The sequence below is a fragment of the Anguilla anguilla genome, chromosome 11 (genome assembly GCF_013347855.1).
Source record: "Anguilla anguilla isolate fAngAng1 chromosome 11, fAngAng1.pri, whole genome shotgun sequence".
NCBI classification, from domain to species: domain Eukaryota; kingdom Metazoa; phylum Chordata; class Actinopteri; order Anguilliformes; family Anguillidae; genus Anguilla; species Anguilla anguilla.
The window spans coordinates 44,284,531-44,342,313 of NC_049211.1; the positions used below are offsets into that span (position 1 = coordinate 44,284,531).

At 44.3% G+C, this 57,783-nt stretch overlaps 4 protein-coding genes across 16 annotated transcripts in view; all 4 read right to left on the reverse strand.

The window, feature by feature from the left end:
* The window catches only part of kdm5bb (lysine (K)-specific demethylase 5Bb), a 41,939-nt gene extending 40,675 nt beyond the window's left edge, over positions 1 to 1,264 (reverse strand). For 2 of the 3 annotated variants that reach the window (XR_004761437.1, XM_035381500.1), the window contains exon 1: positions 913 to 1,263. Coding sequence is in view for 2 of the 3 variants with exons in the window: in XM_035381500.1 (XP_035237391.1) it covers positions 913 to 1,065 (153 nt within the window). In the remaining variant the exon portion in view is untranslated. Of the gene's footprint in view, positions 1 to 912 lie in introns of all 3 variants that reach the window. The other variant, XM_035381501.1, reaches the window with a different exon arrangement.
* Positions 1,265 to 5,806: 4,542 nt separating this feature from the next.
* On the reverse strand, positions 5,807 to 11,143 carry tuba5 (tubulin alpha 5). 3 transcript variants are annotated; one of them, XM_035382664.1, is made up of 5 exons: positions 10,991 to 11,143; positions 8,577 to 8,799; positions 7,474 to 7,622; positions 6,493 to 7,173; positions 5,807 to 6,398 (listed from the first exon to the last, which is right to left on the reverse strand). In XM_035382664.1, the coding sequence occupies exons 1-5, from the start codon at positions 10,991 to 10,993 to the stop codon at positions 6,105 to 6,107; spliced, it is 1,350 nt and encodes a 449-aa protein (XP_035238555.1). In that variant the 5' UTR covers positions 10,994 to 11,143; the 3' UTR covers positions 5,807 to 6,104. The 3 variants fall into 3 exon arrangements, with proteins under 3 accessions (XP_035238555.1, XP_035238554.1, XP_035238553.1); XM_035382663.1 differs by lacking the exon at positions 8,577 to 8,799 and adding an exon at positions 8,872 to 9,097 and having other exon boundaries at positions 10,991 to 11,141; XM_035382662.1 differs by lacking the exon at positions 10,991 to 11,143 and adding an exon at positions 8,965 to 9,080.
* A 5,086-nt stretch (positions 11,144 to 16,229) lies between these two features.
* On the reverse strand, positions 16,230 to 39,978 carry LOC118208224 (kelch-like protein 12). Of its 6 annotated transcripts, none has more exons than XM_035382690.1 (12): positions 39,831 to 39,976; positions 38,233 to 38,464; positions 36,564 to 36,717; positions 34,783 to 35,000; positions 28,763 to 28,912; positions 23,392 to 23,506; positions 22,565 to 22,671; positions 20,500 to 20,695; positions 19,946 to 20,104; positions 19,105 to 19,203; positions 18,351 to 18,537; positions 16,230 to 17,093 (listed from the first exon to the last, which is right to left on the reverse strand). In XM_035382690.1, the coding sequence occupies exons 2-12, from the start codon at positions 38,413 to 38,415 to the stop codon at positions 16,967 to 16,969; spliced, it is 1,695 nt and encodes a 564-aa protein (XP_035238581.1). In that variant the 5' UTR covers positions 38,416 to 38,464; positions 39,831 to 39,976; the 3' UTR covers positions 16,230 to 16,966. The 6 variants fall into 6 exon arrangements, with proteins under 6 accessions (XP_035238581.1, XP_035238577.1, XP_035238578.1 ...); XM_035382686.1 differs by having other exon boundaries at positions 39,667 to 39,976; XM_035382687.1 differs by having other exon boundaries at positions 39,663 to 39,976.
* Positions 39,979 to 41,887: 1,909 nt separating this feature from the next.
* On the reverse strand, positions 41,888 to 52,555 carry LOC118208142 (adiponectin receptor protein 1-like). 4 transcript variants are annotated; one of them, XM_035382522.1, is made up of 9 exons: positions 52,438 to 52,555; positions 50,397 to 50,488; positions 49,578 to 49,782; positions 48,867 to 49,016; positions 48,592 to 48,763; positions 47,808 to 47,994; positions 45,822 to 46,009; positions 45,002 to 45,195; positions 41,888 to 44,862 (listed from the first exon to the last, which is right to left on the reverse strand). In XM_035382522.1, exons 3-9 carry the CDS (start codon positions 49,707 to 49,709, stop codon positions 44,734 to 44,736), a joined length of 1,152 nt encoding a protein of 383 aa, XP_035238413.1. In that variant the 5' UTR covers positions 49,710 to 49,782; positions 50,397 to 50,488; positions 52,438 to 52,555; the 3' UTR covers positions 41,888 to 44,733. The 4 variants fall into 4 exon arrangements, with proteins under 4 accessions (XP_035238413.1, XP_035238410.1, XP_035238411.1 ...); XM_035382519.1 differs by having other exon boundaries at positions 48,867 to 49,067; XM_035382520.1 differs by lacking the exon at positions 52,438 to 52,555 and adding an exon at positions 52,132 to 52,280 and having other exon boundaries at positions 48,867 to 49,067.
* Between the last annotated feature and the right edge of the window lie 5,228 nt (positions 52,556 to 57,783).

The following is a 57,783-nucleotide window of genomic DNA, read 5'->3' on the forward strand; positions in this document are numbered from 1 at the left end:
CCGACATACGAGTCAAATATCGGTTGATTCTCTAATTAAATAGCATATTGTCACCTGTCAGATAGTCATGATAATGTAGCTTACAAAATTTTAGTTCCCGCATTGCGTTTAGCCAAGTTAGATGGCCAACTCACTGGCTCTTCCTACCTGTAACTTGGTGCTAAACTAACTTTGACTAGTGTTTTAGCTACCAGAAGTAACGACATCATTATGTATTACCCTATTTTTACACAGTATATGGTATTGCCTTGCTCGCTACCCAGTTTCCAAGTAAGCTAGGTAGCCAAGGTAGCCTATTTTAGTCTGATTACATGTGGTCATCGAGACCATGGATTTTAAGCAAACGTTAGTTTGCTAAAAAAAAAACCTGTCGCTAACGTTAGAAAACTTCACCGCAGTTGCATAGCTAACTTACCATCATTCACCGGCATAACATGTCATTTTGTTAGCCAGACACCCAGGCAGTTGGCTGGTTAGCTTGCTCACTAGATACCAGTTTACCATTTATTTTTTTTAAATGAATGCAGCTTCTCAATACTGCTAATAACTCGCTTGTTCTCATGATGACACTTCCAACAATAACACAGACCAGGTCTTTCACTTTGTGTAGGATCTCATAACATTACATGTAAGTTTCTCGTTTTGTCAGTTGAGCTGTTCCTAGCGAAGAGAAAAGCAAGGAAGCTACATTTCTATTTCGTATAAGAGGCTTGCTTGTGCGACCAAAGCTCTTTTGCAAGCACACAAAAGAGGAGGCTTCTCTTAAGCCCCAAGCCGCCATATTGAAAACTTTTTGTTTTAAATAGCTATAAAAATATATCTAAAATTTTCCAAAATGTCTAAATAAATATAGACCAAGGGATTTAAGCTGAAGCCTCTTCTGACCCCGATGCACCTCTTGTCCGCACTCACCGGTGGCGGTCGGACCTTGCATATGCCCGTTTTCTCCGCTATAGGCCGTATTTTGTTGATAAAAGCAAAAGGGTCGGCAAATTCTTCCCAGCTAGGCTCGAAGACTGGGCATTCCGGGGGTGGAATGAACTCGTCGGGCCGAGGCTGGGTCATCGTGGTTGTCCGATCCCAAAGCGAAGAAATGATGGGTCGCTCGGTTGTAACCGGGTCAAACCTTAACGGTATCAGCTCAGCAGTCTGTGTCTTGCTGCCTAGCTATCCTTCCGACTCTTTAACGACGCTTCCCTTTAACTCAAACAATCAGTATCAACATTCTCGATCCCAGTCAAACGCACACAGCATCGTGAGAGGATTGTGCTAAGGCAGCAGCTACATCCGCCTCAGAAACTAGAGACCCACACTATAACAATTCTAAAATATTTTATTATAATCGAGCTTTATTTTAAAAAGGAAAACTCCAATTGCTCCCCATGCTTTACTTACCACAGGCCAGATATTAAAATTGTATTTTATTCGGGAAGGGGGTCAGTGGAAAAAACGATTGTCATTGAAACTTTCAGAATCTTTGTCAAGTTCATGTGGTTCAGTGCTGGGTTTTCCTCCTTTTGTAGCCTTTATCGCGAATTACACTTAGAAGTTGACATCTGTACTTATAATGGTGCGATTTTGCACTTTGAAAATATTTATAGTAACAATTTGCATAGTTTGCTACAATTTATTTATATTTTCCAAGAATCATTCGGTATTTGTCATTTATTTCTCCCCATGTATCACCCCCTGGTGTGTATTCTTAAAACGATAATGACGTTGAAGTACTGCGGTAGGCTACGTGTGATACGAGTGCTCACTATTTACAACAAAAATGGAGGACAGGACGGTCTGGGTTTCTACTGGCAAAGGAGACGCATAAAGCTATAATTGTGTGCATCAACTGAATTTGCCTCCAGTCTTCCGCAATGTTGGTGCAATTCAAATACGTTAAGGTTTATACACGGTATTGGTTTTCATGAAAATTTAATCTTTCTAAAGGAGAAAACTTAATTCTTTAATTGCTTAATTCCTTTCTTTATAAAACAAAAGCACAGATTAACTCCAGATTCTTGCTGTAATTCCACAGAATAGAACACATCAAAAAATGAAAACCTGCTAACTCGAATAAACGTGTTTCTTGTGTGCCGGTGTCCGTCGATCTTGTGGTAATCTTGACACAAAACTATTTTATTAGAACAGCCGTAGCTACTGAGCTATTCATGCGCTTCGATTATCTAAAATTACTGCTAATAACAGAAGTCGGGAAAAATAGCATTCATACGCCATTTTTGTCTGAATCATTAAAAATTGCCATTGTAGTTTCTACGAAAGATTTACTTGGGACATCAAGAAACGTTTCGTTATGCCATTTTGTACTGTTTACTTGCGCGGATGGATATGCTTCAGGTGACAGCTCACGGTGACCGGTACTTGTTCTTTAAATAGACTCTGTAGAGTTGCTGATTGGACATAGGTCCTATGAGTTAAAGGTGGGGGTGAAAGGAGGGGTTTGTAATAAACTCATTGTTAAAACCACGGATGGACGCGTAACCGAAGTGTCAACAGAACAAAACATATTGCGATTCAGAAAAGTCTGACAAAACGAGCTATTTATGGTTTATATTTCTACTGAATACGACAAACAGCTTGGTCTCTATAAAAAAACACTGCTTTGTGAAAGTGGGTCACACCTCATAAAAGCATGGCTATCTAACTTAAATTCCAATCTAGCAATCTTGCTAACGATAGCTTTCTCATATAAATAGAAGCCCTTCTACGCGACGCGTCAAGGCATACCCCGTTTATGTAAAACTATGATGCGTATTCTTATTTACTATCTTATGCGAAGAAGATATCAAGCAACTGTAGGCTACAGTATTTCTGATTGCTTGTGATTCACACAAGGCCGTCTACGTCAGTCCTCCATTAGGGCAGAGAGTGGAGGCGTAGAAGCTAGTAGCCTAGCCTGTGGCTATAGCAAGCCCTTTTAACACCTAAGAGCCTGTCCGTAAATATTACAGATATCTCTAATTCATTTATGACTAGTCAAAACGCTAATTTAAGACATCTATAATTACATTTCGACTAGTCAAAACGCCAATTTGAGATATATCTAATTACATTTTGACTAGTAAGTTGTCGCCATTAAGTTATATGGAACTCCAATTAAAGATATCTACAATTCAGTTTTGACTATCTTAAACTCGAATTCCAGATATCTCCATTTAAATTATGACTAGTCGTAACTGAGATTCGAGATATCTCCACTTTAGTTCTGACTAGTTATACTTTAAATTGAGATATCTGGATTTCCTTATTATTGAAGATATCTAAATGATCTTTTTTGATATCTGAAACTAGGATATTACTAGTAAAAATACAATTGAACATATCTTGAACTGGAGTTATGAGTAGTCAAAACTAAATTGGAGATATCTAGAATTTGAGTTATTAGGCTACTAGTCAAAAGTGCTTTTAAGATATCTACAAAGAAGTTAAGGATATCTTGAAACGAGACCGATCTTATTTTGGAGATATCTTCAATTATCATTCTGACTAGTCGGAATAGGCTACATGTATAAATATCTTCAATTGTCATTTGACTAGTCAAAATAGTTGTAGATATCAAAAACTGGCTCCTTGAACGAATTTCCTCGTTCTACTAACGCAGCGACCGCCATGTCAGACCAACCTGAACCAGAGTCAAGCGTCTTATTCAGAGTTTTCAATGCTGCGGCGCGTGCGAGAAATGAGCCATTAACTTTAGTCAGCAACAAGACGACTGTTTCACCCGATCGATCTCTTTCCACTTTTCTTACAGTCACCGCCATTTCTTACACCATAATTGATCGCACTAGGTTTGCAAAACATTACATTTACATAATATTTAATTTGGCAAACGCTTTTATCCAAAGCGACGTGCAATAAGTGTAGGCTATACCAAAGGTCGTTGGAACAACTATAAAACATAGGTCAGACAAGGTACAATTCCCATAAACTCTCAGCTACCCCGAGCGATGAACATAGCTAGTTCAAACGGTAAGCATAAAGACTAATATCCATTAAAAAGCTTTGCATCAGAGTTACGTCAGGCACAGCAGATTTGACAATATATAATTATAATTCAGATATCTGAAAATACAATTTCGACTAATCAAAACGGAATTATAGATATCTTTAATTATCATTCGGTACGTGCGACGAGTCGAATGACAATTCTGGTGACGTCATTATAGATATTTTTAAAGGTATTTTGACTAATCAAAATATATTTCAGATATCTTGAATTATCATTCTTACTAATCCGTTTATACTTGCAGATATCTTGAATTATCATTCTGGCTAGTCACATTGTAATTATGACTAGTCAAAATGCATTTGTAGATATCTAAAATGCAATTATGGATAGTTAAGCGAGGCTATTAAATGTTAAGAGGGCAAGCCTATTCCTTGGCCCAATGACTTCAGTTGACCACTTAGTCAGTCCAGAACAGAGTTTTCCAACTCTCACAGCAAAAGATGAATATTATTGTGCCACTTTATGACAATTAGGCTATGTCACATTATTAATTTTACAGTTAAGAAAAAATAGCCAAATGGTTTTTGGCATATGACTTGTTTACAGCATGTCATCCATGTGATATTAGCTATGGAAGCTTGTGTCAGATTGTATTCCTTTCAATCTTTCATTTAAATAGTTCTTTTAAATCAAGGAGCAACAGACCTGATGAAAACACTGTATAAATCTATTTAGCACAATAAACGTGGATTTCATTCAGAATATTTTTATGAAAAATATATAATTAACAAAACAACAGGCTGAAAACGTAATGAAAATGATGTTACTTGTGACTGGAAGCCTGCTTAAACGGATGATGTTCATGTAAGCTATAGTTCAAACAATATGAACTTTGTCTGCATGAACAAATGCATTCACTATTTCCTACTGCTCACATGATTAGGGTCAAACATTTACACACCAGCATCCTGCAATGAAACTGCTTCTCTTGTATGCAAATAATCAGAGGTTAGTTACAAAGGCCCTGAATCCTTGCCATGAACTCGCAGCAATTCCTAAAAACAATTAGGCGGTTTTACAGTGTGTTGTGTTAAAAAACAAAAGTACAATAAGCTATTTGCGTAGACTCATCTTAATTCTCCTTATTTTAACAGTATAAACAAGGCACACTATTAAAATGAGAATCCAATCGCCTGCAAACCTATGCTGACCATCACTTGAATAAATTGGAAGTTTGTGCTGTATGTAGCCCTATTCAAGCTGTATTGGTTTCACTGAGGGTAGCAACCGACGAGTTGCGTGGATTTTAATCCCGTACGAATCTGTACGTGTCATTAAAGATATATACTCCACGGAAACTAGTCGTCTATGGAAACGATTCGCGTTACGAAGATCGATGTATGCTCAAAAACGCGACTTTAATGTTAACTTGACTGGCAGTATTAATCTAATATAGAAGTAAGGATCAAATAGTTTTTAAAAGGTGGCGTAGCCTTGCGAGTATCTTATAATACGTGCCGAACATCAAGGCAAGGGAGAAATTAGCACACCACGTAATTTAGGAAGCAGGCATATTTGATAAAACTTGTCCCGTCGTGTGAACTACAAACAGGGTTCTAATTACGGGCGGAATTGGTGGGGGGAGTCTGACCCCCATAATTAAGACTTGGACACCCCCAAAAGAGCTAAAAACAACAGGTCGGGGGTGTCGAAACATTTATATATCCTTCTTACCTGTAATCGTAAATATTACAATACATTTCCCATCAGTGGCTTAAGACTTTTTGAAGGGGGGGGGGGGGGGTATATATATAAGAAAGTATAATAAATAATAAAAAGACCAACCAATGTTCATGAACTGGGTTTATTCAAAAGTACAGAGGGTCAATTGCAGGTTCAAGTGCAGAGGGAATTGACATGACTGAGAGGGATTCATTTGGTATACACTATGCTCAAATGCACACATGTACTACAGCTACAGTCCAAATGGATACCACAGCTGTACCATGGTCAGCTGACAGACCAGCAGTTTTCTGCAATTGACCCTTGAAGCAGGATAGTATAAGACATTTTAGTGGACAGGTTTGAAAGACAGACAAGAGTGATCCCTTTTTCTGGCCATGACACGTTGGCAGGGTGACTCCTAGTACTCTTCTCCCTCCTCGTCTCCTTCCACAGAGTCTGTGCCCACCTCCTCATAATCCTTCTCTAGGGCCGCCAGGTCCTCTCGCGCCTCAGAGAACTCCCCCTCCTCCATGCCCTCACCCACGTACCAGTGGACAAAGGCACGCTTGGCGTACATCAGGTCAAACTTGTGGTCGAGGCGGGCCCAGGCCTCGGCGATGGCGGTGGTGTTGCTCAGCATGCACACGGCTCTCTGTACCTTGGCCAGGTCTCCGCCTGGCACCACCGTGGGGGGCTGGTAGTTGATGCCCACCTAGTGGAGAGGAGATCATGTGTGAGAGATGGGGACTAAACTGGAGCAGAGGAAAGAGCCATAAACACAGGCCAGGTGTCGCGAGATCACTTACCTTGAAGCCAGTAGGACACCAGTCAACAAACTGGATGGAGCGTTTGGTCTTGATGTTGGCAATGGCGGCGTTGACGTCCTTGGGCACCACGTCGCCACGGTACAGCATGCAGCAGGCCATGTACTTGCCGTGACGGGGGTCGCACTTGACCATCTGATTGGCCGGCTCGAAGCAGGCGCTGGTGATCTCGGCGACTGACAGTTGCTCGTGGTAGGCCTTCTCTGCGGAGATGATGGGCGAGTAGGTGACCAGGGGGAAGTGGATGCGGGGGTAGGGCACCAGGTTGGTCTGGAACTCTGTGAGGTCGACATTCAGAGCACCATCGAAGCGCAGAGAGGCAGTGATGGAGGACACAATCTGGCCAATGAGCCGGTTCAGGTTGCTGTAGGTGGGGCGCTCGATGTCCAGGTTCCTACGGCAGATGTCATAGATGGCCTCATTGTCCACCATGAAGGCGCAGTCGGAGTGCTCCAGGGTGGTGTGGGTGGTAAGAATGGAGTTGTAGGGCTCCACCACAGCCGTGGACACCTGGGGAGCTGGGTAGATGGCGAACTCCAGCTTGGACTTTTTGCCATAGTCCACCGAGAGACGCTCCATCAGCAGGGAGGTGAACCCAGAGCCAGTGCCTCCACCAAAGCTGTGAAAGATGAGAAACCCCTGCAGCCCGGTACACTGGTCTGTCTGCGGGAAGAGCAGGGATTTATCCTTAAACCACCATCAAACACGAATATGCTACATGTACAGTGACCGGTCAATGTAGCAACTTTCATTCATGGCTAGAGAGAGAGGTGTGAATGTCATAGTTCATTTTCAGTATTTTTTAATGAGCCTAAAATACAGGGTGGTAATCTACTGTACAAAGAAGGCAGAGTTAATGCATTTCATTCAACCCCCTCACCATGCAAATTAATTTGTAATTTTCACCCACTCAGTGGTTGTTCAAAGACCAAAACTAGTCTCAACAAAAATCTGAGAACATACCAGTTTGCGGACGCGTTCCAGGACTGTATCGATGATCTCCTTGCCCACAGTATAGTGCCCGCGAGCGTAGTTGTTGGCCGCGTCTTCTTTTCCAGAGATGAGCTGTTCAGGGTGGAAGAGCTGACGATACGTTCCACTCCTAACCTCATCTAGAAACCAGGAGACAGAAGCTCACAAAAAAGCCACAGACCCCAGTGCATGGGACACAGGCAGCACTCCGGTGCCTTTAAACCACATCCCACTAGCCATGGGAACGAGACCAAGAAACTAAACATCACCCGATACTCAACTTTGATAGATAACTACAGATTCAAGCCAATCATTGAGCAAAATCTTATGATTGGTTCAATAGAGTCCAATTCATTCTAGCTCCATCAATCAGATAATCACACACACACACACACACACACACGAAAGTACAAGCTGTAAAACACCATGATTAATATTGTGCCATTGAAAGGTTAATCCCAAGCAATTACCTACTATGCAAGCTATAAAGCATGGAAACTGGAGCATGGCAGAAGTGGCTGCCATCATGCAATACGCAATATGGATCATTAAGATTCATGTAACCAGGGGTCAGTTTTCATACGACTAAACAGCTATGCCCAGCCAACTTGTGGGGAAGAAAATAGAACAAATAGAAATGCACAGACGGGTTGGGAGGGTACGAGCGGGCACTTCATGGGTTGCGTCACCTCTTCTGCTTTTGAGTAAGGCACACTGAACCTGCTTCCCATCAGGCTGCTTTGCATAGCAGCCTACACAAATCCAAACCACAGCAGCATCTCCCATAACCATCCATTGTGCAGGGAACCAAATTAATGGGAATTTCTAGTCTGCATGGGGATGGTACAACCCGCCCGCCCCAGTAAACAGAATTCAGCATCTGAATCGATCGTATATAAATAAATGTATACCTTTTGGAATGAGGAAAGCCTTTGGGTTTGGCACAGCCCTAGCCTCCATGAGCAGATAAGCACATTTATTTGAATGATTGAAATGTTAGTAGCATGGCATTGGGTCTGGCTGGCAACGGTGTTCATGACAGTGGAGATTAAACTTGCGCCCCCGTCCCTCTCATCCTGGGTCACCGCACTTACCAATGACAGCCGGCTCCAGGTCCACAAACACCGCCCGGGGCACATGCTTCCCCGAACCCGTCTCACTGAAGAAAGTGTTAAAGGAGTCGTCCCCGCCACCAACGGTCTTGTCGCTCGGCATATTGCCGTCAGGCTGGATGCCATGCTCCAGGCAGTAGAGCTCCCAGCATGCATTGCCAATTTGCACTCCTGCCTGGCCCACGTGGATGGAGATGCACTCACGCTACACAAGCACACACACGATGCAAGGAGGAAAGAAAAAAAAATAAAATACGTTAATGGGAGGCTTGCTTACCCACCACTGTCGGCTCTAGGTCCACAAATATGGCCCTGGGGACATGGCGGCCAGAGCTCCCGGTGTTGAAGAAGGTATTGAAGGGGTCCTCACGGGAGTTAGGCCCCGTCTGCACCTCCTGCACCACCCCGTCCGGCCCCACCCCATGCTCCAGACAGAAGAGCTCCCAGCATGCATTGCCAGTCTGCACACCAGCCTGGCCCACATGGATGGAGATACACTCTCGCTGCAGGCCAACAACATCACAACTTAGAAAACTAACAATTTTGAGTTGAGTCAAATGGAAAAAAACCTCTACGGCAAGCTTAAATATTCAGCCAATGTTGCAGACACAAAAAGCAACAATTGCAAAAGGTAAAAAGCAGTTGTAATTTACAATGTGAAGTACATGTGTTCACCTGAATTGTGGATATAATGGTCACCATGTGCCTGGACGTTCTCCACTGCAGTCATAATTACATTGAGAAATATACCTGAGGGATTTATTAGGAAGGGCCCTGAAACTGACTAAGCTTAGGGTTGATCACTCAAGGAAACCAGTGCAAACCAGTCACCAGCACAAAGAGCATGGACATCATTTGGCCTATTCCCAATTACATTTTTCAAATCTTACATGACATTATACCCCCTTTAAAACTTCACACTGATCGAAATTATAAGAAATGGAAACAGAATGTCAGTCCAGTTACCAGTAATGAATATTTTAAATCAAACACTTTACTGACATGTCCGCAAATGCCTGACATAGACAGTGTGCCCACAACAGCAAAACGGGGAGTGTGTCCAGTGTCTCGGTTGTATTGAGTGACCTTCAACATACAGTCCCACCATGCAGTTAATTTGTCTAAAAGGCTCCCAACAACAGGTGACCAAGGGCAATAGCGGAGTCAGTCGTTCAGGTGCACTTCTCCTAACGAAAATATGTTTTAAAAGAAACTCTTCTCAGTTCCAAATGGGTTGAGGGACCCCATTTTTATGAGCATTACATGCCCCGAGGAAACCAGTAAGGGGAGGGGGGGGAGAACACTAAAAAATTCAGTGTACTTGACATCAAGAGTTGTGGAAATGTGTAGTCTGTAAAAATTGCAGTATGGCTGCAGTGCGACATAGAAACCAGTAAGCCGAAACCAAAATGCCGGAGGACATATCAATCCGGTTTTATACATTTTCGCTCAAGTTTGACAAAGCAAGCACTAAAAGGGCGGAGCCAGTCTTTGAGAAAACAAATTCCGGGTCGTCCTCGTCAGCACATGCCCGGATTTATCATACAACCTACAGGAGCACTTGAGGATTCTAAAGTACAAAGGCACAATTTAGAGCTCTTTGGACCCAGCGCAATCGACCGAGAAGACAGGAAGTTTACATGATTATGAAAAGATTGTCGCCGTTAACTATAGCCTACTTAACAAATGCACCCACTACGGGCACTATAGCTCCTCTTAAAATGGTCAAGATCAGTGATAAAGTTCACCAGTCGTAACTTTCTGGAGAATCTAACTGGTCAGTTTCTCGGAGAAGTTAAGTTCCACGTCTCAATCAGTCTCTCGTTTTGTTGCGCGCATAACTTTGTTAAGGACCCATCGATTAACAAAAACAAACGGTAAGACAAGTTGGCTAGTGATCGCAGTCCTAAAGCAGGACTCTCCGATTGAATGTAGCTCCGATTGAAGACCAGCCAGCTGCTGTTACCCCCCATCCCCCATTCAATCTCCCACCTACCCACTTCCTTTACACCAAAGGCAAACGTGGGCCTCTTCGGAAGATTCCTAAAATTCCTGCTCTGCGCAAAACGAATGTATACCTCACACAATTCAAATGCGGGTTCAGCTCTTCGGAAATATGTCAGTAGTTTTTACAGCACTTTGTAGAAGGAAACCTTTCTCTTAAAAACTTTTGAAAGTCAGCGTGTTTGACAAGTAAGCTACATTAATGCAGGGTTCCCTAACTTACATCTAGTCCGGCTACAATGTAATCTTTTTAACAATTGCAAATTAAATGTGTAGCCAACGTACAGTTACAAATTCCATCCAAGCAGAAAATGTAACATTTCATATTGTATCTTTGGCGCCTCTTAAAATTAGTTTTGAACATTGTAAGAAAGTCTAAGAAAAAAGCTTACCATAGTTTCCTTTAGAACAGAAAGGGAGTGGACTAAATAGTGAAATTACTCTTGTAATTTAGAGTAGAGAAAATCTTTTTTTATTCTTCAGCTCCGTTGACTTGAGGCGCGCAACGGGTCCCCGCCAACACAGCAATGTCAAACTGGTGTTACAAAAAGTATATTTATACTACAGCTGGAACTTTGCAATTGGTAGAAGTCAGAAGAGACACCGAGCTCCTGGTTCCTATTGGTGCAAAACACGAACTCTCACTACGTCAGTACAGGGGCTCTGTCAGTTATGATACATTTCCCCTAGGATTTTATTTTTTAAATGATCAATCATCCTAGATCGACTGCGCACTTTGTACCTTACAAAGTATGTTGGGTGTTTTTTATTTCTTTCTTTTTCTGTCTTTCTGCAAAACAAAAGCAAAATGCTGGCGCGGAGACAGAGGGGCATTCCAAATTCAAAATCTCTTTGAAGTGCGTGTCAGTAGTTTGCCAATCACATTGGAGTATTTTTTTTTAAAAGCTGCTATTTAAAAACCTACCTGATCAGTATCCTATGAAGAAGGCGCAAATTTCACAGTGGTTTTAAACGCATACATGTACAATACAAATATAAAGACATGGAACAGCCTGAACTCTGAACAGTCCAGTTTGAACTGACAGGAAGGAAAAGTTGTACACGTTTGTAATGTCGACCAATTTTCTTCAGGTAGCAAAACCGGAAAGTAGGCCTTTTTTAGAACAGTTATCACAAGTTTACACGTCTGTGCTGTAAATACAGTCATAGACTATACCACTGAACTACAGGATCTGCATTGCAGTAAATCATACAAGGCCTTCTGCAGCCCCAATTCAGCTTCTTGCACGGGTTATTTTAGAAATAAGACTTTGTAAGTTTCCCAATAGAAATACTTCTTTGATTTTTAATTGGAATTAACCCAGTGTCCCATGTAGGTTTTTTTTTTTTTTTTTTTTTTATCTTGCTGGATAATGCTATTGTAAAAAATGGCTAAAATAAGACATTCAAAAAAAAAAAAGCATTACTATAAAGGTTGATTATGGTTATTGTTTGTAGTGAAACAAATCGACACAATTAAAGCCCAGAAATGAGAAAACAAAGGCCTTAAAGATGCAATTTTGCAGTCCTATTTCAGCATATGCAACACATTTTTATTATTCCAGTCACATTTAACCTGTGATCATGTAAATGGGTGTTTGCAACCAACTAATAGATACCCATTGGCTGTGTGCTTTCATAACCACCAAGTTGATGTTTGACTTCATTTCCCTCTGCAGTCCCTGGAAGACTGCATATCTCATTCCCGTGTGGAACAAGGAGAGCACAGCAGATCTCAGTGGGAAAACACTGGTTTGAGCTGCCAAACATGAAACAGACCATGTACAGGACACTATGGCTTACAGCCTGCCAGGTCATGCAGTACGGGCAGTCCTTCTGGAAGTCCAGACTTAACGCAGTGCTGGGTCATTTGCAGCACTGTATACATGATCTTCAAGTTGTGGGTGAGATCCCTGTTGTCCCAAATACTCTATATTACTGGGTTCAGAAAATATGCAGAGGCCAAACTTTGTCTGTGTAAGATTTATAAACAATGCATAAATAAAATGAACTGTGTATGTGTATCTAAAAAAGTCTTAATATATCCATAGCTTTTATTTATTATTTACTTGTCACTAGAGGGAGGCTATCAATCAATCAATAAAACTTTATTTATAAAGCACATTTCTGACAGCGGGTGCAACTCGCTAGGCTAGCGGGTGCTAGGCTAACTGTGCAGATGCAGAACTGGACAGTCACAATTATTTATATATCTGAATTTTATTTTTCTTCAATTATCAAAGGCTACGATATGTCTATTGTGGGCTATTGGCCCCTGGTCAGACAGTTGCAAATAGCACTGTTTTATTATAACTGATAAAATTCTGAAAGTTGAGCTAAAACAAATACGTATTGTAGCTTGGTCATGAAAAGCCTGAAATGTACGAAGAAATGTCAAATTTAAAAGATTTTTTACGCCTTTTAGGCATGAGTGATAAAATGCATTGCAACTCAAGTGTTCTTCACCTTCTGTAATGTAATAAGAGGTCAGTAAATACACCATTTATAAGAGCAAGAGCCAAATGAAGCAAGTCTGCAGCCACAGCTGTGGTTAAAGCTTTGTCTGTTCTCATTTTCCTTCTTGAGAAATAATCTCACCATCTGGGTGTGGAGGCCTTGTCTGAACATGGCATTGTGGAGATAGGGGCCCAGAACCTGTTACCATCCTGTATCACTCTTCTTCCCTGCAACATTACCACAACATCACTGTGATTCTTTGGAATGGCAGCTTTGACATCAAGGGTCTCCAAACAGGGGTACTTTGTTACAAAAATAACTATAACCAATCAAATCAATCAAATTTTATTTGTATAGCGTATTTTACAGCAGTTGTCACAATACGCTTTACAGACAACCCTGGCCTAAACCCCCACAGGATCAAGCCTAAGGCAACAGTGGCAAGGAAAAACTCCCTGTGGCAGATGGGAAGAAACCCTGGAAGGAACCAGGCTCAAGGGGGAAACCCATCCTCCTCTGGTCGGTTCAGGGTGCCGACTGGTGACCAGCATGTCAGTCAGATTTATAAGATTTGTGATGTGGCTCAGATGATGGGTGGGGCCGGGTGGCGGTGATGGGGAACAGTAGGTGGCGACAGATGTGGGCAGGGTGGAGGCAATGACGAAAGAGGGGCTGGACCGCAGAGGTGGGGGAGACCAGACGACTCTCAAAGCACTCTCGAGGGTTGGGGCAAGAGCCCTGCCAGGCAACGTGGGGAAGAGGGAAGAAACGGTAAAAACATCGATAAAATATAGAATCATATAGGAATGGCCCTCTGCATAGAAAAACACTGGGAAAACAACTGGCAAGAAGTTGGTCTACTTTTAAAAAAGTTTCCATTGTGACGTTCATGTGCATGTGTGCTTTAATTTTACATTGTGACGTTCATGTGCATGTGTGCTTTAATTTTACATTGTGACGTTCATGTGCATGTGTGCTTTAATTTTACATTGTGACATGTTCATGTGCATGTGTGCTTTAATTGAAGGGGAAACAGAAGACAAAGGTCTACTTCATTAAAGAAATGACAGGTAGTTCCACAGTGTCTGTGATGTTGTTCAGCTGAAATGGAATGAGCTTCTCACAGCGCCCCCAGGGCAGACATATTCAAATGCATTTAAAAGCCTGATGGTGAGGAGAACTCTCCAGGCAAATGAATGAACATAAGCACATGTCCTTAAAGGAACAAAGACACAAAGCAAGACTCTGATTAACTCTGAGCTCAATTTTAAGCACGTATCTTTTTTTTTTTTGAGTCTTACAAATCATCCCTACTTTGGAAGTCACTAATATGTATGCAATATAGAATGAAATGTAACATATACACTTTTTTTCTTAATGTTTAGGACATGCCCCAGTCAGGGCACAGACTGAATGCCAGTCTGTTGGTTGTGTGTTGTTGCAGCTTCGATTAGATTGTACATATTCTTATATTGCTTATATTCACCGAGCCAGGGACAGAAGGAAGATGGAGTCTCCATGCCTCTCCAACCGATGGAAGATATGGGTTCCTGTCCCTTATGAGTCTCCATGCCTCTCCAACCGATGGAAGATATGGGTTCCTGTCCCTTATGAGTCTCCATGCCTCTCCAACCGATGGAAGATATGGGTTCCTGTCCAGGTCCCGGCCCTTGCTTCACTGGAGCTGCTCGATTTCTGCCGTTCTGCCAGCCTTCCGTGGCTCCACACAGACTGGTCTCGCAGACCCAGGTCAAACGCTTCTTTTCAAATTGTTTAACCCCTTTCACAGTGGTAACATTTCTGCATACTACTGGTTGTGCAAAAAAATGCATCAATATTCAGTGCACAATTTTTTCATACAATTGTCCACTTTGGTTAGCAACACACAGTATCCTTGAACATCAACATGGATCTGTTGTGGTGGTTTCAAAATGCAGCACATACAGAAAAAAAATGCATTTGAATCAGGTTTGCCAACTTGCATTCACCTCAGGGGCCCAAATTTCATTCCGAACAGATAAGGCAGGCTATTTGTCCTTGCACATACTTATTTTTGAACACGTGCACATAATTGAGTGGCCAGTTGACCATTTGTTCCTGTCTACTGTGCCCTCTGCCTTCGAAATTCCAACCATTCTGATCTTCCCAAAAGAGAACAAGAATAGCCAATAACAACAGGGGAGTCAGCCAGCAAAAACAAACGGTAAAATTCCCTAACCGCAGTATGGGATTCACGGAGGGTAAAATACATATACATTTACTGTTTGACACGATGTGCCCGAAGCTCAGTGACGTGACAGCTGAATATAATACCTGAAATGTAAAATTCTTTCCAAGTGCTAACTCTCCTAACGACAGAAATGCTGAAGGTGTCATCTTGCCAAATTCCGAGGCAAGAAAAGTTTACAGAACGTTCATCCCAGCATGACAAACACGCAGCCAAAGCGCTCCTATCAAATATACCTAAAGACATTTACCTGAATCGTGTTTACTGTGACTTCGCACTTAGACGCAAACACCAATGACAATTGCTGTTTTGTTTCACAGTAGCCTGTAGAATAGTTCCCTGTACATTTAAACATTTTTGTCGTCTACCACGAGTGTACCACGTATATTTTGCCCAGTTTATGTTCACACTGAAAAAACCGGAAAAAGCGGATACGTTGCACAGTTAAGAAACATACAACATCGCACCAGTAAGGATTCACCTACCAATGTCGCGATTTGTTCGGAAATTATTTCACATGCTGCAGCATCAAAGCATGTTCGATGCAAGCCATTTACAAAACAAATTACTGAACTACAGTTTCCAACAAGCTCGGCGATCTCTTTCATTCCGTCCGGTAACCAAATCGTATTTTCAATTCTGTTGTAAGTCATGGTTGAAGGGCGTAAAGTAGCACATTTTATTTGTACTCATAGCAACCATGGATAAAATATATAGTTGTGGCATAAATCTTGTTAATTCTTTCTCATTTCAGTCCTACTTTTTATTATACCGATTACATTTTCTTGGTAATCACATTAATCGCATTAGTTTGAGGTAAAAACATTTAAAATAGATAGCGAAATTTTTAGTTTGACGTTTAAAATGTCCCAGCGGTCGCCTATGGTGGTATGATCACTCTTCAGAAGGCAGAAAATTTCATTTTCAACAAAGAAATGAAACAAAAGTACAGCACTTTGTTGATTTATTTCTCAGACCCCTAACATACTTTAAAAAAGAAAAAAAATACATTGCATTTACCCATTTAATCAGAGTCAAGCCAGATTCGGACACTAAATTCACACTCATAATATACATTAACAATCACAAAAAACTTATGGCAAATGCCTGAGGCTCTCCTACACGTTAGGCGGAGACACACGTGACCCACTAAGCTCTGTGAAATGCGGCGAACATAAGGCTGGTGACGGCAGCAGCTGAAGGCTTCCGAGTTTGCCCATCTCAAAGTTCATCACAGCAGTAAAATATTGCACTTCTCCGGGACAAGTCTGCAATTTAAAAAAAAATCACGTGGTTTGTCATGGGATCGCGTCCCCGCCCCTTCCTCTCTGGGCTGGGGGCGGGGTTTCATACAGAAGAGAGCCATGCATGGAGAGCGATGAGAGGACGAACTCAGACTGCCCTTGACTTGTTGAACGTGGAAGTCAGAACAATGTCCAGATATAAATATCTCTAGCCCCCCTCCTTGTTACAACAGGGACGGAGGGGTGGGAGTATCTCAAAGTCTGCACAGGGTGGCTGGCAGGGGAGGATTTTTGGGTGTGGCAGGTCTGTTGGGTCTTGTGGAAAGCTAGTGGGCCCTTTTGCACACATGCCCCGCCCCCGCCCCCCCCCCCCCCCCCACCGGGTCAGACAGGCTCTTCCTATTCCCACACGGTTGCACTGGTGAAGCTGCGCAGGCGTATCATTTCTCCCGCAGCACGCAGACCCCCGCATCACAGCGCTGCGTCGCCATGGACGTCACCACCTCCCAGCTGTCAATCACCGGGTCGTAACATTCGATGCTACTGAGGAGTGAGTTCCCATCATACCTGTGTGATGCACAGGAGCAGACTGGATCAGAAAAAAGCCAAAACCCACATCTTTCTGCTCTAAATACAAGATGTAACATAGAATTGCTTTGTTTTATTTTACTATCATTTTCAAGCCCAACAGCTTGGTCATGTTCACTTCCTGTACAGCCAGAACACCAGGAACACGTTCTGACCCAGGGAGCTGACTTCAGTGTGGGACACACTTTCTGCAGACCACACCCAGACAACTATAAAATTACAGGCTCATCTTTCCTGGAGTTTAATTTTCTTCAGAGCATAGTGAGCAAGGCAGCGTTTGATGGCTTATGCACCGATGGTGTAGGGTCAGCCATGAGGTGGTGTTTAGAGGCTTACCCAGCGATGGAGTTTAGAGGCTTACCCAGCGATGGAGTTTAGAGGCTTACCCAGCGATGGAGTTTAGAGGCTTACCCAGCGATGGCGTTTAGACGCTTACCCAGCGATGGAGTTTAGAGGCTTACCCAGCGATGGAGTTTAGAGGCTTACCCAGCGATGGCGTTTAGACGCTTACCCAGCGATGGAGTTTAGACGCTTACCCAGTGATGGCGTTTAGATGCTTACCCAGCGATGGAGTTTAGAGGCTTACCCAGCGATGGAGTTTAGAGGCTTACCCAGCGATGGAGTTTAGAGGCTTACCCAGCGATGGAGTTTAGAGGCTTACCCAGCGATGGCGTTTAGACGCTTACCCAGCGATGGAGTTTAGAGGCTTACCCAGCGATGGAGTTTAGAGGCTTACCCAGCGATGGAGTTTAGAGGCTTACCCAGCGATGGAGTTTAGACGCTTACCCAGCGATGGCGTTTAGAGGCTTACCCAGCGATGGCGTTTAGACGCTTACCCAGCGATGGCGTTTAGGCGCTTACCCAGCGATGGCGTTTAGAGGCTTACCCAGCGATGGAGTTTAGAGGCTTACCCAGCGATGGAGTTTAGACGCTTACCCAGTGATGGCGTTTAGATGCTTACCCAGCGATGGGGTTTAGACGCTTACCCAGCGATGGCGTTTAGACGCTTACCCAGCGATGGAGTTTAGACGCTTACCCAGCGATGGCGTTTAGAGGCTTACCCAGCGATGGAGTTTAGACGCTTACCCAGCGATGGCGTTTAGAGGCTTACCCAGCGATGGCGTTTAGAGGCTTACCCAGCGATGGCGTTTAGACGCTTACCCAGCGATGGAGTTTAGAGGCTTACCCAGCGATGGCGTTTAGAGGCTTACCCAGCGATGGAGTTTAGAGGCTTACCCAGCGATGGCATAGAGCCTGCCACGCAGGACAGTGGCTCCCACGTAGCAGCGCGGCGTGGTCATGCTGGCCACCGTGGTCCAGTAGTCAGTGCGGATGTTGTACACCTCTACGGAGGCCAGGTGGGCAGTGCCGTCGAAGCCCCCCACCACATAGATGTGGTCGTTCAGCAGGGCCACCCCAGCCCCTGTGAGGGAAAAACAACTCCACTGTTCACACTCACAAAAATGACTTCATCTATATACATCATACAGTGTGCTCAAAATGACTTCATTTACACACATCATACAGTGTGCTCAAAATGACTTCATTTATATACATCATACAGTGTGCTCAAAATGCCTTCATTTACACACAGTGTGCTCAAAATGACTTCATTTATATACATCATACAATGTGCTCAAAATGCCTTAATTTATATACATCATACAGTGTGCTCAAAATGACATCATTTACACACATCATACAGTGTGCTCAAAATGACTTCATTTATATACATCATACAGTGTGCTCAAAATGAACGGCAAAAAAGGCAATTGCTGGGAACAATAGAATGCAAAGGTTAAAGTAACAATAAAAAGTGAAAACATGCACTGCTAAAAATACATAATATAAATAATAATAAGAATAATAATAACAATCAAAAAATGTCTTCAAAAGGGAATTAATATTTGCAACAAATCGGGGGACCCCTCAGAGGGTGACGAGTAAGTCCTGTAAAACAAACCCACAATGCCCTGCTTTACAGACGCACCTGAGCGCTTGGTGGCCATGGGCGTGACATTCGTCCAGTGCCCTGTGTGCGGGTCGTATCGCTCCACTGAATTCAGTATATTCAGCCCATCGTATCCGCCTGAAGGCACACAGACGTCCGTATGTAAGGCATGCCAGCTCCACGGCTGTATCCACGCAGAGGACACACGACTGTATCTAAGCATCTACCTCATGATAACAGTTCTTCAGCCATCTAGTAGACTGTGTAAACAGCATACAAATTGGGATGTCTAGCAATTCCCTCCAACCTCACCAGGACAAGGCAGGAGTTTTAATTACAGGATTAAAAAGTAAAGATCGTTTGTGACCTAGGCTCCTTAGCATTAAAGTTTTTCCCCCCCCACCTTCAAAGCATAGCTAGAGTTAGGCCCTTTCGTTCACAGTCTGATACAGAAAGATTAATGAATTTGTGTCAGGCAGATCTGGGCAATTTTTATGGCCTGTCGAAGCCTTTATAGAACGATCAGTGCTGGTTCAAAACGCTGCAGCAAACTACTGACCAGAACAGGAGAGAGCGCAGATCACCTCAATAGCTGCACTTCTGCTCTGGCTGCCTGTTTTACAATTGATTTAAAAATGATTTAACTTGTTTTTAAAGCCATAAATGGCTTAGCACCAGAACATATTTATGAACTTAAATATCTGCCCAGATGTGTCCTATGACCTGTGGATACTTGACTTCTGTGCTCACTTCAAAAGAGCAGGTGAAGCTTCCTTTTCTGTTATTAAACCCCAGATACAACCCAGGCTGATAGGCCCCAGGCTGATGTACCACGCTCTGGGTGGCGGTGGTGTATGTTCGCGAGCCGTCCTCCACCTACCCAGACAGTAGATGAGGCCGCTGGCCACCACCAGCCCCGCCCCCTCCCTGGCCGTCTGCATGTCTCCCAGCATGCTCCACTGGTCGATGTTGGGGTCGTACCTCTCCATGCTGGTGTGGCGACGACTCCCGTCGAACCCCCCAGCCACATAGATCATATCTGCACACAAACAAGGCCACACATGCAGAGGCAACACAAAGCTGTCCAAATGAACTTACAAGCCCCATTAGATTCCAAGGAACAAGGAAAGAGGCAGGAACTGTAGCCAATCCGCATTCTTCTTATTCTGCAGAAGGGAAGTCTCACGGGGGGGGGGGGGGGGCATTCACAACATTCATATCACATCACTCTGTGTTTACCTTCAGCTTAGCAAATCATCATTTGTAACATGGTCTCCAAAATTAGTAAGGTTAGAATTACTGCTTGAGAGAGATTTGCTATGTTAGTAAACACATACATGTATAACATTTTAACTCCTACAGCCCCTATGCCTGATAGATCTTTCAGATACCACCCCGCCACTCACTCTCCGGCCAGCCCCACCCCCCACTCACCCCCGAGCGTGGTGGCTCCGGCCAGTCCACGCCGCACATTCATGGTTGCCACGGTGTACCAGACGCCGTCCTCATCGGCCGTGTAGTCCAGGCACTCCACCGAGCTGAGCCGTGACCGGCCGTCGTAGCCTCCGATCACGTACACTCGGTCGTTCAGCGAAACCGTGGCAACGTAGCGCCTCTTCCGGGCAATATTCTGCAGAAACCACGTGAGCAATCCGCCTCACTTTACAGGCCTTCAGCAGACATGCTTTCGCAGAGCAACTTACAATGCAAGTGCAAGCGCAAAGGTCAGGGGTCAAAATGCAGTACAGGGGTGGAGCTATGTCAAGAGGCAGCAAGTCCAAGCAGTGCAGACTAGATTGACAACTTGTCTATTGTCAACTACTCTACTGAACATTAAACTAAGTTATAAAAACAAGAACACAACTATACTAATGAGCGATAAACTACATTTTATGAGCAAATGCAAAGCTCAGCTCTGAAGGAATCTACAGCTTCAAAGGCAGAACATTTTTCTGCATGTGCCCTTCCCCATGCAGGATACAAGGCACTTACAGGATGGATCTGCAGGTCAGTTAGACTCCGCCCCCTGCTTTCAGAAAACTAGAGGGGCAAACGGTCTTAGCCTCTACTACAAGAGGCTAACCTCAGTCAGTTGGTTTTTTTCGCTTGTTGGTTTGAGACATTTTTTTTGTGGTCAACCTGTGCTGGGAACAATAAACCCCTAACTTTTGCACCGCTGCTTCTGTCTCTGCGCCTTTCTCAGGTACGTCCATTACATGGGCCACATTGAAGGACCGCCTAGTCAACTGACGTCCTCTGCGTAAGCGGAAGTACGTACTCATTCACGCGCCAACGACCCAAAGTACATTATTGTCCAATAACGGGACAGCCCGGAGGGGTTTATTCCACTTATACAGCGGGATACCAACAATGACTATACTTGGTTACTTTTATATTCATTGATTTTTATCGATTTAATCAGCTGAAAGTGAAATATTCTTCTGCGGCTGTTTGGGCATATTATTTTACCATTGTCAAGCAAAACTCTGGTTGGTAGTTCTATTTGGACCTTTGTAAAGCAAAAACCTCTGGTCGTTAATTCTATGAAAACAATGATTCTATCAAGAAAAAAGAGTTCCTTCTCGTTTTATACCATACAATTAGCACCAATTTTGGTCATTTTTGTCATTACATTATTTAATAAAACTGCTAGCTAGCTAACTATTGAATTGTATTCAAAACAGCGGTTACTAAATGCAATCGTTCACAAACATATGGATGAAAATGTGTCCCGTAGCTATGAGTTAAATACAGAACGCCTATTCTACTGTCCAAATAAGGGACAATTCCGATTTGCGGACGGTTGGCAATTGTAAATAAAGCTAGCAACAGTAACTAGAAATGTGATTCAACATTGCCATCAATTGTGAAATTGGACATTGAAAAGGGGAGGGGATGTAACAGCAATACAAAAGCGAAAGAATAAAGTTGCTGTTTAAACTGCTTTAGAATGCTGGATTTTGTAGTGTATTGATTTTAGAACTGTTAAAAGGCAGAGGTGTCCCTTTACTGAGAAATAATGCCCACCCTTGGACCAATCAGAATCGAGTATTCAGCCAAGCAGTTGTATAACTTCTTTTAATTTCTGGCAGACTAGGCAGTGCATTGCTGCCTGCCTCCCGCCTGTAAAAAACACCAACGCATTTGGTCTTTGCAAACGGAAATGATGTACGGGTTCATCTGCATATTGAGCACGGAAGTGAGATCAGATCACAAGTGGTCACTCGAGAGGCATGTGGAGACATCCTGATGCCAGGTGTGAACTGACATCTGTCTCAACTGAATCTAGACACAATCTAGATATATCTGGATACAAAGTACACGTCTGAACAGGGCCTTAGCCTCTAATATATATTTAGTCTTGGTTGGACTCAAGTTGGCCTCTTATATTATTCTGTACACGCATGCAGTTCTGACAGGATCACGATTTAGAAACTGGTTGATCTTTCTGGAAAAAATGTCTACCAAACAAACAAATATCACCTCTGATGGTACTCACAGGCAGAAAGCTCCACTCCTGCGTTTTTGGGTCATATTTTTCCACAACGTCGATGGGGGACTGCTGACTGCCAAATCCGCCGATGACCAGCAGGACCTCTTTGGCTCCTGAATGGAGAAGCCTGGCGTTAGAGAGCCTAACGCTTATGACTACAGCAGGAGGACTATATCCATTTCTGGATTTCAGGACAATGGTTCCTTTAAATGATTTAATACCATAGTTTACAAATTGTAAATGACCATAATTTCTGTGACTACATTTATTAATATGTTCATATATGACTGCTGAAGACTGTGCTTGTATCCCAACAGGAAACGTTTCACTGCCTGATCTATGAGTGACTGCCATCGGTGTGTAAAGCTAATTAACCAATTAAGCCAGGATACTTGGTGGAAACAAAAACCAGAACGCAGTTCCCAACCTTGGATTACACCATAAACCCAATGGCAAGGCCGGTACCATGGCGACAAAGGATAAACCCAATTTCCTCCAAAGGTTCAGGTAGATTACGGATTACAATGAATCACATGCATTGTCACAAGCTTTACAGGCATTTATCAGATGCTCTTATCCAGAGCAACTTACACAACTTTTTACAAAGCATTCACATTGCATCCATTTATACAGCTGGATACATAAGCAATGCAGGTTAAGAACCTTGCTCAAGGGTACAACGGTGTCCTACCAGGGAATCAAACCTGTGACCTTCAGGTTACAAGACCAGTTCCTTACCCATTATACTACACAGTCACCCACATTCATGGGGGGGGGGGTGCACCCAATCGGGCCGCTCATGTTACAGCATTGTAAGCCCTTCGGGGGCGTACCTAATCGCGCTTGGGTTCGAGGGCCCTGCATCTCACTCCTCAGCTCTGGCCTCAGGTGGAACTTCTTGGCTTCGTCCACAAGGTCCCGGCAGGGCAGGCTGCAGCGAATGAGCGGCTGAAAGGAAACCAGAGCGTTAACACTGGGGCAGCAGGGCTGAGGGGTACTGGGGCAGCAGGGCTGAGTGGGGCAGCAGGGGTAAGTGGGGCAGCAGGGCTGAGGGGTACTGGGGCAGCAGGGCTGAGTGGGGCAGCAGGGGTAAGTGGGGCAGCAGGGCTGAGGGGTAAGTGGGGCAGCAGGGCTGAGGGGTACTGGAGCAGCATGGCTGAGGGGTACTGGGGCAGCAGGGCTGAGGGGTAAGTGGGGCAGCAGGGCTGAGTGGGGCAGCAGGGGTAAGTGGGGCAGCAGGGCTGAGGGGTTAGTGGGGCAGCAGGGCTGAAGGGTACTGGGGCAGCAGGGCTGAGGGGTAAGTGGGGCAGCAGGGCTGAGGGGTTAGTGGGGCAGCAGGGCTGAGGGGTTAGTGGGGCAGCAGGGCTGAGGGGTTAGTGGGGCAGCAGGGCTGAGGGGTACTGGGGCAGCAGGGCTGAGGGGTAAGTGGGGCAGCAGGGCTGAGGGGTAAGTGGGGCAGCAGGGCTGAGGGGTTAGTGGGGCAGCAGGGCTGAGGGGTTAGTGGGGCAGCAGGCCTGAGGGGTAAGTGGGGCAGCAGGGCTGAGGGGTACTGGAGCAGCAGGGGTAAGTGGGGCAGCAGGGCTGAGTGGGGCAGCAGAGGTACGTGGGGCAGCAGGGCTGAGGGGGACTGCAGCAGCAGGGGTAAGTGGGGCAGCAGGGCTGAGGGGTACTGGAGCAGCAGGGGTAAGTGGGGCAGCAGGGCTGAGGGGGACTGCAGCAGGGGTAAGTGGGGCAGCAGGGCTGAGGGGTACTGGGGCAGCAGGGGTAAGTGGGGCAGCAGGGCTGAGTGGGGCAGCAGGGGTAAAGGATAAGTGGGGTAGCAGGGCTGAGTGGGGCAGCAGGGGTAAGAGGTAAGTGGGGCAGCAGGGCCGAGGGGTAAGTGGGGCAGCAGGGCTAAGGGTAAGTGGGGCAGCAGGGCCGAGGGGTAAGTGGGGCAGCAGGGCTAAGGGTAAGTGGGGCAGCAGGGCTAAGGGTAAGTGGGGCAGCAGGGCTAAGGGGTAAGTGGGGCAGCAGGGCTAAGGGGTACATTAATGTCTAAAATTATGGCAAAATTATGGATTTTGTGGATCTCCTCTAGAGACCATTCAAACATGACATTGTAAAGCTTTGTTGCTTTTGCATGGATAATTGGGTGGCTTTGGGATCACCAGTATGATAGAGGTAACTTGCTTTAGAAGATTAGCATTAGGCACTAGTTTTCCCTTTTATTTAAGCAATGTCTGTCATTATTCATTATTTATTATTACTGCTGTGATAATTTCATATTAGTAAATATATATGTAAATCGCTCTAGGCTGGGATGGCAGGTATGCCATCCAGCCAAGTTACGCCTTGGCGGGGAATGCCCCATACCTATACAGCACCGAGAGTTTTTTTTCTGGCACTTTTCAGGGTTCCCCACAGAAATAACCGCAACAACCACAGACTCTCAGCCCTTAAAAACATCAATTTCTGTACATTCTGACCCCATTTCAACAGATAAAATTCATAAACAACTTCAAACATCCACACAATAAAAACCACAAACTAAGGGGATTTTGCGTTTTTTCCTTGTTCTTTTTTCCCCCGCCTGATTACATCATCACAAATGCTCCAGGTCCACAAAGAATACGTCTCCCCATTGGACATTTAGGTACATCAGCCAATAAAAACATTGGTTACACACATGAAGTGGACATATATATACACAAGTGCGCACGTTTAAAAGAACAAAACTTTGCTCCCCAGATGTTGATGTACCTCGTAGCTCACCAAGTAGTGCGTTTCCCTGCGGAACTTTTTGGACGAGTGACAGATCCGGGTTCAAATCCCCCTCGACTGAAGCAAACCTCTAATTCATTACACCGGCTTTCTGGCCAAATAAAAATGAAACATTTAAACTGTTGCCTTTGCATCTGTAAAATCTTTGCGAGAGGCTAATATATATTTCTGAAATCCAAATGAAATACATGCACACTTTAGACAGTTCCGCTTTCTGAATTTTTTCACCGTGTTCAACATTAGCTGCCTTACTACAGACACGTCAGACCGAGCGCATAACGTCAGTACAGATGCCTCCAAAATTAAGCAGCAACATCTGCGTGGTGATTGGGTCCGGTAGGTGTTATTACCGGTTGTATAGGAACTGCTGTAAGTTTCTACACTTCTTTACGCCAGGTAGCCTATATCAATTTTCTTTAAGTCAGAACGGTTCACATTCACTGCTGTGCCTGTTAACTGATAACTACTTTTTAACTAGTCTACTGCAGCTACCCTGTAATGATATATTTCTAAATTAATGTTAGCTAGCTCTGTAGATCCTCTAGCAACATACAAACGATTAGTAGGTCTGTCATGTACTACAGCCTGTTAAAAACACTTTCATTTATAAATGACATACACTTTCATTTATTCGTCATTCATGGTAAAGGAAAGATGATTGAATCCATGCCAGTGTGTTACTTTCAAAATGTAGGCTGTGTGTTTGCATGCATTTATGTTTATGCATGTCCTTCATAGCCTACATATATATACGAATTACTATTATCACTTACTCATAACAAACACAGTATAAAAACAAATGATATCTGATGAAAATCATATTTTCAACATACAAAAGTCTATAAGTCATTAATTCAAATCTAGGCCTGCCATTAAAAGTATTGATATCATAAGTACGCCAAGTTACACAAAAAAATATTGGCTATCTTAGCTCACACAAATTTAACAAGCTGTATTCCAAAGCAATGCTACCCAATGTTTCCTAAATTGTTCCAATGATTTGGCCCAGCATTTTTTAATCTTACCATCTGAAGACAATGTCATCATTTAAACTTTGTGTTACATCAAAGTGTCAAATAACAAAAGTTGTCTCATGCAAGACATTTAAATGAATGTATGAAACTGCTGGTCAATACCTAAAGAAAGGATATTCCTCCAGAAAGGACTTGTTTATACTTGGTTGTCAAGTTCATTTTACAAAATGTTCCTGTATATTTGCATCTTACTGTAATGAACATACATGCATACATACATACACAGACATATGCAATACGTTTCCCTAGCAGCATGTAACATTTACATTTATAAACAGACATTTATACCAAGAAACATACAATCATTCACACCACAGAAAGGGGGGGGGGGGGTACATACATAAATACAAATAACAATTAGACATATTGAGGCCTATTAAATACATATAGAATCTTACAAACCTATCCACACATATGTTTACCGCATTAATATACTGTATGCTTGTACACACAGGGCCAAGTTACTAGAAACAATTTAGGAAACATTGGGTAGCACTGCTTTTGGAATTCAGCTTGTTTACTTTGTCTGAGCTAAGACAGTCAATATTGTTTCATATAACTCGGCACAATTTTGTTTCCAATTTTGATATCAATACTTTTAATGGCAGACCTAGATTTGAACTAATGACTTATAGACAGTGCTTTGTAGGCTATGTGGGAGTAACTTGGCATTTTTGTACGTTGCAAACGTGTTTTTCATCAGATAATATACTCACTCCAAAAGGACAAATAGTACTTCCAACAATGCTATTTAAATCAGTTTCCAGTAGGCAAAGGGAAAGAAAAATTCAGTTATCCATTTCCAATGCAACGTATTATCTGCTTAATCTTTACCCAGAGAGTTTATGATATGAATACATTTGAACAGAAATACTTCTTTAGCAATTAGCAAAGACAATCACAGCATGACACTGAAAATACTGAAGACTGTCTGGTACAAGGGGGTAAACAAAAAAACATGATTAAAAAAAGATTATGCTACAGAATTATTAATTTGGCTCCAATTGTGTCTAAAAAGAAAAAACCCTGTTGGGGAATGCTGGATATCTGGCTATATTTGAAAACAAGTAATATTTTTGCTTGTGAAACAAGCAGTTTTGGGGAAAAAAGAACCTGCACTCTTTTCTTTTTAAAGGAGAGTGGACAATCTGCCCTTGTGTGAGGGAAAGCAGAGAGGATGGGAGTTACCCAGAGGGGTGGGACCACAGCGATGTGGCAAATAAGAAAAAATCCAGTGGAGGAATCCTCCAGTCACAAGGGACCTTCAGGTAAGGGCTGGGAGTAGGCCTCCCTACAGACAGTGCTCCACTTCAGGTAAGGGCTGGGAGTAGGCCTCCCTACAGACAGTGCCCCACTTCAGGTAAGGGCTGGGAGTAGGCCTCCCTACAGACAGTGCCCCACTTCAGGTAAGGGCTGGGAGTAGGCCTCCCTACAGACAGTGCCCCACTTCAGGTAAGGGCTGGGAGTAGGCCTCCCTACAGACAGTGCTCCACTTCAGGTAAGGGCTGGGAGTAGGCCTCTCTACAGACAGTGCCCCACTTCAGGTAAGGGCTGAGAGTAGGCCTCCCTACAGACAGTGCTCCACTTCAGGTAAGGGCTGGGAGTAGGCCTCTCTACAGACAGTGCCCCACTTCAGGTAAGGGCTGAGAGTAGGCCTCCCTACAGACAGTGCCCCACTTCTTCCCTGTGTTCTGAATATAATAATCCATCCCATAAGCATCAGACAGCCAATGATGCATAATCATAATGACAGACACCCATTAAATACAAGAGCAGATCCATTATTATGCAACAAGATTTAGTGCTGGAGTAAGCTACACTGGATCTGAGGGGTTGGGGGAGCTTCAGGAGCAGCGATTCAGGATTAATCCACCTGCTCTTGAACAGGCCTCCAGCTACCACAGATCTGGCAGAGCTGGGGCTAGGGTGCCTTGTAGGCTGGTGTCGTGTGCCCGCTCCCCTGACTGTCCAAAAATCCACAATTAAAATGGTGAAACAGTGCTACAAAATTCACCATTCATTTGCTGATAGTGGGTACCCACTACACCCAGAGTGGGTCTGGGTCTCCATCAAACTGTGACTTATAACTACACAGAGAACTCAGCTGTAGGCCACATCCATTTTATTTCATTTTATTTATATTTTAGGGTAAGGGTAAGGCTTAGGGTTAAGGTTGATTATGACATTTCATAAACAACGAGTGTATATGTGTTCTAAAACAGTTGCATTCACTGTGTGAATATAAATCAGGATTTTATGGAGATCCAGACCCACTGTGGGGTGGGGTGTAGTGGGTACCCATTATCAGCATATGAACGGTGGATTTTGTAATACCATATCACCATTTTAATCATGGATTTTGGGACAGATGGGCGGTCCGTCTGGCCTCGGTGCAGCGTGTCCGTCTCACCTCGGTGTCGATGACATCGGTGATGTAGCGCGGGGTGAGCAGGGGCATGCGCACAAACTCCAGCATGTCAGGCAGAAACGGCTCCCTCTCCTTCCTGCTGTGCTTGACCCAGTTCAACACCGCCTCAAACACGGGCTCCTCCGAGTCAACCTGAACACACACACACACACACACACACACACACACACAACACCGCGTCAAACACTAGCTCCTCTGAGTCAACCTGAACACACACACACACACACACACACACACACACACACACAACACCGCGTCAAACACTAGCTCCTCTGAGTCAACCTGAACACACACACACACACACACAACACCGCGTCAAACACTAGCTCCTCTGAGTCAACCTGAACACACACACACACACACACACACACACACAACACCGCGTCAAACACCAGCTCCTCTGAGTCAACCTGAACACACACACACACACACACACACACACACACACACACACACACACACAACACCGCGTCAAACACTAGCTCCTCTGAGTCAACCTGAACACACACACACACACACACACACACACATATACAACACCGCGTCAAACACTAGCTCCTCTGAGTCAACCTGAACACACACACACACACACACACACACACACAACACCGCGTCAAACACCAGCTCCTCTGAGTCAACCTGAACACACACACACACACACACAACACCGCGTCAAACACTACCTCCTCTGAGTCAACCTGAACACACACACACACACACACACAACACCGCGTCAAACACTAGCTCCTCTGAGTCAACCTGAACACACACACACACACACACACACACACATATACACACACACACACACACACACACAACACCGCGTCAAACACCAGCTCCTCTGAGTCAACCTGAACACACACACACACACACACACACACACACACACACACACACACACACAACACCGCGTCAAACACTAGCTCCTCTGAGTCAACCTGAACACACACATACACACACACACACACACACACACAACACCACGTCAAACACTAGCTCCTCTGAGTCTACCTGAACACACACACACACACACACAACACCGCGTCAAACACTAGCTCCTCTGAGTCAACCTGAACACACAGACACACACACACACAACACCGCGTCAAACACTAGCTCCTCTGAGTCAACCTGAACACACACACACACACACACACACACACACACACACATATACACACACACACACAACACCGCGTCAAACACTAGCTCCTCTGAGTCAACCTGAACACACACACACACACACACACACACACACACAACACCGCGTCAAACACTAGCTCCTCTGAGTCAACCTGAACACACACACACACACACACACACACACACACAACACCGCGTCAAACACTAGCTCCTCTGAGTCAACCTGAACACACACATACACACACACACACACACACACACAACACCACGTCAAACACTAGCTCCTCTGAGTCTACCTGAACACACACACACACACACACAACACCGCGTCAAACACTAGCTCCTCTGAGTCAACCTGAACACACAGACACACACACACACAACACCGCGTCAAACACTAGCTCCTCTGAGTCAACCTGAACACACACACACACACACACACACACAACACCGCGTCAAACACTAGCTCCTCTGAGTCAACCTGAACACACACACACACACACACACACACACACACACACATATACACACACACACACAACACCGCGTCAAACACTAGCTCCTCTGAGTCAACCTGAACACACAGACACACACACACGCAACACCACGTCAAACACTAGCTCCTCTGAGTCAACCAGGCCTGGGCCAAATACGTACTTGTTTTGGATTCAAATACTTTTCTGTGCTTTACTGATCTTGTCTGGTGTATTGGAACCAATGAAATAGTCTCAAAAAGTGCAAACCCCGCCTTCTGGTCATATTACACCAGGCAAGATCAACAGAGCACAGAAAAGTATTTGAATCAAAACAAATACATATTTGACCCAGGTCTGGAGTCAACCTGAACACACACACACACACACACAAACACATACAAACACCCAACACCGCATCAAACACTGGCTCGTCCAAGTCAATCTGAACACACAAGCACGTCCACACACACACACACACACACACACACACGTGCGTACACACACGCACATGCACGACACCACCTCAAACACCGGCTCCTCAAAGTTAATCTGAACGCACACGTACACAAAAATGCACTCACACGAACGAACGCACAGACGCTCATGCGCACACACACAAACACACATGCATGCACACACACTAAATACACACACATGCATGAGTACTAACAGACACACTTTCTATATTTACAGAAACATGTACATTTAGGCTTTCAGCAGATGCTGTTATCAAGAGTTAGTCAGAAGTACACAAAGCAAGGCCAGAGGAACAGTGCCAAGAAAAGCACTTCCTTTTGATTGTACAGAAGTTTCTTTTACACATATAATCCCTCCAGCCAGGCTGGTAGTCATACCGGGAGTCGTTGTACTCCCCTGCATTTGCACAGCCAGTGACAAACTTCTCACCAAACCGTCAGGAACGCAGAGGGGCATCTGACAGGAGAGCGGGAACATTCCACCCCACTAGAGCGGCCTAACCATAATCCTAACCCTCACCTAAAAACACGTGAGATAGGACGGCATTCTAAAATACAAAGCCCAATTTAATTCAACACCCAATTTTGTACAATTTGCAGTTTGTGTACACAGGACAGGGAAAAGGCTGATTTTTTTATGGGTCTTGAAAAACCAAGCGAAAGGTTTCAGTTTTTGCTAACAACTATATCATTAATCCAATCAAGACGACCCTAAACTGAGTCCAAGGTGCAGACTGATAGATAACCGCAGCCTGATAACTGCAGGCTGATAGATAACCGCAGCCTGATAACTGCAGGCTGATAGATAACCGCAGCCTGATAACTGCAGGCTGATAGATAACTGCAGCCTGATAGATAACTGCAGGTTGATAACTGCAGCCTGATAGATAACCGCAGGCTGATAACTGCAGGCTGATAGATAACTGCAGGCTGATAACTGCAGGCTGATAGATAACTGCAGCCTGATAGATAACTGCAGGCTGATAACTGCAGGCTGATAGATAACTGCAGCCTGATTGATAACTGCAGCCTGATAATCAAGACGACCCTAAACTGAGTCCAAGGTGCAGACTGATAGATAACCGCAGCCTGATAACTGCAGGCTGATAGATAACCGCAGCCTGATAACTGCAGGCTGATAGATAACCGCAGCCTGATAACTGCAGGCTGATAGATAACCGCAGGCTGATAACTGCAGGCTGATAGATAACCGCAGGCTGATAACTGCAGGCTGATAGATAACTGCAGCCTGATAGATAACTGCAGGCTGATAACTGCAGGCTGATAGATAACTGCAGCCTGATTGATAACTGCAGCCTGATAACTGCAGGCTGATAGATAACTGCAGCCTGATTGATAACTGCAGCCTGATTGATAACTGCAGGCTGATAGATAACTGCAGCCTGATTGATAACTGCAGCCTGATAGATAACCGCAGGCTGATAACTGCAGGCTGATAGATAACTGCAGCCTGATAGACAACTGCAGGCTGATAGATAACCGCAGGCTGATAGATAACTGCAGGCTGATAGATAACTGCAGCCTGATAGATAACTGCAGGCTGATAGATAACCGCAGGCTGATAGATAACTGCAGGCTGATAACTGCAGCCTGATAGATAACCGCAGGCTGATAACTGCAGGCTGATAGATAACTGCAGGCTGATAACTGCAGGCTGATAGATAACTGCAGCCTGATTGATAACTGCAGCCTGATAGATAACTGCAGCCTGATAACTGCAGGCTGATAACTGCAGCCTGATAGATAACTGCAGGCTGATAACTACAGCCTGATAGATAACTGCAGGCTGATAACTGCAGCCTGATTGATAACTGCAGGCTGATAGATAACTGCAGCCTGATTGATAACTGCAGGCTGATAGATAACTGCAGCCTGATTGATAACTGCAGGCTGATAACTGCAGCCTGATTGATAACTGCAAGCTGATAGATAACTGCAGCCTGATTGATAACTTCAGCCTGATAGATAACTGCAGCCTGATAGATAACTGCAGGCTGATAACTGCAGCCTGACTGATAACTGCAGGCTGATTGATAACTGCAGCCTGATAGATAACTGCAGCCTGATAGATAACTGCAGGCTGATAACTGCAGCCTGATTGATAACTGCAGGCTGATAGATAACCGTAGCCTGATAACTGCAGCCTGATAGATAACTGCAGGCTGATAACTGCAGGCTGATAGATAACTGCAGGCTGATAGATAACTGCAGCCGGATTGATAACTGCAGCCGGATTGATAACTGCAGGCTGATAGATAACTGCAGCCTGATAACTGGCTTTAATCCAGATGCATCACAAGCCCCAGGGCAGGAACTGAGCAGCCTCCCAACCTCAAATTGCACGTTTCAGAAAACTGAAACTCTGCAGTCTGTATCAGGTAACGGATACATACAACAACCACAATGCCATTCCCACACTCTTTCAATTGCAGGTTTGTGCCTGTTTTAAACTCAACAGTTGTAATTATGTTCGCACGGGGCAAAACCGCGCAGCTCCAGACAGGAATTTCCAGAACACAGCGAGGCCTTCATCAGGCACCCAGGAACCCTCGCTTTTCAGCCAGCCAAATGGGCGGGTAGAGGCTGAAATTAGACTGTCACTCAGACAGGTTACTGCAGGTTAGTGCCTGCGGTACCGGCACACTCATTTGTCTGAACGTAAGCGATCTCCCACCACTTCAGGGAGACCATCGCCTACGATTTCAGGGAGACGCGATGAATTCCCACCCCCCACTTTCTGAGGGACGGCATTAGGCAGCCTCCGTTATCCACCAAACACGTTTAAATAACCATTTATACACCTGGAACATAGAATACTGCTTGCAGAATTTTCATCTGCCTCAAATTGTGTATAAGCAGCTTCTCGCCTCTCTTTTTAGGGCACATGGGACATCTAGGTGAGATTATTAAGAGTACTTTACATCTGACAGTTATAAATATGATACTATCCTCTGTAATTTGGAGCAGTGTAATTCTGCACGTTCTGTAGGTGGCTGAGGGGCGCCCAGAAGCAGAGCTCCGGCACAGGAAGGGGGAGACTATCCCGCCAGCTGTGCTCGCTCTGCAGAGTGACTGAGGGTCATGCCAACCAGCCAATCCCCAATCACCGTCAGGGGCCCGGCTTTCAATTAGGCATCCAAACGGTGGTTTAAAAACACCAGCGAATGGCATTAAAGTCTAAAATTCAAGAGCTGCGTTCATCAAGTAGATGTTCTCTTATAAGTCTCTCTGGATAAGGGCATTTGCAAAATGAATGTGAAGCAATAAAAGAAAGAAAAGAAGAAAACTCAGAAGGAATAACAAACTATTCCAACCGCAATGTATCATCACCAGACAACAAGGAAGCATTACATATTACATTACATAACAGGCATTTGGCAGACGCTCTTATCCAGAGCGACGTACAACAAAGTGTATAACCATAACCAGGAACAAGTGTGTTGAAAACCCTAGAGAGAAGTACCGTTCCAAGTGCAGGGAACAACCGCATAGTTTAACTTGGAGCAATTTTGACAATGAAGCAATTTTATTTGTATAGAATTTTTTGTGTGTGTGTGTGACCATTTCTAACAGCACTGCCAATGAGTAACATTCCTTTTAAATAATTTAATTGAGTTCAGTAGGACAGCAGAAGGGTCTTTAAAAAACAAAAACGTTTTCTGAATTCTTAGAATACTTGAATTGGAATATTGGTCAAAATGTAAATTAAGCTGCTGGTCTCTTTGCATGTGCTAAAAACCACTCCGAAGCAAAACTGGCTGAATGCTCTTCGTTCACCTTACGCATTGATTTACAACAGCTCAGCTGAACTGTGTTGTAACCAGCAGCCATTTTATGAAGAGCAGTCAGCACTTCTGAGTGCTGACTGCAGGGGGCGCAGTACCTGGATCTCGTCACACTTGATCAGCTTCTCCACCTCTTCCTGGCTGAGCAGCATGAACTCCTCGTGCTGCACCACCTCGGCGAAGTGCTTCTGGGAGAAAAGCTCCGCGGCCTGCATCAGGTCCAGGCAATTGTGCGTCTCTGCAAAGTCCCGGATGCCCAGGCAGTTGGACGGGTCCAGCTGGCTGTCCAGGAAGTCACAGCAAGCCCTCTTCACACCTGCAGTGTGTGTGTGTGTGTATGTGTGTGTGAGTGTGTGTACGTGAGAGTGTGTGTGTGTGTGTGTGTGTGAGATTGTGTGTGCGTGTGTATGTGCATGTGTTTGTGTACGTGTGTGTGTGAGATTGTGTGTGTTTGTGGAAAGCATGTGCGTAAGGAGACAGAGTACATGGGAAGAGCATGCCAGGATGCTAATGCAAATGCAGCACCCCACTGACCAAACACAGAGAATGTTCCACAAGCCTTGTGATGTGACCTTATACAGACAGGCTAACAATTAGCAGGTACAGGTGACCAGTGGGTATCATAGGAATCCTGTAAAGCATGTCCATTCACTGATGCCCATGGAGAGCTACAAGGCAGCTGATTTCTATTTTCACCGAAAAATGAACAACTATTTCAGACCCAAGAAGGGGGGGGGGGGTGAGGCAGGGTGCAAACTACTTTCATTGATGAGCACAGAGTAACAAACACTAACACACCCTGCAGCTCTCCAACATGAACACACCCTGCAGCTCTCCAACACTAACACACCCTGCAGCTCTCCAACACTAACACACCCTGCAGCTCTCCAACACTAACACACCCTGCACTAAAACACCCTGCAGCTCTCCAACACTAACACACCCTGCACTAACACACCCTGCGGCTATCCAACACTAACACACCCTGCAGCTCTCCAACACTAACACAACCTGCACTAACACACCCTTCAGCTCTCCAACACTAACACACCCTGCACTAACACACCCTGCAGCTCTCCAACACTAACATACCCTGCAGCTCTCCAACACTAACACACCCTGCAGCTCTCCAACACTAACACACCCTGCACTAACACACTCTGCAGCTCTCCAACACTAACACACCCTGCACTAACACACCCTTCAGCTCTCCAACACTAACACACCCTGCACTAACATACCCTGCAGCTCTCCAACACTAACACACCCTGCACTAACACACCCTGCAGCTCTCCAACACTAACACACCCTGCACCTCTCCAACACTAACACACCCTGCAGCTCTCCAACACTAACACACCCTGCAGCTCTCCAACACTAACACACCCTGCACTAACACACCCTGCAGCTCTCCAATACTAACACATCCTTCAGCTCTCCAACACTAACACACCCTGCAGCTCTCCAACACTAACACACCCTGCACTAACACAGCCTGCAGCTCTCCAACACTAACACACCCTGCAGCTCTCCAAGGTCAGCAGAGAATGCTAAAGCTTAATGAAACAGCAAGAGAGAGCACAAGAAGAATACACACCGTCTCTCCAACACTGGCTGTAACCAATTTAAAACAGTTACTGGCAGCTATTAGTATTGCTTAACTGTCTGATGTTCAACAGAAAAGAGTTCCCTTTTCCACTGAGTTCTGTTCTGGAAATATCTGTTTCTTGCTGAGGAGATTCTCAGCTATGTATAAACTCCGATAAAAACAAATGACAAGACAGGAAGCAGAACACAACATGGGCTTAATCTGCGCAAGTAGAGGTGGCTCGCCAGGGATGCTGGGATGTAATGCAGGCAGCACCGTTGCCCTGGTTACCTTTGAGCTGCAGCAGACAGGCGGCAGGAAGCAGTTCCTGAACATTCTCCACAGTTACCAGAACCGTCTCTGTGTACACAAAGTCCAGCAGGATCTCCATGGTGGAAGCAGTCAGCCCCTGGATGTCCACAAAGGACTTCCCTTTCTCCGACAACTGCAAGAATCCCAACAGGGAGGGTCTGTCAGACTGTGCACTGCAGCGTATGGTGCTGTAGGGCAAACTCACCGGCAGGGCCTTCCACCTAAATGTCACACATAAGAGAGGTAGCTTATGACAGCAACGTTCACCTGTTGGCTCTGAGTGATCGGCATGAGCACGGTGTAGTGTTTCTAAGTGTATGTGTGAACAACTTCCCACCTGTTTGTGATACCCTAACAAAGCTTTTCCAAAGTAATGACCTGAGAAATTACTTCTGAATGAACATAGACCTTTAGCACTGCCCCCAAATAAAATAGCCACCACAAGACAAGCTCCCACTAGCTGAAGTAAATTCTCTCTACTATACGAAGTGGGGAATGGCCTCCGGACTTCCTTTGAGTAATCTGATGCAGGTATTCACAGGTTATACAAATACACTCAGCTTCACATGCCACACACACTCGTGAGATGAGCTTTTTGCACAGTGGCGACCTCTACTGGACAAATTAAGCAAGGACACCGTTCCCTGTTTTTGGCTGGGCGAATGTCTGTGACTGACTGAGTGACTGAGTGAGTGATGAAGTTACACCATTGGTCGGCCGAGTTATGAAGTCACACGTATTGGATCGGATCATGCGCGTTAGGTCCAGCCATATACTAGGTTTTAACCTGGTCTTGTTTAGATGAACACCTGATTTCAATTAGCTCTCTGCTCCACACCTCAAAGCACCTCTATGTGCCCATGTTGAAAAATCCCCTCTCCCTCACACTCCCTAAGTTAAAGGACCTTTGTTACCTATTCAAACAGTATTTCTATAACCTAGTTTAATCTGTTTCAGCGACATACACATAAACTCAATCATACAGCTATCAAATACTGTACACACACCATTTTAATCATGGGAGCATACCATCGTGGCCAGACACTGCTCTATAAATCTCTCCGCGATACTGGCGCAATGACACGGTGTTCAACTGAAAATCCGGCCGAACCCCAGAGGGCCAGGTTATCAATGCAGCACAAAAGTTCGAAGTCAAAGATCTGCAGACCTCCTTATTTGTCTTCATAATTGCATCGATGGCTACTGTCCATTGCAATTAGTCAAGAAACTATACCTTGAATTGCATAGAATTAAATGCAACCTTGATCGATTCACTATAAAATCAAGTTTCATTAATTTCATTTAGCGTACATATCTAAAACTTGAAACAGCTTCATGTATTCTAGCACCCCGAGGAAATGTACATTTGTAAAAGGGCATCAGGCTCATTGTGTGCCCACAGTACAGCCGTCTGAGCACATTTTCCATAACTGTGTTTTCATTCATTCATCCATTTACATTATGCTCCTTTTGAAACTGAGAAGTTTCACACTTCAGTTCCAGTTACTCAGCAGCTTTTTAAAAATCCAAAGGACACAGTGTGCATTCTTTAGGCTGTGGTCGGCGCTACCTTTCGTCACAAGTAGCGGTCCGGTGGCAATCAATCTCACTTTCTAGAACCCCAGATCCGAGGTGTAGTCATGGTTACCTCACTGGTGAACATGGCACAGAAGTAGTCGCTGCAGGCAGCCAGGACAATCCGGTGGGCGGGAAAATCGGTGCCTTCCACCCTCAGGGTGATGTCACAGAGCGTGTTGCTCTTCCGCAAGGCGTTCATGGCGTTCAGGATGGACTTTGCATGGGAGTTGGTCATAATGTCTTTGGGAGCCATGGCAACCTTCCTGGGGGAGGGGCACAGTCTTTGTGACCTCCAAGGGGGGCTGTATGTGACAGAGAGAGGGCCTTATGAATGTGATTGACATGAAAGAATGAATAATCTATGCATGTTGTTCACAGCTGCAAGCTCTGCCTGGAACTGGTGTACCAGCAATTTGCTTCCCAATTTTATCTTTATCAAAGTCTATGGAGAATCTAAATTAATATAAATGCACACTGCTTAACACTGGGGTTCAGCGAATTATAAAATAAATAATCACCGCCCCCCCATGTCCACCATAAAACCATCAACAATTCAGTAGTGCTACTGCACTTGCAAGGAAAATATGCGTATTATATGACGGCAATGTACACTACTTTATACAATGTCCAAGTATTACATTACTATTCCAAAGACCAAGCTAGTAATCCGTTAGAGGTATCCTCAGGATTTCACTCACACCATCTTACCTGACGTTACCGATGCACAGCACGTCCGTAGTTAGCAAAGACGTGGTTTTTTTGTCTGAGCTAGGAATACCACGGCGACTGTTCCATGTATGCTAGAAAGCTGGTTATAGTCAGGCCGAGTCATGGAATAATGTGCAGTATCTTTCTCGATCATAGCATCTAGGCGCACGTGCATTGATAGTGTCAACCCTACAATATGATGAGGCTAGCATCATAGCATGCTAGCTCCAAGAATGCCTTCGAGGTTCAAAACACCAGCGTATTTCGCAATTCTGTTTTTAGTAACGTCAATATAAGGGACGTTCATACAAGGAAATAGAATAGAAGCTCGTTTATACATCAAATTATCATTTTAATGCAGATAGGCAAACCAGTTAATTACATTATCATACATGTTTTTATGTTAGCTTTTAATAGCTAACGTTTAGTTGAGTAGGATGTTGCTCGCACAAATTTGCCGGTTGTCCAGCAAACTAATGCTAGCTATAGCAGTATTTACTAGCTAGCTAACTTGGACTCGCCAGTTAGCAACCACAAAATTTCAGGATATGACAGACGTTAAGTATATCACGTAACTAACTTTAGGTCCTGGTTATGTAGTTTGCAAGCTAGCTTCAGTGCACAATAACGTATCATATATCGCCTCTCTTAGCACAAGCGCTTGCTACCTTATGATCAGATGCAAAAGCTTTCTGGACTTCAAAACAATCACTATATTTAAAAGTATACAAATTACTTGTTACTTAGCCCAGGCTATGATCATAACAAAGTAAATATAGCAACGCAATTTACCCACATAAATAGCAGCAATCAAGGGGCTTCGTTGTTTTGCAGTTACAGCTGCCGACTGTGGCGCTCCATATTCCGGTGAGACCGCCACTCCTACGACTGCTGGGTTCCTCTGGCGGCCTAGCTAATATGCAAAGGTGAGTTTAGAATATTTTAATAAATGCAACTAACCATGACTTCGAACCACAGATTTTATTCTGGGGAGGGGGAACAAACACATGCAGTTCGCTTTAGTGAAACCCGGTTTGCGCTGGCAGGTCAGCTAGCTCACTGTGTAGGACGAGAATGTTCCCACTACAAGCACAACAGTCTTACGTCACACACTTCAGAATTCCCACAATCGCGAGAACGCGTGTCGTTCGAAACCCAGAGCTACGAATCGATAACAAATAACGCATCTTTAATGGCAAACCTAGTCAAATCTGTCTTCCAGCAAAAAAATGTGAAAGTATGTCGCCGTTTTAACGCAAAGTTCACTCACTTCGTACTGAATTATTTTTTACTGAGCGGTAACCAATTTAAAACCGATAGGCATAGAATTGTGCCTTATCAGGAATAACGGATCTCATAAAAATCTCACACAAAAATGCCAAGTTACTCACACATACAAAGCACTGTCTGTAACTCATCCATTCAAACTGGCAAAATCTAGGCCTGCCATTAAAAGTATTGATATCAAAATGACGCCAAGTTACTGTAATACAAACAATATGGTATCTTGCCTCACCAAAATTAAAGCTGTATTCCAAAGCAATGCTACCCAATGTTTCCAAAATTGTTTCAAGTCACTTGGCCCTGTGTTTTTTAATCTTACCTTTTTAAGAAAGTCAATACATTTGCCGTCATGAAGTGCATATGGCTGGCTGTGAGTGAATTTTGGTAAACATATGCATTAAAGATTCTGATATGTGCAAAAGCAATAGCAATAGTTTAAAAGCAATAGACAATTAATAGTTAGCAAATGTAATTGTAAGAAAATGTTAGTGTAAGACAAGCCTGAGGAAGGAGCAGGATTCTATCATCCAACCTTGCACGTCCCAATCAATGACATTGGCAGTGCCCCACCATCAAGTAACTGCCCAAGGGTGTGAATTTTTTTTCTTGTGTCCATGGTTTTAAAGAAGACAGGCCAGTAAGCACAGCTGAGCTCCGGTTGAATCCATATGGCCTGGCAATATTGGTTAACTGAATGAGTATGTCATAATGCAGTGTGTACGTTCGGTGAACGCTGGGTAGATGTGGTGCAAAAGCAATAGTTGATAAGTTAGGGTTAGGGTTAGGGCAATTATTAGTGAGAAAAAAAGCATGTTTAAGAGATTTACTTCAGGTGAGATTTGACCCTGTGACTCAATGATCTATAGACCGCAACATTACCACTGAGCCACAAACTGACTAGCTGTTGTTGATTATGGGAAGTTTCTTGGGGAAAAAGATACAAGTCCATTTTGCGTGTGTATGTGAGATTTTGATTAGCTGGTGTAGGTGAAGGATTGGCTGGTGTAAGTAAATGACCAATAGGGAGACATTCTTTGTGGGCTAGGAGCATTTCTGGCTGGAAAAAGAAAAAGGAGAAAGCGCAAAATCCCCTTAGTTTGGAGCTTTATTTTGTGGACGTGTGAAGTTGTTCATGAATTCTGGCTGTTGAAATGGGGTCAGAATGTACAGAAATGAATGTTTTTAAGGGCTGAGAGTCTGTGGTTGTTGCGGTTATTTCTGTGGGGAACCCTGAAAAGTGCCAAACTCTCGGTGCTGTATAGGTATGGGGCATGCCCCACCAAGGCGTAACTTGGTAGGTATGCCATCCCAATATGATTAATGTGTTGTTTGTTAGTGACCCATTACCATGACACCAATGTTATAATATTGATCTCTGTTTCGGACATTTCTTTGTGAAGAGAGACTTGGTGATATGCGATTGGTGGAAGTTTGAAGTAATGCAGGGTGGAAAGGTGTGAATACAAAGGATTCAACGGCCAGCAGAAAGCTTGTCGCTTTCGAATGCAATAACAACATGCAGGTGTTACAGGACAGGGGAACCTTGGGTATTTTACTATATATTTACTATTTTTTATATGCAATATATTTATTCTGACTTTTTGCTTTACACTGGCACACTGTTACTTTAAAATCAAAATGAAAAGGCATGATCACTCAATTTTTGCATCTGGAAAATGAGGGTTAAAAACACTGACTGCACGAGTAACAAATTCAACAGACACTGACACAGATTCTCATTTTAAGAATTATTAAATATTTAATATAACATTTTACATTTAGGTGGACAGTGTGTTTCATGAGGATTGTGGATCTACAGAAAAGGACAACACAAGGCCATGAATGTACAGAGAAGTTTAGTCTATATTAGCACCCAACCTACAGCAGGCTTGAAAAGGGGGAAAACACCTGTTTTATGTACAGCAGCTGAAATAACTTGACATTTCACCGATTTGTTCTGCTTTGGAAATAATTATAGAAAATAAAAATAAAAACAATTCTAAAAATTTAACTTAAACTGCCCTAATTTCATACATTCTGCAACATATTTTGCCCTGTATCTTGGTGATTAATACCGACACAGGCCATTTCAATCTTGGTTTTTTTTTTGTCTTTTTCCATTAGCTTAAGGCACAGGAAAATACTGGAAATTAACAAAAATCTACACAATATTAAACCTTGTCAGACATTAACCATTTTCACTGGTACATAATAATGAATGGTACCAAGTCACAATTTACTTCACGATGAACAGCGATCAGGAAAACAGCAGTGTTCTGCACTACATATTACAATTATGCTGTCCACCAGGAATTACTACCAGAAAGGTTCAGATTGTATCTGCTCAATAAAGTATATGAATGGCTGCTTTATGAGAACCTACAACATATCAATTTACACAAGAGTGACCTTTGCACCATTACAGCAGCTTCAATGCTAAATGGCTACACACATTTGACAGTTTACATTTCATTTGGGCTTTTTCTAGAACCATTAACTATATCTCCTACAGCCTTATTGTTTATATCATCAGTGAGCCTAGTCACATTTTAAAACTAGCCTCAGACACAGCAGAATTACTCCCCAGCCAACACAGCCATAACTCCCATAACCCATTGACCAGGTGTGCTTCCAGTAAGAACACTTGATTGTGGCTCAGTTGTTTATGTACTGCACATTCGCCATATTATCAGCATGGATGCTGCTGGTTCAGCCATGCCCTCCCATGCGTCTATGGTCTGCTTCTGCCTCAGTCACTTTACTCGGGCCCCAATGGCCATCCCAGGTGAAAAAGGAAATGTGAAGGAGTGAACCGGATGCTACCCGCTGCAGTTTTTTAGTGTTGCTTGAAATTAAGTCCTCAGTGGCACGCTCCATATGCCACGGTGCTCCATGTTCTCCCGACAGTCCGCTTCCAGGGCCACATATTCACAAGCTTACATTAAAGATCAAACAAATGACAATACATCACAGATTTTACAAATGAATTTCCAACAAGGCCAATGAAGCAAGAGTCTTCAACTGTGGCCCCAACAATCCAACTTTCTCCAAGTAGTTTTGTCTGATGTATAGATAGAGATGGTTAAACATGCCATCTTTCTCTTTTAAATCCATTCAAATGACCATGGAGTCTGATGATGACCATCTAATCATGCTTTGAGGAATGATTTAAGTGAACCGCTGAACCAAAAACTGGGATGTGCAGCAAAAAGTCTTCAACCACCTTAAGTTATACATTTTTGTACAGAACTATAGCAATTTTGCTTATTCTACCCACTACTGATCAATTCCCTTCCACTGCCCCCCCCCCCCTCCACAGGCAACACGCATTTACACCTCTTCACCCAATTACCAGAATTGCCAATAAACTGATCACCATCTCAGCTGAGGACTACACAGCCCCATCCCACCTCCCATAGCTGGTGGGTGTGCTTTAGAATCAGGGCTCCCTGCTACCGATAATCCAGTGCCTGCTGACGCTTTGCCATTCTTCTTCACAGCTGGCACAAGTGTGCCATTATGGAAACTTTATGCAGGGAAACAAAGGCATTGTAAAAGTGCTTGTCCGAGCTAGAGCAAGCAAGCAAGAAGCCATGGGCTTGTGCTCGATGGTGAAATCAGAGCGAGACTGAGGCCAGCAGCAACTCCACCCACCTTCTCATCACCTTCCCTCCTGGACACTGATTTGCTCTGCACCGTCTACAGCCACACCCCCTATTTTCTGCTGACCAAGAAAGCAAGACTGGCATTGTTTGCTCTGTTTGCTCTGTCTCTTGCCTTGCTACTCTGTAAAGTGTCTTTGTGACAGTGCTCTGTAAAAAGCACTATACAAATAAAATTGAATTGAACTGAATTCTCCCGTCTGCCCCAAGACTGCCATCCACCCCGTTTGCCCCAAGACTGGCATCCACCCTGTCTGCCCCAAGACTGGCATCCACCCCATCTGCCCCAAGACTGGCATCCACCCCGTCTGCCCCAAGACTGGCATCCACCCCGTCTGCCCCAAGGCTGGCATTCACCCCATCTGCCCCAAGGCTGGCATTCACCCCATCTGCCCCAAGACTGGCATCCACCCCATCTGCCCCAAGACTGCCATCCACCCCATCTGCCCCAAGACTGCCATCCACCCCGTCTGCCCCAAGACTGGCATCCACCCCATCTGCCCCAAGGCTGGCATTCACCCGTCTGCCCCAAGACTGCCATCCACCCTACAGCACCCAGACATAAGAGAGAGGCTTTAAAGACAAAAGAACAGGAAGTCTCCCTCAGAAACATGCCTAGAAACAGGAGAAGCAGCATATTGCCGCTTCCTCCACCCACCCCCTCCTGGCCTAGCGTGCATCTGGTGACTGCACCTGCTTGGATTTACAAAAGTACAGATGCGCTGTGGGGTCCGAACGGGTCGAGTGAAATGAATATGACTGGCGGAGAGACTGGCAGGAATAGCCCTGGTGATGCGACGCTCAGAGTTCCATTGGCACTTGGGAAGGTGGGGAAGGGGTGTCAGGTGCAGGGGCCGTCCTTAAAGTGGTGCAGGGGTGGAGGAAGGATTGGCGGTGTAGGGGTGGGGTGGGTACATTCAGAGCAGGGAGTCGTCGGTGCAGCCCCCCTCCAGCCCATAGCGGAACTCCTGAAGGTTAGAGATGCCATAGAAGTGTATGAAGGCAGCAGCCACCACCAGGACGTGGAAGATCTGGTGTGACTGGAACTGGGGAGACAGGTGTGGGGTGGGGAGAGAGAGAGAGAGAGAGAGAGGGGTGAAAGTGGTGAGAAATGCAGAACAGCTTGGTTCTTCCACAGCATGAAAGCTTGCAGTGGATGGAAGCTTGCTGTAGTGTGGACCTTACCCAGATGTCACACTTGCCGGGGAAGTAGCGCTCGGGGATCCTGGCGGCGTAGAGCCCGGCTCCAGTGATGTACATGGCACCCATCAGGTAGAACCAGCCCATCTGGCCCACGGTGGTGGCCTTCACAAAGCCCTCGGCTATGGTGAAGTGCATTGTGGGAATGATACCACTCAGTCCAAGGCCCATGAACACCCCTGTAGAGAGGAGCCACATAGCAAGGGTGTGAACCAACGTGCATGACCGCAACAGGACCAGTGGCAGGATATGCTTATGATTATGAACTAATGCACCATCACCAAAATTGAACAAGAGACGAGGATAAAAACATGGGGGTTAGACAGAGACAGTTGTAGAGTGGTCTAATTCTTAGAAAAAAGGAGCCCCCCAGAACAACACTGGCTATGATGGCCATAATGGACACGACTCCCTAGATTTACACAGGGTGTCAGGACATATATCCACTAATCATCACAGCCATTGCTCTCTGGGTTGTTATTGTGCTAGTGATTGGTGGAGCGCTTTTCTGTTTTCTGTGTGCACGGCGAGGCTAGAATTGCCCCAGCCCAATTTCATTATGCGGGTAACGAATAGAAAACCACTGACAGTGACTGGTGGATATTACATCCTGGATATCCATAAGGAAACTGAAGTAGGGGTCAGATGTTGGTACTGTCACCACAGAACCCTGTAGGATTATCAGCTTTCCATTAAAAAACAGAAATAAGCTCCACCAATCACAAGATATGCTGGTCGAAACAAAAACACCAACAGGCAACCGCAGGCAACAGCCTGGGTCTGGGCGGGATGGAGGGGGCCGTACCTGCCCGCGTGGGCCGGTGGCGGGGGGTGGCGAAGCGGTCCCATTGGGCCACGATGATGGCGGCGATGCCCAGGATGCAGACCACGGAGAGGTAGATGAGGCGGGGCTGCGGCGAGCAGTAGAACGAGTAGTACAGCCAGGGCACAAACGAGCCCATGATCAGCAGGGCAATGCCGGAGTAGTCCAACCTGCAAACACAGGCAGGCAGTACCCTTAGGCCAGGCTCACAGCCTAGCCCTAACCCTAACCCACACCCTAACCCACAGCCTAACCCTAACCTGCAAAAACAGGCGGGCAGTACCCTTAGGCCAGGCTTACAGCCTAGCCCTAACCCACAGCCTAACCCACACCCTCAGCCACACTCGGACTAAAGACACATTTCAAATCTCCCATTTCTATCAACGGTTCTTAAGAAATGTGTAGCACAACAACTATCTTCTTTCCTACAGGATAACAATGTGTATGAGTGGTTTCAGTCTGGTTTTAGGAAGCATCATAGTACCGAGACAGCCCTGCCCAAGTATTGAACGATCTGTTTCTCTCCCTCGATTGTGGATGCATCTCTGTTCTTGTCCTGCTTGACCTGAGTGCTGCCTTTGATACCATAGAACACCATATCCTCCTCCGTATCAAAAGATCAGCTGGTGTCACTGGGTAAGCCCTTGTGTGCTCTTGAGGTGCTCAACCAGTTGGCAATGGTAGCAGACAAACTCGCCCTGGAAATCGCTTTCCAGAAGCGCGATCATCCTGCAACCCTCACACAGCTTTGGCTACATCTTTACCCCCTAACTATCCCCCTATCTCTCCCTATCTAGAGCAAGTTACTGCCAAAAACACAAGCACCAAGACCACAATTTAAAAAAACATGTGGGTGGCTCTGGACAACTAGCAGCAAAAACCTAGGCACAAATAAATAAGGCACTTTTATCTAACATTAAGTGTTGAATAAGTAACAAGAAAAATAACTACCCGGAATGAAATCACTCCAGTTATAATAAACTAACTTAGCTAGCTTTATACTAAATAGCAATGATTGAAGGAACCCCTGTACTAATATTAAATATATTATTATATTTTGTTAATCTCAGAACAGAACACAACCTAAATTTACCTGGAATCAGATTATAAAATTATAACAGATAAGGTTAGCATGTAACTAATAAGGGCAAACTATCTAACTACAATAATATTTTGCTCCAGGGAGGTTGGAAAACCACACAAAAACCTTCGGTCATCAAGAAGGTGGCCGAATTATCTAACCAGCTAGTTTGGTAGCCAAGTGCTTAACAGAGGAAAAGCCTCCCTGTCCCCTAATGGCAACAATTTGCACATTATTAACCTGAGTGGAAACACCTGAAATTTGAAGAAGAAAAAAAAAGAAAAAGCCAAAATATCACAAAAAAGTTTTTACACTTGGCTGAGGTGGAAAAGTTGGTGTATCGATAAAGAGAAGATGCGATAATGAAACAGATTTTTAGATGATGATGTGACGGGGAGCTTCTGCTCCAGAAAGCCCATAAAATGGCGGTGTATGTTTGGCTGGCACTCTTCTGATTACACAATCTTGTTGCACCTTCTTCAGAATATTCACAGTAGTTGATGGAAATCTTGCCGACTTTGCCAACTTTTTGGAAATTTGGTTAACATTTCTGAATCATTTGGATGAAGTTATTTGCTGTTATGTGCTAGATGGTGAGTGACCCCTTCAGAAAGAGTGTGGACACTGAATCAAAATCAGTCCTGCAAAATGATGAGTTCAAACACAAAGCAAATAGCAACAAACCAAACCTGGAATACCAGCTTAAACATGTTTACAGAAAAAAGTGTGTAAACACGTTTTCCGCAATCATCGTGTGAATGGCTATATAACACGGGCACACACAGGGACCCCCAGGTCTGGATCAAAGAACCACTGCAGGGCATAATTCACAGGGCTTCCAAGGGGGAGACAGGGCTCAAATTCAGCCACAAGGGGGGGCGTCCTACTTGGAGAAGGTGCGGGACACTTTCTCGGAGTGGCAGTACACGGTGTGGAAGAGCCAGGAGAAGCAGAGGCACAGCACAGCGCCCAGGAAGAACATCCCCATCACCACCTTCTCCTGCAGCGGGGCCATGAAGGACACGTTGGGCCGCAGCATGGTGAGCGTGCCCAGGAACAGGAACAGAATTAGACCTGTGGAGAGGCCGGGGAAACAACCTGTCACCTGCCAGCAATGTCAAACCTAGCGGATTTATTCATTTTATTTTACCTTGATTTAACTAGGTGGATCAACTGAAAACTCTTCCCGTTTGCAGTGATGACTTGGGTAATAAAACCAGGTCGGGAAGGCCAGGGATTGTGCCACCAATTGGATTTATGGGATGATTAGGCTCTCGGTTTAGTGGGAATTTCACCAGGATGCCAGGGTTGACACTCATTGTCCTCTGAAAAGTGCCCTGTCCAGTGAGTCAGGACCTGGGGTTAATGTCTCATCTGAAGGACGGAACCCTCTACAGCGCAATGTCCCCTTCACTGCAGCTGGAGCACTGGATGAAGAGGTATTTGCGTGCGTGCGTGCGTGCGATTGTTATAATAAAATAAATGGTTTTGAATTGTCACAGGGAGAGACGCCGCTTACGAAGATTTCATTTAAAGTTTGTTTTAAGTTTCTATTCTGCAGACAAATCTGTGCTCAAGACAAATGCTATGGCAAATGTTTGCTCCCCGCCAGCAGCAAAAAAAAATTTAAAAAACACAATTTAAGAAGTGGGAGGCGGCGGCCTAGTTCACCCAGCAGATGCGTCCAGATGTTGCCGGTCTCCGTGTGGATGCGGAAGATGCTCCCGAAGCAGGCGCGGAAGGAGGGCATGGGCGGGCGGTGCCCGTGGAGCAGGTAGTCGTTGTCCTTCAGCCACTCGGGCAGGAGGTGGTACGGGATCACCCTCCAGCGACCCTCCCAAACCTGCGGGACAAAGCCCCGGTCACCAAGCGCACGCCGAAGCCCTGCAGCGGCACGGCGGGGGACAAACCGCGGGACCCACCACGGGACCCACCACGGGACCCACCTTGTGCACAAACTCCTCCATCTTCTCCATGGCGTGGTGGGCCTGCAGGGGTAGAGTTAGCACCCGCACCTCTTCACCCTCCTCCTCCTCCTCGCCCTCATCTTCCTCGTTGTCGGAGAGAGGACAGGCCCCAGCAGTCCCTGTTGCCCCCTGCAGAGACCACAACCTTAGCTTCAGCCTCTGACTGTCTGTTCCTCTGCTCTGAAGGAGTCAGAACATGTTTTTCATCATTATAGGCACCTTGTTGCTATCAGAACATTTGCCTGTAAGACAGAGGTGTTTATTAAATGCACTTTCCCCAGTTCACTTTTGCCCATTCAAGCCCACCCAGTAGCCTGCTGAGGACGTTGTTTTGCTAGTGTCAGTGTAAAGCATAAATCATGGGTCTCTAACTCCAGTCCTCAAGGGCTACAGTGCTGTCAGGAGGTTTTTTTTGTGGTCCTATTTAAATGAGCAGCCAATATAGGCTTTTGGGGGAAAAGAAAAGAAAAATTTTTTTTTTTAAATGTAATAAAGAAGCATGAGCTCTCTTAACCAATCAATTACTTATATACAGCAACTGATGAAACACACCAAGCACCAGCAGACACTGCAGCCCTGAACAAGATTAACAATCCTGGACATTTTGTAAAATGCGCCAGTGCTGTGCATGGTGTCTATTCCTGTTCCTCCACCTTACACCCCTCCCCCCCGGTTTACCCCTGACATTACCCCCCTGGCAGCTCCTGCACACCCTGAGCCCTCTAACAGGGGCCCCAGCTCCGCCAGCCCCGCATCGCCATCGTGGCTCTCCTCCGAGATGTGACACTCTGCATCGCTGGCTGAGCCATTTCGGGCTGACATGGGGACACCGTCCCGTAGCCTCTCGTCCCCACCACCCTCCACAGTCCGGCACTCCGAGCCTGGTCAGGTCACACTGTGGAAACACACACACACACGCACACGCACACGCACACGCACACGCACACGCACACGCACACGCACACGCACACACACACACACGCGCACACACACACGCGCACACACACACACACACGCACACGCACACACACGCACACACACGCGCACACACACACATGCACGCGCACGCACACACACACACACACACGCACACACACACGCGCACACACACACGCACAAACACACACACGCACAGATACACACCCACACACATGCACGCACACACACACACACACGCACGCACACGCGCACACACACACATGTGCACACGCACACACACACACGCACACGCACACACACGCACAGATACACACCCACACACATGCACGCGCACACACACACACACACACACACGCACAGATACACACCCGCCCACCCACACACACACACAAACACAGACACGCACACAGGTGAACACAGATGCAGACACGCGCACACACACAAGCACAGGAACACACACACACAAGCACAGGAACACACACACACACACACACACGGTTGCACAATGTAAACAAGCAACGACAGGAGGCAGCAAAACAGGCTTCAACTCTTCAAGTGTAGAACACTTACCTGTGGGAGTGCAAACACTTCTTCAGCCAGTCGTGTGACGTGGAGCTGTGCTCATATCACTGTTGGTTGGGACTCCTCTCTCCCCCACCGTCCTAAAAACATACCATGATAAACCATGAGGATAACACTGTAGCTTCGTTTTAACTTTTACCGCAATTTTCTATTGTATTTTAAGTCCTGTGCTAAATTCCAAAAACAGGACATTTGTTCTATTGCTGATAAGCTAACTTCAAGAATTCAGACTGATGCCCAAAAAAAGGTGCTTGTATTGTAACAAAGCAACCTGTCAAATTATTGATTCTTTATCCACGTCATCAGAGAACAGAAACAGCAACTCATATCCAAATGACAGTTACACCATATGGACAGGTAACTTACACCTGATAAAGCTGGAGACAGACTAATGGAAACATGTTTTTTATCAACAGCATGTCAAACATGTAGTCACATAACACCTAACACAGCATCCCAAGGGCTCAATTAAAAAAAAACATCCACCATCAGATTACGTGCATCGTGGGCCTCTGGGAAAGGACGTGGAGGTTCATGGTTAAATTCCACTCCTAGAGGGTTCACGTCATGCAACAAACATAGGAAAGGTGAGAAATCCCTTCTACACCCAGAGCCTCATGTGAAAATCAATTCAAATCATTTTCGCCACACCAAAAACAACTATTCCAAAGCACTTCATTATTACAAGAAGATGCATTACGATGCAGTCAAAGTATGCGAACTTAACGCATTTAGAAACCATTAATGAGTCTTTTAGATATGACAACAGACAGGTATGTTCAAGAATTCTTGAGCATTGAGGAAAACAGAACAAATGTAGTATAATGGCTAAGGAGTTGGTCTTGTAACCTAAAGGTTGCAGGTTCACTTCCCAGGTAGGACACTGCCGTTGTAACCTTGAGCAAAGTACTTAACCTGCATTGCTCCAGTATATATCCAGCTGTATAACTGGACACAGTGTAAGTCGCTCTGGATAAGAGCGTCTGCTAAATGTCTGGAATGCAATGCATAGCTAGTCGCAACTGTCTACTTAGCGATACCGTTTGCTAACTACATTGAATGTTGACATTCACAAAATTACAGCAGCCGAGACTATAAGCAACAAACTAGCTAACTATAGTATCTAGAGTTAGCTAACATCCCTAGCTAAGTAATTAAGCTATCGCAGCAACTAGACTAGCAACCTTATGACAGCTGTAACACTGACTTGCAGTGCTATTTTGATAACAACGACACGTCGCTTTAACCAGATAGACTACGGCATATAGTCATACTAGTTACGACCCTCTCGAATTATTGGCTACGGCCAGATAGCAACCTTAACTTAGATGTGTCACCTTTCCCTTTCAACCATGGTAATTTAACACCAAAACGTAGCGAATGTAACCTAAGAACTAAATTCCAGATTTTTAAATGGGACTTGCACAACACTACGACAGCTAATTTAACTAGCTAGTAATTGTTACCCTACTATTTAATTCAAACATCGCTTAACTTTAACTACCGGTACATTTATTTACAGGTAAGAGATATAGTAGTAGCCTACATTTAAATCCTAGATAACATTTGAATCTCGCCAGGTGCGCAGTGAAATTACTTCTACCCCAGCCGGTAAAACGAGTGTACCTGCGAGTAAAATGGCATGGAAACTTTATCGTACATACTGTTCCATAGCCACGTCGTTAGGTAACCTTAACCAAGCCGAAAGTAATCGTTTGCCCACCTAGGTCCAGAAATGGAAACGGCGATCTAGCTAGTCGTTCTACATCCTAAAATTCCTTTTGCCCAAGAGCAAACGGTTCGTTTGAAAGCCAGGAATTGGCAATGCGCTTCTTGCGTAACTCAGAACAACAGACTGCATTGCTAGCTAGCAAGCAATACACGTTTGCTATGCTACACACAAATCCGATGTCCCATTTCTGTTCTCGAATCCATCTATCCACGTTTGATACTTTGACAAGTCGTTAATTTAATTGAGACTTCACGCCCCTATATCATAAAAACATTAGCCAGTGATAAATTTGCTTACCCTTCTAAATCCACCAAAACTATTACCGAAACAGTATTTGGATTTTTCTTCTTTTCCGGCTTCCAACAAAAACAGAGCTCCGTGAAGCTGGCAATTGCTGCTGGCAACAATAGGAGACTTCCGGTTATAGGATTTCAAACTAAAAGCTCCGCAAATGCAATGATGTCTCAAGTACGCACAGTGGAAAATTTCAAACAGAGAAAAGCGCTGATCAAATCCAAAATCATTGAGCACAGCCTGGCCATGGAAACCGGCCAAGACCAACAAACCTGACTGCCCAGAGTAGAGCGGTTGGGGTTATATTGCGACCAAGAGCTAACTGGTACAGAACTGCACATCCCCACTAAATGTGGTAAGTATAAAGTAATATAAAGAAATGGGTTATTTATTTCATACATCAGCAAAAAAAGCAATTTCTTTAATTGTAAAAAATAAAAGCTATTTTATTCCGATTTTCTCAACAAATATAAATTCTGGGAGAAAAACATTCTATGATGAAATTAGCCACACACCTGCCACTGTCAAAAAGACAATAGTGGCCCCCTAAATTAGAAAGTTTTCACCATTATTACTAGGGGTCCAACAGTGAAGAATTATGATTTTTCCAGCACATTATTCTTCAACATTTTGGGGAAAAAACGGCCTGACTAGGTTTCATGAAATTTTGCATACTTATAGAGGATCACTCCAAATAGCAAATAAGCAATTATGGTGCCAATTGTCCTCATGGTGACATTGCATCACTCAATTGCATTTCCAACCCATAACTCTTCAACCCTCTTGAGCCATAAAACCACCATCCTCATATCCCACTTATAAATATAAGGTTTGATATGAAATAATGAAACTTGGTTTTTGAACAGACACCTACATCAAGACATCAGTCCTGAAGTATTGGCTCAGTAAAAAAACCTGGTGGCACTGTACAGCTCCAAATCTTAAAAATCATTGAACAATTCACCATACATCACAATTAATTTGTACATTTAAAATTCTCTTGAGTGACTACTATCTCATTAAGATTACATGTCTTTTGTAGTATTTTGGGTAACAGGCTAAGAAGTTCTCATTGCTACAGTGTAGCAGGACATTCATATGAAACAGTAATTCTTAATTGAAATTATTTAGTTGGATCAATGCTGGTTTTTTGCCCTTCTGTTTTATAAAATAAATTTGAACACAATGCAGGGTTGGTTCATTGCGATTGAACTCTCCAGGTTTATTGCAGTATTGGAAACAAGCAGGTGCTGAGCACATGCCTTTCCAAAGTTCCCAGATATAGAACAATAGCAAGAACAAAAATAACTTGAGTTATTTATTAAGATGAGTCCAAATTGCCTTAGATGAGTGAAAGTTGCCATAGATGCATGCAGTGCATTCTTCAATTCATTGGTCTAGTCCAGTGGTTTTCAAACTCAGTCCTGGGGGACCCCTGTGTCGGCTGGTTTTCAGTCCAACTGCAGTTGCAATCCCTGAATTTTAATAAGTGGTTAATTTTTTTTATTTTTAATTATTAATTAGGTGCTTTTCATGTTCAGAGGGATTCTTGACCCTATTGAGCCACATTATGGAAGAAATAGCTATGCTTGCCATCAAAAATAAAAAGCACATGTTAATATTGTAGTTGTTGTGCTACATTGCAAACAATTACAAAATATGTAAAAAAATAAAAATAAAAAAATAAAAAAAAAGGTTTTACCTAATCAAATTAAAAACTGGCCTAAAGTGCATCTTATTTGGCACCACCGACATAGTAACGTCAATGTGCTCAAATCAGCCTTCAATGATTTTATCCATCTTAGGGAACATTGATAACATAGACTAGTGGATAATCAGAATCTTGGTAGTTTTACTTTTAGTGATTTTGTCCTATGGATTTCCATTGCTACAGAACATCTAGGTTATGGTATACCTGTATTCAGTATGTGGTTTGCATGTTACAATACACTTTGCCATTGTGTTGAGACAAAATGTATTACAGTAGAGTAGAGTAAATGTATACCCCCTTTCATTTAGTAACAATTTTTAGTTTTGGCAGTAATCTGGTATGCAAATGAGCCAGTACTGAACTGACAGTGTATAGCAATGCATGGCCGGGCTACACTAAAACACCAGGAACAATTGCTGGGAACGTGATTTCAAAGAAATTGTTGCATAATTTTTAAAAATATACATACAAAGTAATATTCCAGGCTTAATTTAAACCAGCCAAACAGCAAACTAGTATTTTAAACCAGCCAAACAGCAAGGAAGTAGCTAGTCATTTAAACCAGCCAAATAGTAAGATAGAAGCTAGTAGCTAGCGATTATGTTAAATTCTATCTGAAATGTTTTTAAATAGAGCTAAGTCTCTATCAAAGCTCAGAAACCGTGGTTACTGTAATGTTGTTCTTCGGGACTAATTAGCGCTATTAACGTTAATACTGTGCTTGTATTTTGATAGAAACTCACCGGAAGTTATGTACAGGAAGTCTAATTGTTGCTAGCTTCACGGAGCTGGAAACAGGACCAAAGCGCCGGTGAGCAAACGACTGTCGCTGCGCAGTCTCGTAATTGCTGCTGTGCGGTAGCTCCATCTGCTGATGTAAACTGGTCACAGTGCATCAGTGGTTAGATGGTCACAGAAAGACGAAGGCAACGATGAACTGTTTTGATGATTTTCAGCATTACAAGTAGAACTTTTCCCTCTTACAATTTAAGACATTGCTTTCCATACACTTATTACTGAAATACAAAGCTATAGTCATGTTACAAATACAAATCTATAGTCTTAAAAGTTTTAAAAGTCATACGATCATAATGGTGTTCCCGATATGAAATAAAATAGCATTCTGGTTTGTCTAATTCATTTCATGTTGCACAATATGATATTTGGAGATATGGTTTTGTCATTAAACTAATAACATCCTATGCAATATTAAAATTATATCCTGAAAAAGCCATCATAATGTGGAATGCGTTTAAAAAACTTAAACCATAGTTTACTCCTGGCCCTAATTCCCAGCTTCCCTTTTCCTCACTCCTTGTTTGACAGAAGAACGCAATCAATCATCAATGTCTGTATAGGACTCCTTCGCCTTCTTGTTGTACAATCGCAGTTCTGCTCCATTGTAGCAAGGAGCCAGCTTTCGGTTCTCAACCCCAACACCGCATGTAATGTCGCCCCCTGCTGATATCGATGATTTTCGCTCAAAAAGCAAGTCCCCATTGGTGCCCATTCATTTTTGACAGCAAAAATAAAATACTTTCACTCAAATATTGATGTTAACTACGTGCATTATTTTAGGTAGAAAGATCACTTTTAAATCATTAGTTTTCTGAGGTAAAACATTTTTTTCCTACCTCACAGACAAAGATAGTAATTCTTTATTTATTATTGATTTTAGCCTATGCCTTCACTATACTACCTTACACATTATTTAGGCACGTGACCAAGGACATAACTGAGCACGTCTGTTGAGCGAAAAAATTATAGTTCCTGGTTCTGATGTGCTCCCCATGGGTTCATATTGATGTCGCTGTCTGTATATTGGGATGGCAGGCATGCCATCCAGCCAAGTTACGCCTTGGCGGGGCATGCCCCATACCTATACAGCACCGAAAGTTTGACACTTTTCAGGGTTCCCCACCGAAATTACTGCAACAGCCACAAACTCTCAGCCCTTAAAAACATTAATTTCTGTACATTCTGACCCCATTTCAACTGCCAGCATAAACAACTTCACATGTCCACACAATAAAGCCCCAAACTAAGGGGATTTTGCATTTTCTCCTTTTTCCTGCCAGAAATGCACCTAGCCCACAAAGAATATGTCTCCCCATTGGTCATTTTACGTGCATCAACCAATAAAAAGATTGGATATGAACAAAGTGATCATACATACAATACCTGAACACTGCTGCAGCCCTGAATGCTGCTACTGTTGCCCTGAACACTGCTGTTGACCTGAATGCTGCTGTTGCCCTGAACACTACTTTTGACCAGAATGCTGCTGTTGACCTGAACACTGCTGCTATTGACCTGAACACTGCTGTTGCCCTAAATGCTGCTGTTGCCCTGAACACTGCTGTTTCCCTGAATACTGCTGTTGCCCTGAATGCTGCTGTTGCCCTGAACACTGCTGTTGACCTGAACACTGCTGCTATTGACCTGCACACTGCTGTTGCCCTGAACACTGCTGTTGACCTGAATGCTGCTGTTGCCCTGAACACTGCTGTTGACCTGAACACTGCTGCTATTGACCTGCACACTGCTGTTGCCCTGAACACTGCTGTTGACCTGAATGCTGCTGTTGCCCTGAACACTGCTGTTGACCTGAACACTGCTGCTATTGACCTGCACACTGCTGTTGTCCTGAACACTGCTGTTGACCTGAATGCTGCTATTGACCTGAACACTGCTGTTGCCCTGAACACTGCTGTTGACCTGAATGCTGCTGTTGCCCTGAACACTGCTGTTGACCTGAATGCTGCTGTTGCCCTGAACACTGCTGTTGACCTGAATGCTGCTGTTGCCCTGAAAGCTGCTGTTTCCCTGAACACTGCTGTTGCCCTGAATGCTGTTGTTGACCTGAACACTGCTGTTGCCCTGAACACTGCTATTGACCTGAACACTGCTGTTGCCCTGAACGCTGCTGTTGGTGTGGTGTACACAGTAGCTGCACAATTTAAGGAGGCCAACAGGCCCAGTTAGATAATTCATTTCACTCTTAGAAATTTCTGGGATTCCTATTTAATGTATTTCCTATCTTTTGGGGTTTTTATTTTTGTTGTTTCATTTATTTCTTTTCCTTTTTTATTTTTTATTTATTTCTATGGAGTTGAGTGGCTTCATTTGGTGTAACAAAAATCTTAAACAGAAAAAAAGTCATTTCTGGGATGAGGTATGTAGAAATTCAAAACGTGCAGCCATTATCAAAAATGTAGGAGTTTGATCTGTGGAAGACCTCTGGGAAAAGAACAGAGAGATGCCTGGCAGGCTTTGACAAAAAAATGCAGTCAGACAGAGTGCCTTTTTCCATGGGGTCATGCTGTTACTGACAGAAAATGAGTCTAACTGTTAGCAAGTGAATAATGCATCATTAGGAGACTGATCATTCAAATTTATTACACGGCTTAGTTGAATGCTCGATTTTGATCGGTCACTTCAGGCATTCTATGTTCAAATATTTATGAATAATTACCACTGCTATGGGAAACAGACCACTTTAACTTACTTAGAACTCTTCATATGACTCCACAGGAAGGTGTGCAGCAGCTATCAATTTAAAGGCATACTATGCAAGATTTCTAGCCTATGATCTTTTGTTTTCAATCAAAGAAGTCTCCTCCTCTGCCCTCAAACCT

Bases quoted from the DNA above. Each gene is read 5' to 3' on its own strand.
- tuba5 (XM_035382662.1), bottom strand. From the start codon at position 9,078: ATGTGGGCCAGGCTGGTGTGCAGACTGGCAATGCATGCTGGGAGCTCT. The intron at 7,623-8,576 runs GTAAGTGCGGTG...CCTGGTTTCTAG, and splicing joins CCTGGAGCCGGCTGTCATTG to ATGAGGTTAGGAGTGGAACG. The intron at 7,174-7,473 runs GTATGTTCTCAG...CTCTTCCCGCAG, and splicing joins TGGAACGCGTCCGCAAACTG to ACAGACCAGTGTACCGGGCT.
- LOC118208224 (XM_035382690.1), bottom strand. From the start codon at position 38,415: ATGGCTCCCAAAGACATTATGACCAACTCCCATGCAAAGTCCATCCTG. The intron at 19,204-19,945 runs GTAGGTGGAGGA...GTGTGCCTTCAG, and splicing joins CGGCCTCATCTACTGTCTGG to GCGGATACGATGGGCTGAAT. The intron at 17,094-18,350 runs GTAAGCCTCTAA...TGCATCACACAG, and splicing joins AGGCTCTATGCCATCGCTGG to GTATGATGGGAACTCACTCC.
- LOC118208142 (XM_035382519.1), bottom strand. From the start codon at position 49,709: ATGTCAGCCCGAAATGGCTCAGCCAGCGATGCAGAGTGTCACATCTCG. The intron at 49,068-49,577 runs GTAATGTCAGGG...TGACTCCTTCAG, and splicing joins GTGCAGGAGCTGCCAGGGGG to AGCAGAGGAACAGACAGTCA. The intron at 47,995-48,591 runs GTGAACTAGGCC...GCCTCTCCACAG, and splicing joins CATCTGGACGCATCTGCTGG to GTCTAATTCTGTTCCTGTTC.